This window comes from Vidua macroura, chromosome 12 (genome assembly GCF_024509145.1).
Source record: "Vidua macroura isolate BioBank_ID:100142 chromosome 12, ASM2450914v1, whole genome shotgun sequence".
Taxonomy (NCBI): Eukaryota; Metazoa; Chordata; class Aves; order Passeriformes; family Viduidae; genus Vidua; species Vidua macroura.
The window spans coordinates 8,678,458-8,736,465 of record NC_071582.1 but is presented as its reverse complement, the minus strand read 5'-3'; the positions used below and the strand labels follow the sequence as shown (position 1 = coordinate 8,736,465).

Sequence of the window (58,008 nt, the reverse complement as noted above, 5' to 3'; positions counted from 1 at the left end):
GGGGCCGCGCGCTCCCTCAGGGAGACCAAAGGCCGCGGGCGGGAGGGGAAGCGGCGGGAACCCCGGGCTCACCTGCGGGAGCGCCCCCCGCCTGGCTCCTCCCCGGCCCGGCCCGGCCGGGCTGCGGCGCCCCCTCCCCCGCTGGAGGGGGCGGGCAGTGCGCGCTCGGCTCCGGCGGCGAGCGCGGCTGGCGGGGCGGTGGAGAGAGCAGCGCGGAGTTGGCGGGGATCCCCCTGCGAGACAGAGGCGGCTCGGGACGGGTGAGGAGAACGGCGGCGGGCGGTCTGGGAGCTGAGGGGGGCACTGAGCGGGCGCGTCGCCTGCTTTTCCCTGCCGCGATGGCTGGGGCCGGGCGGGCACAGGACCGTGGCGGGACCGGACCGGACCGCGGCGGGCACGGGAGCCGTCGCCGTGCGGTGCCGCAGGCGCCGCCGCCCGCGGCTGTGGCAGTAGCTCCTGGCGCCGAGGCGCCCTCAGCTCCGTTAAACACGCATTTCCAAAGGCCGAGGGCGCCGGGCCCTCCCGGGCGTGAGGCGAGAACACGGCGGCTCTCCCCGCACGACCGGCGGATGACGCGCGGGGAGCTGGCGGAGCGCCGGCCGTGCCCGGGCAGCCCTTCCCCCGGGCGCTCCTCGGGGCTGCGCTGGCGAGCGGAGCGGGGCCACCCCGGGGCGGGCGGGCTCAGCGGTCGAGCAGAGAGGGAGCTGCCCGGAGAACAGACTCCCGGAGTCCTTCGTTTGCTCTGCGGCTGTCAGGAGCGGGGGTCTTCCCCCCGAGCGGGGCCGGCCGCGGCTGCCCCGGAGCTGCGGTGCCGCAGCTGGAGGTGCTGCTGCCGGCCTTGGGTTCCAGGTGGGCGGGCGGGGCCCGGAGCCCCCGCGGGGCGCCGAGACCGCCTGCTCGCACGCATTCCTCCGGGGATTCCTGGCATTCCTGGGCAGAGGGCACTCTTGACTTCTTTATCTCCCTTTTATTCCGCGAATTACCGTATTTTTTGCGAAAGGGTGTGTCCGCGTTGTGTGTGTTCTTTTTCATGGGAAAAGTTTAGAACGGCAGTTCTGTCATTTGTTCTTCTTCCAATTAACTTTGCATCTGATATAATTTATATCCTTCCAATTTGATGACAACTTTATGAGGAGATCAGTGCTGCGATAAAACTTCTGTGGTGAGTTTGCATTAGATTTGCAGTTGACAGAACAGTTGTTGCCGATTTTATCTTCCCCTTTTCTTTAGCATGCAGATATTTTTAAAAAACTATTGCACTGCATGTTGAATGATTATCAGAATAGAAATAGTGGAAACCTCTTGTTGTAAGTTGTTCTGTTTTTCTGAACATCTACAGTGTGTTTATCTTGTGCAGACTCCTAGAAGTGAATCCTGTAGGTGAATCTGAAATCCCCTAAGTGTATCCTGACTTCTGGTACTCCCATGGGAACTTGACAGATTCAGCCTATGCTCACATCTGTCACATGTCTTGTAGTTATGAATCTCTTTATAGAGCTTGTTTTAACAGACCTTTAAGACTTATATAAAAATATAATTTAAATGGCAAAACCAAGCTACTGTTTACTTTTTAAAGGTGCTTTGTAAGAACTTGTTTGACTAGCAATTATATTTTCTAGAAGTGTCATGGTCATTGAATTGTCTTGGGTTTTTTTCTCATGTTAGACCCAGGAGAAATCTGCTTATGCTCACACTGTATTCTAAGCCAGATGTGGTTACTGATGATTAATGTAAAAGTGTAACAAGTTGCTGTAAGTTTTTGTTTGTTTGGTTGTGGGTTTTTTTTATAATTAGTTTGAACTTGGGTCTTTTCTTTTGGAAAAAGATAATAAATTGAAATTAAAACTTTCATACAGTATTTTAGCCTATGATTAACAAAGTAGTAAGCATTATGTTTTAGAAGTTTGTCATGTCATGGAAGGCAATTAAACTGCTTTTTATTTTATGTTATTAATTTTGAGACACAGCTACATTTTTAAAACAGAAAGCTCTGTAAAATAGGAAAGCAATGCTTCCAGTTTTTGTTAAAATTCTCTTAGGATATTAAGATAATCTTTCACATAAGAGAAGATGGTTGTTTTTAGCAGACAGTTGGTTGTTTAATATTCATGGAGGTTTTTAAAATAATCTGAGATAAACAAAAAATGCAGTGCTTCAAATGAAGTATCTCACAAAGCGACTGGTATTTTTACATGCAAGTGTTTACAACTTAGGGGTGTTTCTGAAATGTGTTAATCATAGGAAAAGTATTCCTAGTTGGTTTACATGCACCTTGAATTGCAACTGACATTAACTGTTTCTAAATGCCACCTAAATGCAAATACGCACTACAAAGGTAACTAATGTTGTGACAGTACTAAAAAGGCCTTATATTGCTACCCCCCTTGATTACTGAATTTATGTTGATATTTCCAAGAACCCATACGCTCCATGATCTATCCCACAACTGTTTGGTTTTTTTTTATTTTATTCTCATTATCTGACTTTTTGCTTTTAAATCTAATGAATCTAGACTACTTAGGCTGTCTGAATTGCCCCCCAGCAAGCCAGCTTATTTTAATTTCTGTTACTTCCATTATTAGATCTCACTGTCATTACTAAAATGTCTGACAATGCACTTAGGTTCCCCTGGCAGGGTTTTTATGGGAGATGTAGAATTTAATTTTCCGCAGAAATAGCCTACAGTATGTCCTGTATAAGGAATTTTACCTTGATAAAAGGATGACAAAGTTGCAGAAAAGAATTGACAGTTCCTTCTTCTGGTGTACATTGTGTAATAGGAAGTTGATCTTTATGGGAGTATTGGTGAAACTGGTTTGTCTGGGCTCTGCAGTGTCATCTGAAATGTGCAGGTGAAACAACATGACCTCAAATGTGAGTTTTTAAATATTTTGTCATGGAGTGATGCAAGATAAACATACGTGCTATGTTTCTTAATAAACTGCTGAGTTTATTCAGCCTGGATCATAGTGGGCAGGTTGTTGTTTAAAAATAGCTACTCAAGTATTTTGAAGCCAAATAATTCTGCAGATGCAAAAATCTAAACAAAAGTAGACCATCACAATTTCATTCTGTAGTCTGCTGTTTTACCATTTCTGCTTTTTGAAGTTATAGTGATGATGATGTCATTATTATTTGAGCCTTTTTACTGTGGAGGTAACCTGAAATCTGTATATTAATGCCAAGTGCACAAGCCTGATGATGCAAAAGAACATTCAGCCCATGGCAGCATCTACCTATGTTGATAGAAAGGAACTGCAAAGAATCTGATCAAGATCACTGGTACTAATAGATTTCTGAGAAATGGCAATGAACACTAAAATAATGGGGCTTTTTTTTTCACTTCTGCACCCTCTCTGCAACTCTGAATGGCATCAGAAATGTTGCAGCTACCTACTGCCCGTGTGTTCAGATAACGCAGGCTTAAGAAATTTTTGTTTCTTCTCTCTGTCCCACTTCTTTTTTAGAGGTTATCTTCTACCTGATCAGTTGAGTGATACCATTCAGAGGCAGGCTTTGCAAGGAATTACATTCTTACAATATTGAGATTAACAAATGTTTTGAATGGCCAGGATGAGATGAAGGTGTTAGAATTTCTCTGATTTTGTTGCTAGGTCTCAACAAACTGTGCACAGAGGAAGGTGGTACAGACTTGACATATCCTGAACTTAGGTTTGGTAATTCTGTTTTTAATGCATCTTGAATGATGTGTTGGAAGGATGTGCAAAAATGCAATAAATTGTTTTTGCTATTTCTGTTCTTAATTGGCAGAAGAATGGAGAATCCACTCATTCACTCACGAGGTTAATATATGAGGGAAGGTGTTTCACATGTCCGTGGAGTGTTTATTCAGGCATGTTTCTCTGGAAAAATAAACACATTTCAGAAACTGCTTTGATCTTGACTCTGAATGGTATTAAATCAAAATGGTAATATTTTTCAGTATAGCCAAGAATGAAAACTTAATCTTAAACCCCAAAAAATTGTCATGTTATGAATGCATGTGCTAAAGATTTAGTGGAGTGGTAGTCATGGAGTCGCCACTGTTTGGGATTAGAGCTGATTTTCTGATCTTGTACCATCTCTGCCAACACAGCTGGCAGCCTCCTTGGAGGAGTTTATCCAAATGTAGGCTTACCTACCTAACCTTTCATTTTATATAAAGTGAAATAAAGTGGATGACAAGATTCATAACCAGACATTTTAGGTATATAGTTTCATTTTCCTAGGTTTGCCTCTAAATTTTTAGCCAAATGAAATGTTTTAATTTCTATTGGTCCATCTTTTGTATTTATAAGTTTCATTAACCAGACTGACAGTATGAGATTTAAAATTAATATTCTGTAATAACTTTTCACATTCTTCTTGATTTTGGTAAAAACAGAGCAGTGAGGAATAAATGTGATTGGAGAAATGTCTCAGAAAGCCCTTGGACTGCAAAAAACCACCAGGGAGCTTGGTAAGACTGGAAGATGCTGCAGTGATTACCATGGTGGCCCCTTTCTGTGAGGGTCCCCAGGCATGCAAGGAGCCATGACTATTCAGATATTACTCTCAGCAGTCTGAGCATGACCATATTTTGACTCCAGGCACTTGCAGCAGTTCATAATAATTTTGTTTCATGTGCATTGCATGCACCATTTAAAAGTAGCTAAAATGTGGACATGGAAACTGAATACAGTGTGAAAAGGAGATGTATTGTCTAGGCTACCCATGCTTACATAGTCATACCATGTGTTTGTGTTTCTGTGAGTGTATATATAAACTCTTCATACACACTTGCAGAAGCCTGGTAAGTAATTACTAGCCTTTAGCAATGTTTTAACCCTATTCTGAATTCTGTTGAAAGGTACCTCTAAGAACTTGTTGGAGTTTATTAGAATGGGAGATGTATTTCAGGTACATAAAGATGTGTGAAAGGGTGTAGTTACTTGCATTCTGCTCCAGCATAAGCATAATGCAGAAGTAGGGTAAAATTTAAGCTTTTATATAGAGATAGGGGAGTGTTTTCAGTGAGTAAATCAAGCTCAGTATATTTTGTTGGCCTTGTTGTAAATAGTTGGGGTATACCTTCATACATTTATTTGCACACCATTAGCTGCTATATGCAGGAAGCAAATGTTCAGCAGTAGCAACCTTTATTTACAAGAACAATTGGCATGTAATGTTACATTATAATTCCACAAACACTACAAGCTTCATAAAGAAGCTGCCCTACCTCTCTCATTTCCCTGGTAATGATGCTATTCCAGAATGAAGGTGAGAAGTGTGGCAGCTTAGGGTAGCTGGTTAAACCTGTGCTTGCAGGGCCCACACCAGGTCACTTTGGCTGCATAGGCTTTGTAAGCCCTTCTAAGTGATTCAGTCCAGCTCACCATGAAGCTCCTTTCCTCTGAGTTTTCTAACCTCTCTCTTCTATCCTCAGCTCATGTCTCTCAGACACTGTGATGATATCATCTTGTCTGGTGGGGCCTGGGCTCAGGGCCTGCAGTTCTGACTGCATATTTAAATTTGAAAACGCATGGCTGAGTTAGTTGAAAGAAACTAGATGGGTGTGAAGCCAAGTGTTTAAGGAATACAATGTAATTAAGACAAAGTTTAACACTAGAAAAATGGAAGGCATAACTAGCTTGAATACGCATGAAGCTGTGGCCTTATGTTGGCTGTGTAAATATGACTCCTACAGCCTATTTTACATGTAGTTTTTGTACTTAAATACTTGCATCTCCATAGAGATTAACCCTGCTCTGTATGTCTTTATATATGTGAGACCTTGGTCTTTGCAAGCAGCTGTACTCATAGTTCATTATTAATTTTGTTCAGGAATAAATTACACATATATAATCAAGGTCATGCAAGTTGCATCTGTTGGGTTGCTGTAAAAGTAGTTCCTGTAGACAACATTGTAGTTTTTGCATGGGAATAATGAGAAGAACGTCCACTGAAATGTCACATTTAAAGTGAAGGAAAAATGTTTGCAATATAGGAACCTTTTATTATTTAATTATGTTAGATAATTTTATAAATGAATGTGTTCCTGAAGCCCTTGTAAAACTTCTTAACAAAGGTTGCCATAGCTGTGTCCATTGCTTTAAGAAGGGCTTTCTAAGAGACTCCTAACAAACCTGAGGTTTTTTGCTCAAGCCTCTAAAAGGATACTCTCTTCTATTTAAACAATAATGATATCATTGGGATGTACTAAGATAATTTCCTCTGGAACAAAATACAGTTTCTAACACTGACAATTGGAGGAAAATGTAATGAAACAACACAGAATCTCTCGTGGAATAAATGTATTCATGTCAGATGTTTGGTTGCAAACCAGCTATTGTGTTTGAAATCACAAACCTCTTTTAGAATCTGTGAGTATCCTCATGTCTCTCAGCCACGTTTTCTGTCAATACATAAAGATATGAACATAAAGAATAAGATAAAGCAGAAGAGTATATATAAAATAACATTTCCTTTTTAGTGACTTTATTACTTTTTTTCTTGTTTTTAACCTTTTTTGCAAGTTTTTAGGAAAAGTGAGGGAAAATTGAGTATTGTGTGTATATAGTCAATTCTGAAATAAATATTTATAAGATTTTGTTGTTTGCTTTTTGTACCTGAAGATTGTAAGTCTTAATTGTAGTGCAGTACTGTCAGATACTCACTAGATAACCCCAGTAACTGGATCCTGTTAGTGGCAAAACCCAGCTTGTTCAGGAGCTTTATCTGAGCCTGTATGGGAGATGAAAGAGTAGCGTGGCACAAATACACTCAGGCAGGTGTTTGTACCACAGGAACCATGAATGAACAAGTGCAGCTCCCCATCTCCCTCCAGTGACTGTACTACTGAAACAGTCTGCAGGGCCTGGGACTACTCACTACAGATCACATGAATTTATTTCTTGGAACTGTATTTCAGATACATGTTGACTTCTGTTTTAGTATATTTTGAATGTGTTTGATTTTGTTTCTGATTCCCTTTTGTTTATGATTTGGCAAAATCTGGAAACATTACTTCAGTAAAGAAAAAGAGAGCTCTTAATGATACAAAGTATATAATGCAGCGGTAATAGTTTAGAATATTACATGAGAAATTTGGAGGTTTCTTAGCATTTTCATCATAAACAAAATTAGGACTTTACTTTGCACTCAGGAAGTTAGCAAGTCATGTGTTGTTTCCTCTGGGGATAAATCATGAAAAATTATGACTACATGAATTCATATGTAGCAGATAAAGAAAATTGGATATATGTATTATGTCCTTGTTTTCAATAAAACTCTGAAAATTTTTGAGACCTGAGTATCTGCCAAAATATGTTGTTGTTGTTGACTTACAGCCATTGAAGCAGATTTTCATTTGGAAAAAAAAAACAACCAACCAACAAATAAGCCAACAAAACCTGCTAGTTGTCACACCGCTCAAGCATTTGGCTGATCTGTCACATACTTTCATAGGACTAACAAGATGTTTTACATTTCAAACACTGAGACTTCCTCACACGCAACGTTTTTCAGCCAGAGGGAGTATGAACCCAGTTGTAAGCAAGTGAACAGTATCTTTTGCTCTAACTGCTTTTAATTGTTCCTTCTACTGACAGTCTTTATTAAATACAGCTTCTTCCTCTCCTTGAGAAGGTGGCTACTAATATTCTGTCTTATTGGCTGTCTGAATAAGGTTGTTTAATACTTGGGCAGAACTGAAACTGAAATTCTCCTTTCTAAGGCAGCAAACCCAAAGATCATCCACTTTTCTCTACTTCATTTTGGGGAGAAATTAATAAAATAGTATCTGTAATGCATACTAACTGAAGCATGGCTGTTGGCTTTTACTAACAGCTATGGAAGAAAATTATTATTTGGAATTTTCATCCTGTAGGAAGTTCTAACTTGTCATCTACAGGCTGCCATCTGAAATCAGAAGAGAGAGTGGTTTTGGTTTTTTTTTTTTCCACAGAATAGAAATGAAAGCAATTAATTCAGAAATGTTGAAATACTTCCTATAAAAAGATATTTCTCTGAGTCAGTGTTCCTGGCTGGACTTCATGTTTCATTGTACACTCAAAGCTATATGATTCCCATACTTAATCCCAGCTTGGTTAAAGGAGAAAAAAAAAACAACTCACCTCATGTTTAGGGAAGGCACAGACCTACCTGGCTTCTGGTGTGGGGGCTGGAATTCCTGCTCTCAGAGGGAGGCCTGCATGGCCCACTGGCTGTGTGGGTGGGTGCTCCTCCAGTGTTTGCTTTTCTCCATGGCACTGTGCACAGCTTGGACTGGCAGTGGGGGTGAGTCTCCCTGCAGGAGCAGTGCAGGGTTGGATCCACAGCCCTGGAAGCACAGTGGATGCAGCAGCTCAAAGCTGCTCCTCTCCTCTTTGCACTGCACCAGTCACTAATGCACGTGCATGGGGAACTGGAGCTAAGGTGGTGCAGGGCATGTAGTGCTAAGTGCATTTAGATGCAGTGGTTTTGGAAGAATATAATTTGCTAGCTTTTTATGAAATATGTAAGGCTAATTCTGCCACAGTGATAGGTCAGCCCTGTCTTGGATGCTGAAGAGATGCCTTGATTTGGTCTTGTGTCTGTGATACCAAGCATAAGTCCTTGCAGTCTAACACTGGTATGTAGAGTTTTGAAAAATGCATGCTGTGTGGCTTAGGTTCACAGGAACTCCTGATTGTTTTCAAGTATAGGATTTGTCACAGTATCTTTCCTTCCAACAAGTAGGAAGAAGAGATGGGACATGAAGCTTTTGGGCTGGTTGAAAAGAGAATGAATATTTGAAAACTCAGTGGTTTGTTTTTTATTTAATTGGTAGAAATTTTAGGTAGGTCTTTGATGCTGACATCAGAAATGCCAACAGCAATAATAAAATAAATCTGAGTAGTTTTTTTTTCCCCTCACATGATATAGTGTATAAAATCCTTTGTTATAAACCTTTTGAAAGTTTTAAATTTTGACCACTAGATAGGGAGTGGCAGTTTACAGACAGTGCTGGGGAAAAACAAAAGGTGACAGTTTCATTGTATACTGAAACTATCATAATTTTCTTTCTAATAACTGAGAGGAGTAACTGCCATATGTACTATAAATATAATTTTTATAGACAAAAAACCTCAAGTAGGAAAAAAAAATCTTAAATGGGAATAAGGAATCTCTTGGAAAAATGGCAGAATTTTTTCAGATGTTTTCTATTGCTGGATATTTTCGGTTTGCTCTTAAATGAGTTTTACTGTCTTTTTACAGCCCCATATCTAGAATTATAAAATTGCACTTTTCTCCCTTGTGCTCTCTGTAAGCAGTAGATCAAATAAATGTATCCTACTCCAGAGCGATCTTCCACATGGACTAAAAGGGACAGCAACCCAGGCCCATTTTTCTTTGGCAGAAGCAAATTGTAGGTAGAATTGACAATGATGAAGTTTCCCCTCATACTTGCAGGGCATGTTTGTGAGAATATTTTCCATCAAGTGTAAAAACATTACAGTTTTGGTCTTTCCATGAATTATCCTGTCTGCTTCCTTTTCTTTACCCTTGCAGTATGTAAGTTTTCCTTCCTGTTATCTCGTAAAGTTATTTCCTGTCCTTTTTCCATAACACTGTCATTTATTATTGACCTAACAGCCAATTTGTGTGATGTTGCTGATACTTTCTGAATAGTCAGCTGCACAGAGAATCCATTATTTAGCTTGGAGAGCAAGCTCAGTGTTATGTAAGGCTAGAGAACAAATTTTATAGTTCCTTCCTGACATTTTGCTGTGCCTGTGAAATATCTGAAGTAAACATTCATAAATTGTTACATCCCACTTTTTGAAAAAAGACACTGACTAAATAATGTGGGCCATGAGGATTTTTTTTTTCTTATGGTAATAAAAATTTGGAAATAAATTACATGGAACCAAATATAATTTGTAATTTAGCCTGAAATAGTTTAAAATTTTCAGAATTCTCAAAGTTCTCTCCTCCAAAGAGGACATAACAGGGTATGCTCACATCTTCCTTTAATGAAAAATCTTCAGGTAATCCAGTCTTAGGAGACTCAAGATTGTGATATTGGAGGAGTTCCTGGTTTTCTGACAGTAAGGGAGCCAGGGAGGAGTCCTAGTGCCATAAAACAAGTCAGATCTCTTTTATTCCTCCATATTCCCTGTGTGTATGCAAAAGGAGCAGATGGGTAATGTGCAGCAATACCTTTGAAGGATGTGTGGCTCCTTTAGGAGGCCAGGGAACATATCCATTGGTGGGACAGTGTGTCCCCACGCTGGTCACCACCTCTGCCTGGACTGTCTGTCCAGGGCAGCTGCTTGGCTCACAGCCTGGAGCACAAGGTGGGATGTGCTTTGTAATGAGGGTGTGTGGGCAGGATACAGGAGAGCAAGCTTCTCATGCAGAGTTTGGCATTTAATAGGATTGGAGAAGCAATTTTTCTGAATAAATCTGCCTTGTAGATTTGGCTAAAGAAGAACTGAAATGGGTGGTGGAGACAGTTCCATGCCTTTGTGATGCTGTAATGTTAAGAAGGGAAAAGACATGTCTGGCACAGGAGTATGTTTCTCAAAGGCACTCTTTTCTGCCCGTGTTTTCAGGGAGAGCAGCCAGGATTCCACATGACAGAGGTTTTCTTTATTGTGAGCAGGTCTCACATAGCTCCTGTTAGCTAGCTATAAAGTAGCTGTGAAAGGAAAAGTTTTTAAGGAATTAAAAAAAAGTTTTTGACCTGTTAAACCTTCAGTGTTCTTTTGTAGAGTATCATATCACCACTGAACAACAAAGTGCTACAGAAAAACATGCAGAGTATTGGATTTTCAGGTCTGAAAACCTCTGCTGACAAGTTCTCTTTATAAACAAAAAATATCATAGTTTCTAGTTTTGGCAAAAAGACATTGTTCAGAAATATGGAACCATTTCTGAGTAATGATAAAATGTGGGACTCATACCCACTGAAGTCAGTATTTAAAATGAGTGTTCAAACACCTTTATGAAGTCTTACTTTAGGAAGAAATCTCAAAACTGAAAGGCTTGAGTAGCTTTGAGTGCCAGTTTTGTTTATTTGTTCAGAGAAGTTTTTAAAGATTGCTATCCCTGACGATGAAGTTAAAACACAAATTCAGTTGGAAATTTTCTGCTCACCTCAAGCAGTCCAAGGCCATGTTGCTGACAAAATAGGTGATCCCATCATTCCGTGGTACCTCACTTGCTGACCTGATAGCAAGATGCTGATTATTGTCTGTCCTTGACTATATTATCGGTTTTAGCAAGTAGAGTATTTTCAAAAGAAAATAATTCATTGAACTAGTTTTTTCTTATGTCGTGATTAATTTGTTTGTGATGTTGTAATGATGCTTCAAGATAGGAGATAGGAACTGGTTTTATAATAGAATGACAGTCGTTTACCTCGTTAAAACTTTAATAGAGTCATTGCTTCTGTTTTCTGAAAATTGTATTTTTAAACTCTGAGTTAGCAAATAAAATTACTAGCAAGACATTAAGGAATTACTTTGGTAGAAAACCTGGAATTAGGATTTATATCACTCTCTAATGTAAAAAAAAAAAGCTTTATTTTTTTAACTACAAGTATGTAACAAAGAGCCACACAAACAGGGAAATTGCCTTCCCAGCTGCCATTTAAATATCTAACATCTTTTCATAAGCTGAAGAGTAAACAGACTGTTTTGTCATAACATTTGAGGGCTTCAGCAGCCTTACAAAAGATTAAAACCGGGCAGTTGTAGCTGTTGTAGCCCCCAGCTGTCAGCTCCTGCACTGGATCGGATGTCAGGATTTCAGTCGGTCACAGCATGGAGCACAAGGCTGATTTCATTTACCCGAGAATGCCAATCTGCAGTTTTTCATGGCTGAGGTCTGTACTGAGCCAGCAGAGTTTTCAGATGTTCTCATTTTTGACATGGTGACATCTGTCAGAGGAGTGGGGCAGACAGATGGGAGAGGAACAGCTTCAGTCCTCTTATCCTCCTCTGTTGCTGTAACCCTGTCAGAGCCTGAGATGTGACTGTACAATGTGTGTGCAGGAGAATGACTGTAACTGTAATTAATCAATTAACATAGTTTCAGGATTTCCTCAGAAAGGCTGCGTGTGATGAAAGCCAGTAATGTTTTTTCTTTAATTTAAAAAATGCTTACAAAATTGCAAAACCACTTTATTGTGTATTGTAAAACAACTATTTGATATTATGTAGTTCATGTGAGTATTACCCAAGCAGCTTGACATCCTATAAAATAGAAATTCTATGTAAAACCTTCAAATATTTGAATAGTAAGGTCATCTGTCTTGTTTTCTTGTTGATGTCATGGGAATTTATAAATGTAATCTTTTTTTCACAGTTCCAGAAAGATAACATGTTATTTGAAAAATAGTTTGTTTAGCTCTTATTTCTACAAGGTTTTATCATTTTGTACAGTAAAATTAAGAGTTTTATTAGTACAATGCATGTGAAGAAGGCAAATACACATACTTCTTTATGGTTTTAGAGACAAATTAAACATATTAATTTAAGGTAGATTATTAACCTAAATGTTGTTTCCCCTCAATAGTAGGGGAGTTGGTGTTCTGTGGTTATTTTTGAGGGGATGGGGGTTGTTTGTGTTTTTTTCCTGGTTATTTAATATTTTTAGCAACTTTGCAACAAGTTTGAAAGCAGTGCTTTTGAAGTCACTGCCAAACAGACATACTGTAATTGTATTGTAATATATTGCTTATCTGTTCCTTATGCTGATTGATGTAAGTCCTTTTTAATTTTTAGCTTTTAGGTTTATTTTTATTGACTCCTTTTTATATTTTTTAGTTGTTGCCATTGTTGAGAAATTCAGATAAACTGTACTCTTTTTGTAGGTCTGCTAATACAGCTTGCAGGTGTAGCGTAAAGTTTCATATATTCCTTAGTTTCTCTTAGTGGCATTTCTAATCTGGCTGGGATTGCTGAGTGGAGAGCTTTTTGTGAAGATGTTCACATACTCATCCACTACATGTGACTGCTACCAACTGTGTGTAAAATAGGGGTTTCTCTCAAATGCTCACATGTGAATATGCCATGTGAAACTTCAATTTATAAGCTTGCTGCTGAGGAGGAGCTGGAGTTGGTTTTTAGAGAGGAAGAGGTTTTTGAGGGGAGCTTTCCTGCTAGGAGGAAGAATTGGATGGAAATTAGTGTACTATGAATATTGGGTCAAACTTTTTCATTCGCTGTCAGGAAAAAATGAGAACTCTGCTCTTGACTAGAATATCTGAGGGAGGTGGTTCATGCTGAGATAGACAGGAGAATGAAACTGGCTGCAGAGGGTTGTTTTTCCATGAGACATCCTGTTGTTTTGGTTTCCTCTTGCTGATTACCACCGCTCAGTGATCTTGGGTTTGTCAGGCTGCAGTGATGACTCAACTTCCCAGCTCAGTTCAAAAGTTTGTTCCCTCCAGGTTTTGTATCAGACTCACAGTCTTGTGTTCCATTCTTTTATAGACACACTCGTACTGTCACTGCACTGCCTCTGCCTTTAGACAGTTGGTTCATAATCTGCAACAGACTAAAGTAAATCTGCCTGCAAAACCAGCTGTTAGAGAAAGAAAGAATGGCATTTAACATAAAAACACAGGTAGGGTTGAATTTATTGTTTTCTAGATTGAAACAGTTTTGGCACATATAGGCTGGAGTTAGCATTCCTATTGGATCTGAAAAAGGCACTGTCAGCCTTGGAAATACTAGCAGTGTTTTTTCATTTTTGTTGCTCAGCAAAGTATCTTGTTTTAAAATAGCAACTGATTTTTGGAACAAGCTTGCATTTGGGAGATTGTTAAATTCATCTGTAGAAAAGTTTATTCTTAGGGGTGACAATGAGATAATAAATTAAAAATTTTATTTTCAGATGTCATTAGAAACAAATGTTGAAACCCAAGTACATAAAAACCACAACTCAAAGGAATGAGGATGTTGATCTTCCTTGCAGTGCTTTAGTTACCTGAAACGCATAAAACCTTAAACTGCCTGGTTGTGTTTTGCTCTCCTGGGCTTATGTTTAAATGTTAATATGGCTGGTACTAAATGCTAGCTTTAAAATGATCACTGGTTTGTGAAGGGTACAGTCTTCAGTAAATATAGTGAAATACCCAGAAGTCATGCTTTGATTCAAAAATTTGTACCAGAGTTGCTTATATTTAAAGTAATTTGATTGCAAAGCAATGAGCACAAACTCTGTGAAGGTAACATTCATAAAGTGACATTACATTGATCAGAATGTGTCAGTCTGACGTTTGTCTTTGTATCACAGTGTATTTACTTTGGGCTTGATAGAACTGATATTGATTTCCCTGCCTTATTGCCATTAGTTTTCATCATCACATTGAATGGTAGAAGAAAGTAATTAATGAAATAATCTAACTTAGTTAATGAGAATTTTGTCATTTTTCTCCTGTTCAGATATAATCCTCTGATAGACATGGAGCCATATTTTGCTGGTTTTAAGCACATGCAGCAGGACTATGAAGTCACTCTTGAAGTTGCAAGTGAAGAGACTCAAAAAACTAAAAATGCACAAAATTCTAGGATGGGGTCTTATGGTGTCAGCATTAGAGTCCAAGGAATCGATGGACATCCTTACATAGTACTCAACAATACGGAAGGATGTTTGCCAGAAAATCCTCCTCCTCCTGGAAAAGAACAGCAGGTCATTCCTCAGACAGTAAACAAGCCAGCCATGGACTCCAGTACTGCTTTTAAGTTGGAGGACAAAATCACTGAACATACAAAATTTGCTGGAACACAGCATGTGCAACTCTCTATGCCTAAAAAACTGCAGATAACCAATGCAAATGAAAAGGAGAGTGGAATGCCAGATTTTAAAGACGACACAATGAAATGCTCAAATTTGTTGAATTTTCAGAGACATCCTGAACTTTTGCAGCCTTATGATCCTGAAAAAAATAACTTGAACTTGGATAATTACCAGTCTTCTGTATGCAATAAATCTAAGTCTTTTGCAGATGAAAAAACTGAAGCAAAGCCTTGGATTTCCTCATCTAAAGTAGTGTCCCTACAGAAAACAAATACGTACCTTGCAGAGTCAACCAAAGCAAATTCAAAAAAAATACATCTGAACAGGTCAGTAGAAGATCCAAATAAGCAGCTGCAGGATTGTCCCAGTAGCACGATCAGCCCAGGTGATGCGTGTGTTTCAGAGTCATTTTCACCTGCAGGAGGATCCCCCTGTGTTAGTCCCACTGCTTATCCTGAGACAAAGAAACCTAGACCAGATGTTCTTCCCTTCCGCAGGCAAGATTCCAGTGGGCCAGTATTGAATGACTCCCGAAGATCCTCGTCCTCATCAGCTACTCCCACTTCTGCAAATTCCTTATACAGATTTTTACTGGATGACCAAGAGTACGCCATCTATGCGGACAATGTTAACCGCCATGAAAACAGGAGATACATTCCATTCTTGCCAGGAACTGGTCGTGATATTGACACTGGTTCACTTCCAGCAGTAGATCAGCTAATTGAAAAGTTTGATAAGAAAGTTGATGCTCACAGAAGAGGCAGGTCAGGAAAACGGAACAGAATTCATCCAGATGATCGTAAAAGATCAAGAAGCGTTGATAGTGCCTTGTCATTAGGACTTGATGTAAATTCAGATTATTTAAGTGAATTCAGTAAAAGCTTGGGTAAGTCAACTGAGCACTTGCTGAGACCATCTAAAGTTTGCCTTCACAAGCAGTTATCCAGAGATCAAAAGTCACCTTCCAAAGAGACGAAGATGTCTGCTCGGAGTATTGGAAAACTGCAAATGCCCAATAAAGACACTCAGAGCAGCAGTTTCAGCTCTTTGCAACACCATAAACAGAATGGAACAGATACAGACAGCTTGATGGCTAGATCAGCTACACTCCCAGGACAGAGTAAGAGAGAGGAAGTTAAAACAGTAACTTCTACTTTGTTGTTGCCAAACCGAATTACAATTACTCCCGAATCAGGAGCCAAGAAGATTTCTGTAAAAACATGTTCATCCGTCCCTAATATACAGGTAATTTTGAATTCATTTTTTAAGCTGTCCTTTGCACTCTAGCATATGAAGCTGCCATATTGTTAAATTTGTATATTTCTGGTCTTCATTAGAACAAATTCCCATCATACAATACTTCCAAATGGGATTGTTCTGGAGAAATGTAAATATAATTTTTTGTTGTTGTTGTAAGTATAGAAAACCTGATTTGTAAAACAACTGATTTTTGTATGGGCAAAGGAAGATGGTGAGGCCAAACAGATTCTCATAAATGATGTTATAAAGATTCTTAAGCATAAATGCACAAATGTAGAATGTGAAAAGATATGTATGCAAAATCAAGTTGTTTTCTTTTGGTGTGGAGTATGGTTTCTTATTGCAGTAAGGCAAAACTCCAGTGGATTTTTCAGAACTTCAGGTCCATGGCACATAAAAGTTTTCATTAATAGGATAGAATGGGGAATTCCAATTATACTGTTTCTATTTACAACTCTCACAGGATTTTTATCTTTTGACTTTTTTCTTTATATTTTAGGCAACTCCTGATCTCCTAAAGGGCCAACAAGATCTTGCGCAGCAAACAAATGAAGAGACTGCTAAGCAGATTCTTTACAATTACCTTAAGGAAGGGTCAGTAAACATACTTAACTTTTGGATAAGAGACTGCATTTTCTCAATATTTGTCTTCTATTACATTTGAAATGTGAAACAGTAAAGTGAAAGCTATAATTAGATGAAACATCTCTTTCACAATTCTGTATCTCAGCTGTCTCCTCTAAGGCATTATCTGATCTCAAAATACCCAGGTTACCTTACTTACATAAGGTGTTGTACAGGATATGATTAAATTGAAACTTGTGAATCAGAATATGGTTTGTCTTTTAAACACATCTGGAATTAAACTTTGTAAAATATAGAGGTTATTGGAGAATTCAAATAGTACCTCATGGAACTTTAAGCTTTCGGGTTTTTTAAACAACAACAACAATGAAGTGTTATTTCCTAAAGTTTGACAGAAACCTTCTTTGCTTTTAATACTTTGTGCATATGTAACTCTTGGTATTTTCTACTGATAACTTATTGAAATGTAAAGGAAGCTTAAATTAATTAAAAATACATGATGCATTTAAATTTATTTTAATTCCTGATATAGCAGGTTCTGGGACCTGTTCAAGGGTTATTTTATGATGCAGTAGTCAGGACTTCTAAAACTTAGAACTACTTCTTATTTCAATATGTCTGAGTAATACACATGCTGAATATCTGTCTTTCCACAGCCATAATCTTACAGAAGAGATTTGCACTTCAAGAGTTCAGTGGTCTTTTTTTTTTGTTTGGTTGGCTTTTTAGAAAACATTTGGAATACAAATTTTGAACTCCTCTTTTTGAAGATTTTAGCAAATCATAGTTAAGATAATTTCTGATTTGTTTGTATTATTTTGGAGGTTTTTGTGGAGATTATTATTAGTTTGGACAGTCTGAATTTGGTTTGATGTTAACAAAATAGTAACTTTGACCATATCATTGATTATTTGTACTGTCTGTTTTAGAAGTCCTGATAACGACGATGCAACAAAGAGGAAAGTGAACTTGGTTTTTGAGAAAATTCAGACTTTAAAGTCAAGAGCTGCTGGAAAGACACAGGTAAAGAATTTTTAATTTGCTTTGGCTTGTTTTAAAGTGGTGCAGTATTCAGACAGGGCCTTAATAATCTGAATCCCCTTAGTGACTTTTACTAGGCTATTCATGTAGTCCCTCAGGAATATAGCTTAATTTTGATGGCATGAGAAGGATTAAATGCTTATTGTCTATTATTTTATCCTGGGGTATAATTAGTAAAAATGATTTTTTATTTCCTCATATTCTTCTTAATCTAGATATGCATGTGCTTTTTCAGAAGATTTTAAGTGTAGTTGCTCAAAGCTCAGTTGACATTTTTAAGAAATCTGTTAGTACTTGAGAAGGAGTTTCGAGCAATGAAGAAAAATGTTAGGCATATTCATATAAAATTCCTTGGGTAAAGATAAAATTTATCTGCAGAGATAAATGTTAATCTTTTGATTGCAGTGAGGCAGACATAGCATGAGCGACTCATGTAGCTTTTGTTATTAATCACAGCATTATTTATTTGCAAAATACATCCTAAGAAATTAACTAAAAAATGTATCTGAAAACCTATCTTAACATATGGGCATGCTTTCCTTTGATGTCCATTTTGCATAATTAGTGATATCTCAGTAAAATTGGCTCAAAGTACACATGATTTGAGTCATATGTTGCCTAATTTGAATTTTTCTTTATGCTTGTATATTTTCTGTTTTATTGTCAACATGCCTTGAGCAATTACCAAGTTTTATGAAAACCAAATCATAGTTCCTTTGAAAATCTTAGCTTGGCCTGACCCATGTGAAAAAATCCCTGGTGAGCTCAGGCAGTTGATGCTATGCTTTGTTAGTCTTGCTTGTAGCTTTGTTTTAGATTAAAAAAATAAGAAACTATTCTCAAAGAACATCTTGGCTTTGTGGGAATAAATGTCTCTATTTAATTGTAGGTTTTGGATTCTTCGGCTGAAGTAAAAGCATTGGTGGAACAAAAAGCAGAACTTGAAAGGAAAGTGGAAGAGTTAGAGAAAAAACTGGATCTGGAAATTAGGGTACAGCACTTTATTGTTATAAAGCTTCTGATTATTTCAAATACACTTTTTAAAATAAGTGACAACTGATCCTCCAGCTGAATCCCTTTTGCTTCATATTCTTCTTAATCCAGGTATACCTGTGCTTTTTCAGAAGGCTTTTTATTTAAGGGGTAGATGGTCATAGCATTGTTACCCTTTGTAACAAATCCATTCTTAGTATTTGAGAAGGAGTTTGGAGTAGTGAATAAAAGTGTTAAGCACATGCACAATGCACTTCTTAGGTATCTGTAAATGTAAATCTGAGGTAAATGTTAATCTGTTGATTGCAGTGAGATAGACATAGACTGAGAGACAAACGGTATTAATCATGGAGCTGCTGTCTGTTATTTTGCTTAACTTTTGGTGTACAAAATTCAGAATCAGCAAAATTCCAAAGAAGAGAGAGATGCTACACGAGCAAGTCTGAAAGATCTTCAGTTGCAGCTTGATCAAAGTATATGTGAAAAAGAAGCCTTAAAAAAGCAGCTGGAAGAAAACGAGAAGGAACTCAGGCAAAACCTGGAGGAGTGAGTTAATTCTAGCAAAGTTATTCTTGAAATGTGTACCTTTTCTTAAACCTTTTAGATTAAAAGTACCTGTGTCTCCAGAATATGTTGAAGGAACCAGACAAGTGACATTTGTTACTGTAGGAAATGTTTCTACCATTTTAAATAGTCATGTCTTTAGAAAATCTGTAAGGAAGAGAAAGATTGCTGAAATAATAATCATTCTTTTAGTGCAAATTGCTTTTAATATTTCACAGTCAAAATATATAATTCAAGTCTTTGAAATGTGGAAACAGTTCAATGTCTAGAGTATCAGGTCTGACATAAAATACAGCTTCCCTCTTAAATACCTAGTTAGAAGATTTCTCATTTTTACCCCTCTGACATTTAATTTTTCTGCCTCATTTTATCCCATTCTCTCGTGGCAACATGTGAATGTGTATCTTTTTAGTACTTGAATGAACAAGTTAGTATTTCTACAAATTAAAAAATCCTATCTGATTTTTACTGATGAGGCTTTTTCAAGTGAAGATGGAGCAGGAAAAACACCAGACTGAGATCCGAGATCTTCAAGATCAGCTCTCTGAGATGCATGATGAACTGGATAACGCAAAACACACCGATGAAGGGGAGAAAGAGATTCTGATTGAGGTTAGTTACAAAGTATCAGAAGGGGGATCAGAAAGATTGCATGAAAAGAGGAGACTAAGATTCAGAAATACATGCCTTTGCTTTTTCTCTGCTATTAATCCAAAACAATGTAGCATTATTAGGGGTCCTAAGAAACCACGTTATAGCAACATTAACCCCAAAAGCAATACAGAGTGTAAGTACCATTGTTTTATGGAGCAGGAGAACAGATACCTTAATGGTTGACAGACAGGTGAGTTATCTACTGTTATCAGAAAATAATCTCAGTCAGTTTTAGCAATTAGGAGTTGGGGTCAGAGCAGGGAAGATTAGTTTAAAGAAGATGTATATCTTATCAAAGCCAGATGAGATTCAGCTAAAAAATGTAAAAGAACTCAACAAAGCAGTCTCTAAATTGTTTACTTTCTGTTGGTGGGACCAGGGAGAGAAGGGATGAGTCTGGAGAGGAGCAAAAGAGTTACAGGGTTTCTGTCAGCTTGGGATGAAAGAGGAATTGGCTGTAGCCTTGGTTATACTAATATACTTATGATGAAATAGACAACACAGCTTATTAAATTAGTTGATAAGGATGTGTAAGAGTATCAGTGCAGAAATATTAAAGATGTTTGCATGCAAGATCTGCTGAGTAGAATAGCTACCTTGTTTTGTATGTGGGAGATTTGATTACTCTTAAATGACTGTCTTAAATGTCAGGCACTGTAATTGAAAGTTGAACGTAAGTAGGGAAATATCACAAATGATGATGATAGTACTGAAAAACATTTCCTTTGAAGAAGAACTTTAATCTGAATAGAGAAGTGAGGGAAGAGTCCAAAATACATCTTACAGAATGTTGCTGTAAAGGTGATAGTGATCAAATTTTCTATGTTGTGTGGAGATAGAGTAAGAAATGAGAGACTTAGCTTCAGAAATTCAAAGAAAGTGTTAGAAAAAGTTTCTGTTAATACTGATAATTAAACAGAGGAAGATGCTGTCTGGGATGGTGGTAGGATCCCTTCCACTGTAGGCTTTTAATGGCAGAGTGGGTGATGTGTGTCAGGAGTGGTTTAGATGTCCTGATCCTCCTTCAGAGGAGGGGAAGCCTGCATTCTCTTTGAAAGTAGAAGTATTCACAGTTGGAGAAATACCAAATTAGAGAGTTCTTGAAGTGACAGATTTTTGATTGTTTCTGTTATTCTGTGTTTTTGTATGAATCTTTAGTCTTCAGATTCACTGACTCTCCAGTTCCTTCTCACAGATTTGTAGAGGGGAAATGACTTCTAGGGTTACCCTGGTGGGAGGAGGAAGGGTGTGAAGACATGGACTTGGTTGGGAAGCACTTGTTTTGTCTTCAGCACTTGAAGAAGCAACTTTATTTATTCTTTCCAGCAGAAAAGAAAGCAAAGAATTATCATTGAGTTTGTTTCTCTTGCACCTAGGGGAAAATGCTTTATCTTTGTTCTTATCTACCTCATTGCTAGTGCAAGCACAACATAGGAGTGTCTCCTGCATTATTTGCAGATGGCATAACATACACCATGAAAATCTTTTGATAGTTTTGCAGCATCAGTTATGTTGACCTATTATATAGAATAACAACTATATGTTATACTTCTAATAGTATTAGGGTTGAACAAATTTTCAGCTTACAATAAAAGCTGTAAAAAATATGTCAGTCATATGAAACAAAGTTGTCCTTGGGAAGCTTAAGTGCTTTCTTTCTGTGAGACATAAACAGAACATCCACAGGGGCTATTTGACACACAGCTGTGTTTAATTTTGGGCTTTAGGAGCTGATGCAAATGAAGCAGGATCTGCAAGAAGTATTGATAGCAAAAGATCAACAAGAAGAGATTTTGAGAAAGAGAGAGAGAGAGCTCACAGCTTTGAAAGGAGCACTTAAAGAAGAGGTGTCCAGCCATGACACAGAGATGGATAAACTTAAAGAGCAACATGATAAGGAATTGCTGGATCTGCGACAGAGCCTGGAGAAAGCAACAGAGGTACATAAGTGCTAACAATTACCTCTACAGGGGAAGATTCTACCTCTCTCAGATGCTGTGTACCACATGCTTTCAGATACTACTATTTTCTTAGCAAAATAGGCAAAGATTTAGGCCAGGAGATTCTTGGCTGCTGAGATTAAGTTTGATTTCATACACATCTCATATTTGGATTGTTTGTCACAGCTGAAGTTGTGGTCCTTTCTTCAAGCACTTATTTACTGCATTTGCTTAATTTCAAACTTTGAGGGAGAATAGATGAGAGCATAGTCCAGAGAACCATTTGCTTGTCCTGGGTTAAAGAGAGTCACCAAGATCTTGAGGATGCCCTTGAAGAACACTGGTGTGCTTTGCCAGTCATAATGCTGAAATAATTTCTAGCAGTTCTCTGTAGTTCTTTTAGTTCTTTGCAGGCCACTGTTCCTACATTCAGCTTCTCATGTCATATCCTGTTCCCTGGCTGCATTGTTCCACCTTGCCCATTCAAATTCTCAATATCAGTGTGGGGTTTTGTGTTTTATTTTGTGTCCTTTTCATTTATTGAACTTAAAGCTTGTTTACTGAATGGTCAAAGGAATGTGAGCACAAGAAAACAGCAGGGGTTTGGGTGTTTTGAATCAGACAGGAAGAAAACAGAACTGAAAGAATTGCCTCTTCCAGCATCTGCAGGAAGTCTTTGTGAGAGGGAGAATAGGAACAGGTTTAAAACGTGTGTATTTATTATTGTTTTCCAAAAGATGTCCTTTGTGAAATTTTCTTTATTGAGACAGCAGGTAGGAACATATTGAAAGATTTTTTTGTATGAGGACAGTTCTCTTAAAGTTTTGAGCATTCTTTTTACAGTGACAGCTTTTTGTGTCTTTTCTATATTCCCTCATTTTATTTCTCAAATGTTTGAGAAGATTTCTGCAGGCAGACCAGGCTTGACCAATATGTCAGAACTGTAGGCCCAGTTTTATGCTTAGAGATATCCATGCTAATTCATGTCTGTTACCTACACTGGTCTTAGGTTGGTTGTAGTTATCCTGCTACTTGTGACCTAAAACATAACACAGAACTGAAGGAAAATTAAGCTTGAAGCTGGAAATAAGTTTCCAAAGCTTTATATACTCCATGAGCAAAGTAGGAGCTCGTCTGGAAGATACTGGATAGGTATTGTATGATTGAATTCTGACAAAAGATTATCCTTTTAAAGGTTTGTTTTAAATGTGCAATTCTCTTCAGAGGTTAGAAAATTTTATAAATGCTAGTTTGTTTATGCAGCCTAGGACTTGTACTTGAGGTTGTTCAGCTTTGCTTAAATGTGTTGTTTCTCTTTGTTTTACATCATCATGAAGATATTTGACTTGTCTGAGCTGTATTAACTGAATTAGTTTTTTTCTTTGAGAGAAAAGTAGAACATTTAAATTATCATTTTTTATTACACAGTAATCGTAGTGACAGCTCAACCTCAATGAACCATCTTTTCAAAGTTAGTGCATGGTAATTTACTGTATTTCAATTATGGAGCTGTAATTACAACTGACAAGAAATGAAAGAGTAGTCTGTTTGGCATAACAATAACACAGCCTGGGAAATGGCTCTATGACAGGGTTGCTGTGGCTTAGAGATATTTATAAATAGCATTTATTTACTTGCATGGCATAGTCTAATGGTAAATTTAATAAGATGTACAAAAGTGAAATTTATTTGTTTAATGTTGGTCTAAGTACCAGTTCTCTTCCCATTTGAGTAGAAATTTTTATTTTTATTTGAAGTAAAACTTTTAACATGTTTAATTGGAATTTTAATTTTTTAAATTTTTTTTTGAATCTTGCTAGTATTTGTACTCAATGATTTCTTGAAGCACAGCATTATCTTTATGCCTGCTAGCTGAGATTTGTTGTCAAGTTTGATATATCATTTATCAGGAAAGTATAACCATTTTCTGCAGGAAGTTTTCTGACTGATCTGCTGTGTTCTTATATATATTGTTAATTATTTGGTTTATAATTAATCTGAAATACCCAGGAGACATATACAGTTGAAGATACTTGGCCTGTTGATTTTTTTTTTTTCATATATTACTGCAAGCTGGAAAATACCTGATGGCAGGACACAAGAAACCTACATAAAAGATTAGTGGGAAAGGCCATTCTGTAGTATTTGATGAGCAAAACAGGAGTGTAAATGCTGTAATAGTGGTTAAAATATGGATAAAAAATGTGGATACAGATGTTTGATGGATCAGGTTGTATCAGGACCTTTATGTACAGGAGTAGTTTGTACTTAATGTTGCTTCTAAATCATCCAGATTGGTACAATGAATAAAGGTGTTTTATGATATATAGGCTGTTAAGGAAGTTTTAGCATGGAGAAAGGAAGTAGTTTTTATGCCAGTATTAAATCAACAGAATTTTCATCTGCTGGAGGCGTCAGATAAGCTGGCAAATAATGTGAAGTGCATTTAGTCTGTGTGATTAGAATGCCACATAGATCTGTTTGCAAATAATGTTAGAAACATATTCAAGGTTATCTGATAGAAGAACAGAGCAGGGTTGTTTGTCATCATGATTCTGTTCTCATGCTCACTAACATGGTGCTAGTTTGGGTTTTTTTTGTTGGGTTTTAATTTTGTCATTATCTGGTTTCTGTTTTTTTAAATAGAGAATTTGAAATAAAGTCACAAATATTAAGATATTGTTTTTCTTTGTTACAGTTTACCTTTTTAACTTATTTTTGTGTTATGTCTTTTGCTTGTGGTGGTCTTGAGATGGCTGTGACTATTCTTGACTTCATTGCTTGTTTGTTGAGACTGAGACCAGACTATTTCCATTTAACAATAGGAAAAGTTTTGTTCTTCCAAGACATACCTCTGTGGGATAACAATTGCCTTTATTTTAATAATAAATTAAAAATTAATGTCTTTCTGATTAACAATATATTTCTCCATGACTGCAAGTGCTAGAACGGAGATTAATATGAACTGTACTCGCAGTTTTAATGTCGTAGAAAAAATTCCATTATTTAATCTGGCTCTACAACACAACAGTGCAGGATTGTACTATTTTAACCATGAGTGCTCTGTCACTGTAGATGAAGTGCCACGGTTTCAAAAAAATTTGGAAATAGCTTTTGGAATGTAATGCTGCAGGTAAAAGGTGGTAGCACACTTCAATTAATACGATTCTAATTTCACTGAAATTATAGCAGCTCAGGAGGGCAGTTGCAAACTTCACATTTAGTTGCACAGCACTTCAAATTTCCATCTGTATTTAGAGAAGCTGGCTGAACAAATGATGTTGTTCAGAAAAAGCTGTAATCATCATGTTAGGAAGAGGCTTATCTAAGCCTGACCTTGACTGATTTATTTGGCAGGTCATATGTCTGACCTTGTTCTCAGAGTGGTAATAGAGACACTCAGAGTTTAGAGCTGATTAATTTATCAACGCGTTTAAGAATGCAATGAAGCTGGTGATCACGTTACCATTAACACATGTATGTGTTACATATGATTACATTATAATTAAAGAGAAGAAGGAATTTTACCAGAGCAAATGTAGGAACAGCAAAAGGCAGTGGTTACCTTCTGCACATGTTATGAACTAAAATGGTCCTCTTTTAAGATAAGAAAAAAAATAAATCTCTGGTATTGTACATGAGAAGATGTGGGTATTCTCAGGTCAGTCAGAGAGAAAGAGAAAGGTTTTCTAACCAGGCGAGAGCCTGGGAAACAGTTGGGAAAGAATGTAAATAATTCTCTAATCTATCTTGTTATTCACATTGTTTATAGATATGTCCTGCCACTGTGCGTCATTCACTGCCCACCAATGGTGTGGGATGTTTTTACTCTAAGACCAATGAAATTAGTCTTCTCAATGTTCTCTATATATAGAGCGGTACATTTGAAATAAACATTTTCTTAGCCCTCTGATCTGGAGTTCTTCGTTCCCGTCCTGCTCAACAGCATCAAGAAGAAGCTTTGGTTTTGGTTTTTCCCCATCTTGTTAATTTAGGTGAATCTAGCACAAACTATAAAGACATTTGAAATGAAAAGTAACTATTGAATCTTTTTCTACTTAACCTGATAATGTGTCTTCCTCAAAGCTAATAAAAATCTCCCATGTAGAGCAGAAACTTAAAAACTGGCTTAAGCATTCGAAATCATACTGAGATATACTCTGTATGCCTTTTTTGTATAAATGGCTTGGAAAACATAACTAAATCTAGTCTATTCTGAGAACCTGTTTTGGAATAATACTGTACAGTGAACAGTGGTTAGCCAAGTTACTCAGGGAAAAGTGAAGATACAAGTGTAGAGCATTGCAAAACCACTTTGGTACTTTAAGTGATTTAATGTATGTAACTATAAAATTATATATATATATCTGAAAAAAACCCAATGCCTTGTTTCATGCTGAAGTGAAATCTTAGGGCTATAATGAATCATGCTAAAAACTCACAGTCTTGATAGCAGTAAAAGAAACAAATGATATAATAAGAATTACTTGGGCATGGAAACATCATTATGAGCTCTTATCCATACATCCGTAATTCATCTGAATCTGCATCCTGAATGCTGTGTCTGAGGCTGGTATGTTCACCTCAAGCAAGACACATAACAATTGACAAAGATTTAGAGAAGGTGATCTAGGATTTGAAATGCCACTGGTGGGTATTTTCTTTCCTCTGCCTGCCTGAGGCAGCTTTTGTCATGTTGAAATAACACTTCTTTGTTTCAGTTCTAGAAGCTGGTTGGTAATGGATCTAAACTGTGTACAGAGTCAAATGGTGGAGTGAGTGGTCCAAGTCAATGTTTCATCTTTCCTGACCTAACCTCTCTCCCCCTTTCATTTTCTGGCCTCTTTTACCAGCCTTCTAAAAGCCTCGTAAGATTCTGATTGATTTGCAGTGTGGTACAAACACAGAAGGAGTGGGGGAAAGCGAGGGAGGGTAAGCAGCCAGAAGTGTGATAGTGGAAGGAAAGCTGCAGACACTCCTTCAATAGGTATCATTATTGGAAACACCTATTTCAGAACTGTATATGAAAAGTTTGGAAGACAGACTTGATTTGTTTTGCCCAACCTGTCTGTTCTGTGTGTGGAAAGGAAGTTGGTAATAGCATCATGCATGTTTTCAGGACCCATTTAATGAAGTACCAAACAAATGATGGAATATTAGTGTTGTCAACACGAATATAAAATGTGCCTCTAAAGCACTCTGAATACGTAAGTTGGTGACTCTGTCTTTAAGTTCCACCTCCTCCAGTCCTTCATTTCCATGCAATGGAGGAGTTTACTCCTCCATTTATTTGGTGGGTATGTGTGTGGGTTTGGGTGCAGTCAGTACCATGAAACTACAGCTAGTATGTTTTATACTGTATGTAGAGTCAAGAAAGCCTCTAAGCAAAATTGTCCTACAAAGTTCTGTTTGAGTTGGATTGGACCACATCTATAGGATAATAAAAAAATAATCCTGTTTATCTGACATAGTCATTTAACTATTGTGGACCTTCCTCTGCTAGGACTATTTCAGTAAGTCTGGGTTAGGAAGGGGGGTTGTTTGTGATTTTTCATTTTCTTTGTTTTGGAAGCTTTGCAAGAGCTTGTACAGCCAGTTACTTCTTTAATGCCATCAGGAGAATCTCTAATCCTTGTTGGCAGAAGACAGTTTATGTATTCAGGTGATTTTTCTCATGACAGTATATGCCTGTTTGTGTATGTATGGGAAGTATTTGACTCTGTTAAACAGGAGGGAGCAACGTGAACACAAGGTTGGTTAATATTTTACTCTAGTCTATCCAACAACTTCTGACCTTCAAAAGACTGTTAGTATAAGCCAGTCTGAGTATGTCATGATACATAGCCAGGGGGATAACATGACATTGATGCAGGTACCGGTTAAGAGCTTAATACTTTCCTGGCCCTGGATTTTATAACTTATATAAACGTTAGGTCATGCCTAAATTGGAAAATTTTGTTTAATATGCTCTGTGTAAAAGAGGGCTGCATTCTCAGTCTTCAAATGTAGGTATTTAAATCTTTCATTACATTTCATAAATGAAAACCTAAATAGTTTTGGAAGTAATATTAAAGACATGGTACCATTTCAAGCAGTGAAAATGACCTTGTAAGAAAACAAACCTTTTCTCTAAGCTGTCACCAGTGAATTTTTAATGAATTAGTAGAGTGGTTCTAGCTGAAATGAAATGAGAGACCAGTCTTGTAAATTTGTGCACTTGCTTACTGAATAATCTCTTGAAGTACGGCAGAGAATTTAAGCTGGTTACAGTGTACCTTGCGAAGAGAGGGAAAAAAAAATCACTGACCCTTTTAATAGGTAACTAATAATAGCTTCCAGTGGCATAGCCATGTGTTAAAGTTGGCTAGGCCTCTGTTTGAGATTATGGGAAGAATTAATATAATCTGTGTCAGGTAGAAAAACAGTAAATGCAGCCATTTAGGCTTTTTTTGTAAAAGTTTTGTTGGTTTTGTTGTTACCTTTTTTGGGGGAGTAGGTAGGATGGGTTGGTATCCTAGCACTCCATTTGTAAGGAATTTTCATACTCCTTTTGTAGAGATACGAGATTTAATTATCCATGCTATCCTATTATTCATCCCAAGGCTTCCAGCTTGTTTAAGAAATAGTGTCTGGGGTTAGAAGAATTGCCTAAAGGTAAGCAGTGGTAAAAATGCCCGAACTACAAGCAGAGGTACAAGCAGAAATAAAGACCTGTTATTTGCATTCATGAACTTTGAAAACCAGATGACTGTAGCTGAATAATACTGATTTCAGAAGCTCCCTTTACAGAAGAGCTAATAATGATTACAATTAAAATCTTGTCCTTATGTGGAGACTCACTATGTTTGTTTTCATTTTTTTTTTCCCACAGTGTCAGTCTTTGGGGGTAGAATGGTTTTGGGTTTTTTTCTTTCTTTGGAAATCACCTGCATGTTACTTAAGGAAAACAGTGTCTAGTTTTATTTAAACTATTTTGTTTATATACAAAGAGAAATAGAAATATATTTGGTATCTCTGTCACTGCTACCCCCCTCTGGATCATCTGAGGGAGTTGGGTAGATATGAATCCCTGAAGCCACATGAAACTTCTTACATGTAGTTCAAGAAGTTAAATTAGTCCAGCATCAACCTAAAAAGGTGGCCCATGAGTCTTCAGAGCTGGTTTCAACAGCCAATATCTTGGTACCTGAAGTGTTCTACACCAGGAATAGGATGAAGTAAGCAGCAACACCATTTCCCTTTTCCAGAAGATTATGGAAGATTATCCTGACATTTACTTAGATTGCACAATTTTGAATATTAAAAAAAAAATTGAAAATCTGTTACTTTCATTAAAAAGTTCCAGTTTGTGCTCCAGCTCATTTTGAATGGAGGTTTATTCTTCAAGTATGGCTGTTAAAGAACAAACAGTTAATTGGTTGAAACAGTTTTCACAGAATAACATGATGTCAGCTGGACCATGGCACCAAGTGCCACATCCAGTCCTTCCTTAAACACTTTCAGGGCCAGTAACCACCACCTCCCTGGGCAGCCCGTTCCAGTGTCTAATCACGATGGCTGACAAGAAACTTTTTTTAAAGTCAAACCTAAACCTTCCCTGCCACAGCCTGAGGCCAGGTCCTCTCGTGCTGTCGCCGTTCCCTGGGAGAAGGGACCGACTCCCACCCGGCTGCACTCTCCTGTCAGGGAGCTGTAGAATGATAAGGTCACCCCTGAGCCTTCTCTTCTCCAGACTGAGCCCCCCAGCTCCCTCAGACTTCTGGTCTAGACCCTTCCCCAGCTCTGCTGCCCTTCTGCACCTGCTCCAGCCCCTCAATGTCCTTCCTGGACTGGGGAGCCCAGAACTGGACATGCAGTTCCTGATATTCAGTTGAACTGGATTCTGAAAAGAAATGTAAAGGTTTTTAGAAGAATTTGCTGACTTTTGCCTGATCAACATTGGATTTAGCCAAAATGTAAGGATTCTAATACATGGCAAATGATGATACTTAACTTCCACACACTTTAAGTCTTCCTTTATTTTGTAAAAGGACTCTAAGGATCCCATAGTGTGTAGTCACTGGCAAAGGGGAGTTTCACCAGCTAAAACACTGAAGTCAGCCAAAACTATTTTTTAATGATCAGTTACACAACCTCTCTCATGTCTTTGCCAATGTTGAGGGTGTGGTAGAAAAAAAAGGTGTGGAGCCACAGAATATTTTCTGCATTCCTATCCAAAAAGTATTTTTTCTGTATTTTTCTGTATTCAGGTTGAAACTGAACATTTCATTGCATCTAAAGGACCTTGATGTCCTGTTCAGTTTCTTGGGGTTTACACAATAATGAGTGTTTGGAAAGATTTTGATGCCTTTTATACTATCTGTTCACTGCTTGCAACAAAGATCAGAGTAGAATGCTGTATAAACATATTTGCTTTACTGAGATTTCTGCAACAAAGGAGTTGGAACAATATTTATTGCTTTATTTTAACTTGGTCTTGACTAAATTTAATATGTTTAAAAATACTTCTGGACACATATATAACTATACACAAGGCACAAACACAAGCTTTATTAGATTAATTTCTTGTTAGGCAAAATGCCTGAAAGGAGCAGGATGAAAGGTGAGGGAAATGCATTTTACTGCTGCTGTTCCCTTCTGTGTTTCATAGGCCTAGAGCTGAAAACCAAATGCCACATGCATATAAACTCCAGCAGCTGTGACTGTGTGGCTCAAATAAGCAGACCTATGTTAGGTAAAACTTTATAGATCAGGTGTATGTGCCAAATCAAACAATACACACACACATATATGTATGTAAATACATGTGTGCTCATTTTCTTCTCATCTGTTAGGAATTAAATGGAGCTTGTACATACTATTAAAAATCTTCTGGAGAAAGAATTATAGACATTTTTTTCACAGACTTTTAATTCTTTTTTTTTCTGAACATTCCTTTTCCCTGTCATCTTCTAAGTAATGCTATTCCCTGTATTAAATACAGGAAAGTAAGAGGTAGAGAGATTGGTGTTGAGAGGATCCTTCAGTTGCGCATGTCCAAACAGAAGTACCTAAGTTAACATTGTTAGTCATTATAAAGTCTTTGATATATTCAGGGTACAATTTTTGCTGACTTCAGTTGCAACTGTGCACTCAGATCTCTGGAAGCCAAACCCCAGTGTCTCAAACACCAGGGAAGTTAAGGAGCATGCAGTTAGTGATCCTCTGGAAAGATTTGGCTGAATGACTTGCCTCGGGAGGTCTTTCGCAGAGACAGCAACAGACTCCAGATTCTCTAGGGCTGGTTTTTGGGTACCTTAGCTGTGAAACTGTCCTTTCTCTTTATTGCCACTCATTTATAAATGAGTGCATTTCTGCTGTAAACTCTAAAATTCTCAAGCAGTATGATTAATCTTTTAAGCTTTAGTATTGAAATATGTGAGAACTATTAAAAATCAATGGTTATTGAACACCATGGATTATATTCTGCCATGTATGATCTATTTTTGTGGTCAGAAATGGATTTTTTTCAGTGAATCTTTCTTCTAGGATTTGATAACTTGTTTTATTTGGTTTGAGTCCACTGCTGGACGAATAAGTAAATTTACTGCATGTGTACTGTGGCACAATGACAACATCAGAATGCAGAAGCTTATCTTCAGTCAGTCACAGAGGACTTTGTATTGTGGGAGCTTCTGTACAACTGTGTTTTCTTTCTTCTAGACAAGCTTCTTTTTCTTTATTCTCAGCTTCTTCCAGAAATTTGCAGCCCATTTCCAGCTCCTTTTCCCTAATCTCTGTAGCTTAATGTTGCTGATAAGGCTTACATAGTCTTAATCAGGAGTTTAAACATGATCAAATTTGAGAAAGTGAAAATAAAATAAAGAAAGAGAGAAAATAAAATATTCAATGGATTCACAGGTAATAAATAAGAAGGTAATATGAGTGTGGTTAAGAAGTGTTCAAATGATGTGGTTATAAAATCTCTGTTCCTTCAGAGATTGAGGAGATGCATATCTGAATGTAAAACAGTACAGATGTAGGGACTAGAAGGCACTGAATGCCCTGGAAGACACAGCAAGGACAGGCAGATTGAAAGGAAAGACAAAACAAATGCAAGTAAATAAGCATAATAAACAAAATGCTTAGGGTATTTACTTACATAAATATAATTCTGTAATACAATGTAGTAAATAGTAACAGCAAGAAGTTGGTTTACTAAAACGTGCTGCCACAACTAGTGAGACTGAAAAGAAATAAACGTTTTCTATATCATAGGGAAGAAATGCAAAATTGGAATTCACATATGTTAATTTTAAGATCCAAAAGAGTCCACTTTAATTTTTGATAAAATTGCCACCCTCCCCCCCCACCCCCCATTCTTTGAGGGGCTTGAGATTTTGCAGAGGTGTTTTGTTTTTTTCTTTTTCTTTGTTTGGCAAATATGTCTGAATATACAGTATTTCATTCCAGATTTTGTTGACAAGAATCTTGTTTAGCCAGTTTTGTCTGTTCTGTGCTCTGTATGTTTATGTGCATAATCTCCTTTAAACTTTCTGAAGAGACTGATCCACAATTCTTTGAACTAAAGTTCTTATATTAACCATGTCTGTTAATGTTTTATATTCAACTTAAATCATTACTTTGTGACCTTCACCTAGTTCTGTTACCATGGGTTAAATTATATAAACTTAGTTAAAATAATTGCCAGAACTTTTCCAACATTCCCAAATAAATAAATGTAAAGGATTTATGAATGGGCACCAACAGAAGTCATTAACTGATGTTGTGTCATTAAGCCTTGAGGACCATTAGTTAACTCACACTGTTTATGTGCAGCACCATTACAAACAAGTCACATGTGGACTGGGGAAAATGGATCCACAGCACAATCTCTCCCTGTCTGGCTTTTTCCTCATTTGTACTTACTGCCCCTTCAGTGTTCAGTTTTTCTTCTTCTTTCATCCTCATCTGTCTACCCATTAATTGAATGCTTTTGCAAACAGCCTTCAACTCCTTTCTTGAATATGTAAACCAGTCCCTGAATTTTCAGTGAAAACATGTGTCCCTGCTCATGTAGGCAGAACCCCAGAGAACCCCACTAGCTTTTGGGCAAATACTGTTGGACAGTTTAAACTGTCCTTATTGTTGCCACTTCCAGTTTTAGCCTATGAAGCACAGCAATAACCAGACTTTAGCAACATACATAGTAATTTCACTGTCATTTCAATGCAGTGGTTTTCATATCTTTTGCTTCCATGTTTTGTTAGGGAAATTCTATGCAGAGAGCCATCCCTAATGACAATGTTAAATTGTACCTGTGGTGTGTACATGAGTGCTCTGCCTGCTGGCTTGTGGGACTGCAGGAGCACACTGCCTGTGTGCAGGGGCTCCACTGGCAAAGGACACAGCAATCCTTTTATGCATCAGCAGTGGCCGTGTATGGTGTGATAGCTGCTGGCCTGAACCTTATGTAAGTGTTCAATATATGGACAAGGATCCCTCTCCACCAGGTTCTCCCCTAATGGTGTTGCTACAAGCTCTGTCAGAACTGCATTTCAGTGCTTGTATGCTTTGTGTATGCTCTCCAGTGATCCCTAGGCTTTTTGCTGTCATGTTCACGTGTCTTCCGAACAGCAGGCCTAGAGGGGAGGTAGAATGTAATGTGGGGTGCCGGAGAGGACTAACAGTGGAGAATACAAGGCAAGACATGTGGAGACTTTTGATACCTTAACTTTCTGTGGTAATCTGCTATAGGATATGGCACACGTTGCCAAAAGCTCTTATAATCCAGAAACTTCATTTGTGCCAGTGAAGAAGCTCTGCATGAAATCCTCAGTACTCTAGGGAAAAATGAATATAAGCTTTTTACTGTCTAAACCCAGCTGTGTAATTTGACTCTTGGAGAAATGATGCTATGTGTGCTTTTTCTTATACAAGAAACATCTAAACTGTATTTGTACGGCTTGACTTTGTTTAAACTTCATTATCAAATTGAAGATACTTTTGGATTGTTTTGTCTAGTATCCTCCTGAACAATATCGTCAGGATGATCTTCCATGCCTTATGTGTGCAGTACAGTTGTGTAAAGTAAATTGATAAGATAGATACTCCTGTGTTTCTTTTCAGTCTTGTCTGAAACAACTTGAAAAGATGTTGAAACAATGTGTACAGTGAAACCCCACGTTGTGAAGAAAATTCCTTGTAGTCTCCCCAGATTTTAAGTAAGAAAAGCATTCACTCTCCAACTACAATACAGTGCAGCTCTCCATATATACCAAGAGAGTTTTCTACCATAAAAGTATGTGTGTGTCAAAGAAAGGAATTTTGTCCTTAACATGTTAGAGAATTTGCTTTGGCAAGTATAACCTTTGTAATGATGCCAAGGTCATTAGAGACCTGTGAAGATCTGCTGGCTAAGTGCTGGTCACTCAATCAGCTGGAACTTTAGCAAGGTTTATTTATATATCCAATTTATTTCCAAGATTTTAAATTAGGTTAATAAAGACAACACTTGCTTCTTTACACTTCTCTACATTTTACATGTAATTTGCTAATTTACTGAAATATATATTGAAAAAGGAGAGCAAATAATAGTTTAGTTTAATGTTAGGGTCTGTATCCTAAGATACATACTACAAAAAACAGGCTGGAGCAGATCTCTAGATATGATGGCACTGAACACTAGTTCAGTGTAATCTGAACTAAATTTTGAACCTCTTAGGTTAAATAATATATATAGATAGATATTACTTCTGTGTTTATTTATGTATATGGATTCTGGGGGTGGTTGTTGGGTTGTTTGCTTTTGTGCATGTGTGCATTTACTTTTAAGTAGATACTGTTGCTTGTGTTGGGAAAGTAGAGCAAACCATGGTTGATGTAGTGCAATCTCCAGGTCTGAGTGGGTCTACTGCACTCCTCTCTTACTGTGCAGCCCCATGTAGGCAGTTGGATGAAAAAGAACAGACAAATCAACATTCCTTTCCCTCAACTCCCCAGCGTGCCTCAGCTGCTTTCACTCAGCTCCAGAAAGGAGAAATGAGACTAAAAGGAGCCACTGGTGGAGTGCTTGCTAATTAGTAAAACTTCGCTGCATGCAGAAAGCAAAAATTAAAGGAATATATAAATGCTATTGAAATTCCAGTATGTGAAATCTTAAAGCATCGACAGAGATTTATTTCAGAGCTTTTAACTAGTCATGTATTTAGAAGAACAAGTTTTTTCAGGATTTTCAAAAGACCAGAACTTGTCAGCCTGCTTATGCTGCCAGTTTTTGTATAATAAGTTCATTGACCCTGTAGACAGTCTGAGTGTTTTCTGAGTTACTGCTTTATCTAATTTGCATGATTTTAAAGCTGCTGCTTGCTAGAAAACAGTCTAGTGAGGGCACTCTTTGTAAACACCCTTTTATATAACTTTGCTTATTCCTTTTGGGTAAGGAGAGGGGAAGATAAGGAGCAACAATCAAAAATAGTGTAAATGAAAAGTGATTTTCATGCTTTCATATAATATTTCACAAAATAGTTTCTGAGTAGTTTGATAGGATTTCTTTTGTTTTCACCCAGATAAACACAATTTCACATGCAAAAAATGTTATGCTTCAGTAGTGAATGTGTAATTACTTATTGTTATCAGATAATGTAGAGGCCAATGGTATAAATGGATTTGAGAAGGATTAGAGAAATTAATGGATGATACATTCATGGAAGAAAACCAGTGAGAGCTGGGAGTGTATAATGATGAAAGGCTTGCCTCATAGTTGTTTCTCCTCTTTTTGCCTGTAAGCATCAACCATGGACATGAGAGAGAATCCTGGTCTAGATTGATTCCTATGTTTGTTCTGATATTCCTGCTGTTGTTTAAGCATCAGCCATGGCCATGAGAGAGAATCCTGGCCTAGACTGATTCCTGTGTTTGCTCTGATGTTCTTGCTGTTGTTTAAGGTCTTGATGTAGAAAACAGTGGGGCTGCACTTGGGAACCAGATCTTTGTACAGTATTGTTTTGTATCAGCCCCTGAATGCCCAGAAACAAGAACCACCCTTTATATCCTGGGTTCTTCTGTGTTCTTTGGAGGGGATGCTGAATGAGAAGTCAGTGAAGAGCAAAGATTAAATCCTTTTTGCTCTTTACAGAATTCAATGTTTATGAGTGCATACCTGGTCTGTGTTACAAGAGTATAGATAGTATAACAATATGGGACAGATACTTCCACTCATGGTTTCCACAGTAAATGGCACGGTGTTTTAGAGGGTAAGTGGTAAGGTGATGTTTAGCTCTGAAAAGTAACATGCTGCAGCCAGCTGCCCTGCAAAAAAAAAAAAAATCAAAAATCCAGTGCCACAAGTTGTGATGCTTTGTTCATTATTATAATTTGTGTTTGTGCTATGTATCGATTTGAGTTTCTGAAGAAGAAAGTGTATATTTTTGAATACAAATTGAACTCAGTATTCAATACAAGTTGAATCACCACTGTTTATTTAGTGTAAAAATCTCTTTATATTATCTGTCATTTACTCTGCAGCCCCACCAGTGTGTTGCATGTGTGTTGCTTGGAATCATCAGTGATGTGCCTAAATTTTGTGTTGCTGTGGAAGACACTCTTCATAAATATGTTCTTACTTAAAGGTCCATATGGCTTTTTCTATCTGTTAAATGTTATAGTTTATTTGAAATTACCTAACAATGGATTTGGTAATGAAATATTTTAGGATAATAAAGAGGAAGATGTTAAGGTGAAAATATGAGATGACAAGCATGAGACTATTTAGGTGTCATATATTACTTTATGTGTTCATATGCCCAAGGAGGAAAAATGCTAAATATTAAAGTGTCTGTTGATATTTTAATGTTATATCCTAGCTGTATTTTCTGTGATGCCTTACGGAACTCCTGTTGGAAAACAGCATAAATTCTTTTTTTTTTTTTTTTCTTAACATGACATAATTTGTTTTCACTAGAATGCTGCTGTCCTTGCAAGTGAAAAAAATGCTGCACAAGAGGAGCGAAATAGTGTAGAAAATCAAGTCAGAGAGCTGATTGAGGAAAATAAACAATTGAAGAGAACACTTACTGAGCTAGAGAGGAAGATTGAGGAGCTGCACAAACAAATTGATAATATGAAAGGAGAAGAAAATTCAGTGAAGGAAAAATTAAAGACATGTGAGGTAAGTTAAGAAAACAAGCCCCTTAAGTAGTCTTTCTCTTTGCAATGTACTGACCAAGAGGAGGACGGACAATGCCATAGGAAAGGGTAAGGAAAACCAAATTGTCAGGAATCAGGGTGCTGATATGTGTAGGAAAGATTTTCCCATTGAAAACCAGAGTAAAACCAAGTCACACCTTGGGACTGGGGAAATCAGTTACAGGCCAGAGTGAAAAGACTTAACAGCTCAGTTTACTTTGTCAGATTAAAGGCCTGGCCACTGTTTCTGAATGTATCAAATTGCATCATTGCAGAAAGAGAAGCAACAATTAGAAGAAGCTTTGAAACATGCTGAAATGGAGGGAAAAGAATTGTTAGTGCTCAAAGCAACTTTGGAAAGCCAGCTGGAAGATATGCAGGTAAGAACAAGAAAAATTTGGGTAATTTAAATTTTAAGTTTTCTGTTTACCTGAATCACTATTGCTTTCTGTAGAGTTACATCTCATTCTTTTTGAAGTACACTTTGTTGTAAAGTTTAGACCTCACTTCAGTGTTCAAATGTGTAATGAAACCATAGCATCAACAAATTAAAATTGTTTTCTTGCTTAAGTTTTTTTTTCCTAGTTCCATGGATCTAGCAAAATTTTGGGGAAGAGAATTGCCAAATAAACTGCCTAAGGTTGCACAAATCTATTATTTTCAGTGATCATGCAACTCATGAAGGTATTTACATGTAAAATAATAAAAAGCTGTACTTGAATATAAACAAAGATATTGTTAATGGACAAATATCAGGACATTTGCTTCTCTGTTTTTATGAGCTTGCCTTATTTGCAAATGTTGTATGGAACTGGAATATTTAATCACAAAACCAGAGACGTTTAACATGTATCACTAGGATTTGCAGCCTTTTCAATTCTGAATGAAGTCCTCTTTCCACCTTGCTCCTTAGTCTGCCCAGTGTCCAGGAAAGGTTCTGCTTTCTTTCAGATTAGCCCAGAAATTAAATGTAGAGAATGCATCTGCTTCAGAGCAGTGGTGAGAGATGTTGGCAGTGTTGTGTATGAGTCAAGACTGGGTGATTCAGATCTATTTATTAATGAGTGGAATGTGTAGACATCTTGAAACTATTCTTATTTACCTCATATTTTGTGTCTGCAAAAGCTACAAACCTAATTTTTCTTCTCTGTGATTCATCCTTTACATGAACCAAAGAAGGATTGATTTCAACAGTATCAGTTTAGAATTCTCTCAGTTTGGCCTCTAGAAGCTAAAGTTTCAAGGGATTCTATCAAACAAGTCAGACTCAAAAGTGAGGTACATGTAAATTGCTAGTGCCACTTTTTCAATTGAATGGATGTTTTCCCCTGTTGTCTTCAACATAAATTTTACATTTCTGTTCTGAAAATCTGAAAATGAAACTTGTCTCTAAGTGAATTAAAAGCCAAGGAAAGACTGTGTTAACCAGCATGTTCTCATGATTCAGTTAATTTTGGTAAAAAGAAAAGATAACGATAGCAAGAAAATACTTCTATATCTTTAAAATTGAATGTGCTTCAAAAATATAAGGTTTGAACAATATGGGTGAGTTTTGTTTCCACAAAATGATGTTTTTAAGCTGATGTTTCTCGTAACTTCATGAATGTTTCCTCTGAGGCTTTTGGTCAAGCTTGATTTTTGGTTGTCTTATTTTTTAAATTTTTTTTTTCATTTTAAATCTGTTTACCTGATCTCCCTCACTGATTCTCCTTGTTTGCTTGTCTGTATCACTGATAGTCTGCACAATCACTGTAGGGGCGCATTGCTCATCACTGGCTTGCATTTAGCACACTCCCCTAAGAACTCCCTTCTGTCACAGGCTGACTTGACCTTGCTGTGTAACATGGATCAATGCACCATACACATCTCCTGCATCTTGATTAGCTTTGGGTCAAGATGCTTGAAAAATATGTTCTTTTTTTTTCTGTTTATGCATCCTTCAGGGCATCGTGCCAAATAATGCTGCCTCCAAGCAGGGTCTCCAAATGAAAGAATTCTAGGGAAGGTGACAGCAGAGTTTGTCTTGACATTTTATTCACAATTTATGTCTAAGTTCTGGCACACTAAATTTAATCCTCTTTCTGATTCTACACTCTTGTCCACCGGATATGAGCACTAACAGACCTCAGGATGTAATCAGCAGGCCCTTTGTTTAGAACAATTCAGCCTTTCTGTCTTTAGAGTTGTTCTAATGAATAATGTTGTGCAGTGGGTTGATTTGGCCTTGTGTTACCATTGACAGTTTAGACGACAAACTCTGGCACTGTAATAATGTCTATCTAATAATAATGTCTATCTCAGTGGAAATGCAATTCCTGACTGTCCCATCTTGCTTTTTTACATAACACAAATTACTTGTAATGGTATCTAGTATAAGAAAGACAATGACAATACCAATAGAACTGTAACAGTTACTGGAAACAGCCAAGTCTATTCCTTCTCCATTCTGGATTTCTAGTCAGAAAAGTTAAAGCTGGTATGCACTTCAATGTAATAGACAGTTTGCCTTAGTGCTTTCATCTAAAATCATCCTCTGTATTGAAATTTTGTTTATGGATGCAGAAGTGAGGAGTATTTTTGTAGCATTTCGTGTTGTGTTCTAACCTTTGTTTTAGGGTAGCCACTTCTGTGTAGAGCAGTGTTTCAGGAAATGAAATAAATTGCAACATTTTTGTACCATTGAGAAGGGGAAATGACCTAATTATTATGCCCTTTAACCATAGCATATATGGTACTTTGATATCTTAAAAACTAATAATTATACCAACATTATGGATGGCAGCATCAAGTAATCTGTGCTTTTTAAATTAAACAATCAGAACATGGGGTCCTTTCAAGGGGTGGAAAACCAGAAAGTTTATCTTTTCATTGTGGTAGATAATGGCCGGCATCTAGAATTAGCATTGCAGAGCATTATAAATTGAAATACATTCTTAATTTTCAGTTACCAGCTGAGATGAGTTACTGATTTTGTAAAGAACATTCAACTAGTATTGTTTGGAAAAAATAGAGAAATACCAGAATAATCTTTTAGGTTAGTGTGGAAACAAATTACTTCTTTTCATTTCCCCCATTTTGTTCTCTTTTCATATAACACTTTAGCTTCTTCACAAAGTAATTAATTGCCACTAAAGATTGACTTTAAATTGGCAACTGACAGACTGTTTGCCTGACTTGCAGTTACACTGTGACAGGCCAGCCAATTCCACTGAGAAGTGCTCAAGGATTTTTGTACATGGAGGGCACTCAGATTAGAGATTATACTTAAATTGAGCATTGAAGCTGTCATGTAGGGCATCCAGATTTCAAATACTGAAATTCAGTGTAGTGACTGAACAGGCAGACACTGAGGAAACTGCAGCCTTTGGATAGTTGGTAGCAACATTCCCATTGCATCATGGTTTTAATACTTGAGTTAAGAAAAGAGGTATAAATGGACATTCAGTTATTTCTAGCATGATGTATCAGTGCTTGTCCTATACTAGCTAGCAAACTGTCAAACCTGAAATTTGTCGTAATTTTACACAAGCTGCTGGTATTACTGTGATAAGTAACATACCTTTAAGGCATTAGAAAATACGGTCTACATTTCATGATACATGCTTTTTCATCTACTGCAGGAGAACATCCGTTGCATTTCGCAGGAACGACAGCAGTTAAGTCAGCAATTAAAAGATGAAACTCAGCAGAAGGAGCAGTTAAAGCAGATAAAGAATGAAATGGAGAATGAAAGATTGCAACTGAACAAGACTGTTGAGAAGTTACAGGAGGAGGTACAAGTTCACGCCCAAGAGGCTGCAGGGATCTATATTTACCAGATAGAAGTAAATGAACGGGCAAACTGTAAAGAATTGTATCTTTTTAAATGTGAAAAAAAAGTAAAATGAAAAGTTTAGTATTAGTTTCTTTAACCTAGAGGTTCTTATTAAAAGCTTTCAGGGCTGGAACAATGATTGGAACCCCACTATTGCAAAATGGTATTGTAAACCAGTTCTGTACAAACCAGATCCCAGATCTGAGTTCAGTTCTCATGTACAGTACAGCGATATTTCAGAGTTTTACAGCTGATTCTCAAAATTTCTGCAGCAGATTTATCGTGCTATCTGTGTGTAAACTGTACAGCTAATACTGACATACTGAAGTGTAACTCTGCAGTTCACTGTGTCACTCAGCTGGAAGAACTGCTGACAGACAAAAAGAGAATAGTCTTGCCACACATGCTATTAGAAGTTAACTTTACTGTTTTGTGTTTTCCCACTTCTGCACAGAAATTAATTTATTTGGGAATGTTTGATAAATTTTCTGTTTGAAAATACTGAGCTGAATACTGAAGCAGGAAGAAAAAACCCCATTTGTTTTATTAAGCACAACAGAACCTTTTATATATGTACTTTTTGCCCAGATGTCTGAAATGGTGGAGATCTCAAAAACATCAACTATGGAGCTTCAGAGCCAGCTTGATGAATACAAGGAGAAAAATCGCAGGGAATTTGTAGATCTACAGAGGCAATTAAAGGAGAAAAACATTGAGGTAGAAAAATCACGCCTGATGAACATAAGAATGCAAGATGAGGTAATGACTCATAAGTTCAGTGAGGAAGTCTCAATTTTGATGTAGAATTCAGTGCAGGTAGTTTTCAAGATAATGCATGTTTGCTATCATGCTTTTGTGTACTCTAAGGTGCATCATGAGAGGCTGATCTCAGCATGCTTTTGAGTTTGATTTTCCATGGTGGTGATCAGCATGTTATTTCTGCTGGGGAAATGGTAGTTCCTGTTTAGGACACATAAATGCAGTGTTTGTCAAATGAATGCACCTTAAGTGAAATGACAAGGATTCTGTTGATGATCTGCTGCTATTTAATGCCTGCTACTGAAGGAATTGAGAATTTCGAAATATTTTTGATACCACCAGTTATTTAGGAAAAACAAGGAGACATACAAACATACATTCTCTTCTTCTTTCATATGAGCCAAGGTGCAGCTTTAAATGACAAAGGTTCCTGTGCAACCAAGAACCAACCAGTCTTGAGTGTCTGCCTCATAGTATGTAAATTTTTCCATAAAGACAATCAAGTCTTTTAAAAATCTGCATATACCTGCTCTCCAGTTGGAAAAACTATGAGAACACATGGGTCACAGATGTTTTCTCTGTATGGAGTATTTTAGTAGTAGGATTTTTCCAGTTTAGAACTCTTATATTGCCCTCTCCCCTTAGAAAACTTGTTTTAAATTAAATTTAAAAGAACAACAATAGAAGAAAGAGTACTTCCTGTATATTGTTGTGTCTTCCTTCTATATTTATTCCATTCAGGGACAGAGAGCCTTTGGATGATCACTCATGATGAAAAATGAAAGACAAAACACTGATTTTGAGAACATAGCTCTTGAGTTGAATGAAGTTGTATGTAGATACCTACATTAATACATACATCAAATATGCAAGTGTATGTTTACACAGTGTAAGCACACTGTGTTTGCAGTTATCTCATTAAAGGTCATAATCCAAGTTTATTTTCTTGGTGCCATCTGGTGGATAAAGCAAAAATTACTGTGAAAAGCCAGTAACTCAGTGGAATTCTGTCATGCTTCCAGATCTGTCGTGTTTGCAGGGAGCCCCCTTTGCTGCCATCCCTTGTTTATAGGAAGTACAGTGTCAAGTGTATTCCCATGATCTTATTGCTTCAGATGCGTCTGATGGAAGAAAACCTGAGGGACCACCAGAGAGCCCAGGATGAGGCAATAACAAAAACTCAGTTATTGGAACAGACTGTGAAAAGCTTGGAGTATGAACTGGAAGCCAAAAACCACTTAAAAGATGATCGGGCAAGACAAATCAAACTAATGGAGGTAAAAGACATTCTTAAGGGTTTGTTACTTTTTAGAAGAGATGAAAATAATTTTGTTTCACATGGGTTCTGCTTGGAAGGAATCAAAATAGCTTCATGTTTTTGAAAATCCTTGTAGTATTACTGCAGGAATTAATATGATCTATTTTAAAGGTAATTTGTTAGTATATCTATTGTAACATGATATGTTCTAAATTAGAATTTTCTCTCATACTTTAAATTAACTTCTTTTTAATTAATTTTGTCTAGAGCTTGTCATACAAATTTGCATGATTTTAATTTCTAGGCCCATCATTCAGAACTTCAAAAGTATTTAGAAGTGTAAGTTTTGTTTAGCCTTTGATGTCAGTTTATTTCAGGAGTCTGAATAACATTGTGATTCTAACTTGTTACAGGGTTCATAACTGTTCAGTTCAACTAGGCTGTCATTTGACTTTCATAAACGTCTCTATGTCATTGTATTCAGATAAAAAGAAATTTGTCTTCCAAATGTATAATGTAATGCAGATACTAAAAAAAAGTCTCTAGAAACATTATAGAATTTATCTTATATTCTTAAAATTGTTGAGAGTGATTAAAAAAAAGGAAACAAAATGTTTATATTACTTCTGTCAAACAAATTCACTGTAAAGGCTTATCTACCTGCCATCTCTTCTGCTGTGTGTTTTAAGAGGCATTTCAGTTTCCAAGCTTAGTCTGTCAGACACTTTGAGTTGCTGAAGTTTAATGAGGAATGCCCTGATAGCAATCTGAAGAGGATGGAATGTAGTATGTTGAGGTTGCTTTTCTTTGTTTCACTTAGGACAAGTTGTCTCACCTGGAACTTGAGCTTGATGAAGAAAAGAATAATTCGGATTTGTTGTCTGAGAGGATCAGCAGGTGCAGAGAACAGGTACTTGAACAAATTTTCCAGCTTTTGCTTAATGATTCTATGAAAAAGTGTTATTAGGATCACAATCAATATTGATCAACTAAATAATGATTAGCAACATGATTTATATGCTATACTTGAGCGAGCATGTAAATCCAAAAAACCCAAGGTTCACAAACATGATGAAATATGCTCCCTCCACATCATCACAAACCATTTTGTTCCTGTTACTCTAACTGGAAAACAGACACAGGATATATAAAGACTGAAGACCAGTAAGCCTGTTGTGAAGAGTCTCTTATATTGAAAGATCACAATTTCAATCATACTGAAAAGTAATTCAGCACAATAGACTCTTAATTTCAAAGAAGGAAGGGGAGGAGCTTTAGGAAATTGTGGGATTATTTAGTGAAATCGGCTGAACCAAGAATGCTAGCCAGTTTCAACAGAGAGGAAGCTTTATTTTTATTACAAGTGTAAAAACTGATTAAGATATATCAAAGGCAAGACAACTGGAAAGTATTTTCCACATAAAAACATCAGTCTTTTGTTCCAGAAGTGTAAAATAAGTTGGTAGCCCAAAAAGAGGGGAAAAAGTATTTATTAGTGAGGTTGTGTCTCATGGGGCAGAAAATGTAAAGATAAAGTAATACTTGCCAAGCTATCACAGTAACTCAAACAAGTAACAAAAAGGTTTTTGTCTGTATAAGAAGAGGGAAGAAGTTGTGGAGACTGTAGGATGAGGCCTCAGTCAAGATAAAAAGTAATCCAAGTATGCCCTGTCAAATTAAGGAACATTTTATCTCTGTCTTCACTAAAGCCCATGAATGTGCAGGTGGGGGGAATTGGAGTGACTGTATCGGAAGTGAGACCATCGAGTTGGAAATTACCAAGTCTTAGAACAATTAGGAGTTCATTGGTTTGAAGACAGAGACTTTAATAATGTTATTTAAGATTTCTGAAGGAACTGACATAAGAAATTATATGTCCTATAACAAAGATTTAAAATAAACTAGTAAAGTAAGTGTAGGGCCTAATTACTGTAAAAGTGGCCAGACAACCATAGCTGAGTAGTCAGGATCATGCAAATGTTGTAATAGTTCATGGAAAGAAATACAGTGATGTGGCTGTCTTGGAATATCATGGCCTAGATAATGTTCTTAGCCTTATTTTTGCTTTCTGAAAGATGTGAAACTGCATAACTCTTTACAGCACATCTGCTGCTGTAACTCTACATGAAGTACTACAGCTCATAGTAATTTCCTAGAAGCTCAGGGGACAATTAGCATTGAGGTACCCACAATAATCTTTTCTGTTCTCATTTCTCTTTCTCCAGGAAAAAAAAAAAAACAAAAAAACCCAAAAAAAAAACCCCTACTGACATTCTTTTGAATAGCTGTAGCTTCAGAGGGAGAACAGAAAGTAAAATCTTAGTTTCTGTGTCTTTACAATGAAATTGTGTGTTCCATTGAAGCAGCTGGAAAGTTTAAAGTGAGGTAGAGCTCAGCTTTCTCTCATGCATCCTTGAAGCACCAAGGCACCATTACTTCTTTGTTTGAACTCAGGCTACTGAGATTCTATTTGATTGTAATAAAGACTTTCTGCTATTGTTCCATTGCTATTGTTCAGACTCTGAGTCAGTGGGTGAAATAGAATATAAAGGACCTATAATAATATGGGGTCATGCTGTTGTTAAATCAGGAAGCCTTTAATACTGGAGTCTGTGCCTGTGTAGTAAACCTGGAATAAAAGTACTTTAGTCATAACTGCCATGGAAGTTAATTTGCTAACTGAATGGCAACCTAAAATACAGTTTGGTGACTAAAATGTTACATAATGGGTAAAAAAAATGTTTATTTTGAGGTCTGGAATTTCTCATTTCACACATGAGTTATAAAGGTTGCTTTGTTTTGATTTTATGCCAGAATGACTAAGTAGTCAAATTACTAAAGAGTATTTCAGGGTCTGCTAAGCATTTATAATGACATGAGAAATTATAATGGATTTATTTTGGTAATATCTATATTCCTCTACATTTTTAAAACTATTATTATAAATATGTTATTTTAATATACCGATTATGAACTATAATACTGAAATTTCTAGTAAAAACAAATTTAAACAACTGGTTCTATTTTATATAACGCTGAATGTTTGAATAAACATTGGCAAGAATAATAGTTCACATTTCACTTGCCATGAAATGTTATTCTTTTTTAATTTAAACACCCTTTTGAATCTGAATGGCTGCATGACACACTCATCTCCTTTTGCCTTGTTCTAAGAAATACCACAGCAGAGTGGAAACAGAAAAAAATGTTAGGGAAAAGTGGGTCAAATCCTATTAGTTTTTAAATGATAATGTATTAGTAACTCTAGAAAGACCAAAATGCTCAAACCACACTAACATAGACACAAATGGAAAGCTGGAGCACTCAGCTGCTCTTTGAGTCTAAAGAGTCCCCTGGGCAGGGACAACCAAAATTATATTTTAATAAGTGATTTTTTTTCCTATGAACAAGTGAAATGGAGTATCTCTTACCATATTGACTTCACAAACATAATTGAAAAATCCTCACAATACCCTCATCAATTCTTGTGTTCTGTGAAAATGCAAGCAAGAGTCTATTGACTTTAGAGTTGTTTCCAGTAAGTATGAAAAATGGACTTACTTCATGACAATTTTAGAATAAATAGATTAAGGATAAAATTGCACTGACCTGCATAATCTGCTTCCTTTTGGTAGAGTGTTCCCTGTGGAGAGCTGTGTACCTGCTCTTTAGCTGGCACTGGCTGTGGGTAGCAAAGAAATGAAAATCTGGATATGAAGGTTGTTTTTCAATTTTGAAGCATCAAATGGATTTTTTAGCTTTAGCTTTCTTCTTGATTAATCATTGGGTTTTTTGGTCACATACTTGGAAATTGTCTAATGCATATATATATATATATATACGTATACACACACACTACTTAGGAATTAACAAGAAACATAGGCTGTAAACCTGTGAGATGATGAACAATACTGATGGCATCTAAATTATTATTAGAAATCAAATTGCTTTCACTGTAATGAACTCAACAGCTGCTTTTAACCCTAAAGCTAGCACAAAATGATAAAACTTTGTAAAATCTGATACAGTTGCTTTTCTCAATTCTTTCTTGTTAGCATTCTTCAAACCCAGCTGTGATAAGTGTTGCCTTAAGCTGCATAAATAGTTTATTCTTTTAACAAAGTTACAATATATTGGACATAGGAAGGGTAGAATATGGAACATGAAGTCCCACATGGTACATACACAGAGGATGGCCATGAAACTGGTGCATCTTACTGCTGTGAAATAAGTGGAACTTCAAGCACGTTTTGGCAGATAACTGCTTTTCTCCTTTGTGCATGTTAATTTTGCGCTTACTGTTGAAAACCACAAGATAAAACAGTTTATGCCTCCTCCAGCAAGAATTCTATCTGCTGCCCTTTTCTTTTAACAAGCTCTTGTATGTATTTGCATGTAGCTTACTGAATCCCAGTCAGATACAGATATTTTTCTCTCTCCCACTACCTTTCTGTGAATTTGCTTTTACCAAGAGGTGTCCAAAAACAGTAGCAGTCATCTTGGAAATATAATAATTGTCCTCTAAATAATTCCTTAGTTTGAATCTTGGGAAGGCTGCACAAATTTGTTACAGCCTCTGAGCACAGTAAGAGCACAGTGGAATCTCAGAGTGGTCCATTAAGCAAGCTCCTACATAAAACAAAACCCCTTTCTTCAGTTAACAGCTACATTTTTAATTAGTCATTCATTTTACCACAAATTTAGCTGTATTTTTCCTGTGTCTGTCTTGCTAAAGCAATTACAGGAGAATAAAGTCTATGTAATCCCTCACATTATGACTTTTAAAATGTATTTCATTAATCAATACAGCTATTGTACGCATGTGATTCTAATTTGTGTCTATAAAGTAATACTTTACTATATAATATTTTACTATATAACATATAAAACATTGTTATTAATAGGCTCCCATGTGACAATGAGAGCTTTTAAGAAATTACCCAGCTGTTGAGAACACAGCCATGTGCTGCCATTGGTATTCTAGGAGCTGTTATGACCTTAGTTTTCAGGAATGCCTTCTACTCTTCTGTCCCCATCCTGTGACATAACATATGCAATTGCATGGGTTGCTGCCATTATTTGTATTCATAAGTCAATTTCCAAGCTCCAGAAACAGTGCAAATTATTTCCTTTAACCACGATTAACTAAAAATGTATCTTTTAATATTATGATGTGGTTAAAAAAATAAGGCCTAGGGCAAGTTTTCATCTGCTGTACTTGTTTAATCTTCACATTCTTAACATTGCTTTTGGATTTTTATATGCAAGAATTCCCAATGACTTTTGAAAGTCCTTTACTGAGATAAATCTGTAACTGAGAGTTGCTTAACTGGGATGGTGTGTTCATGCAAGTTCATATCTAACTGATGCAAAGCAGGGAAGAATGCTGTGGCCACTGAACTTTATCAGTCTTTTTTTGCAGGGACAGTAATTGATACAGATATTCACTGTGTTCCCCAGATGATACCTATCACAAAAAACCCTGCGTAGTGTAAACCACAAATGCTGTGGTAACATTCGCTGTGCCTGTAAAAGCATTTTTAGAGATTTGCAGGGAGTCTCAGAAAGATTGGAAGCAAGATAAGTATTTCAAAAGCCCTACAAATTTTGTTCTGTAGCACCAAAGTTTCAGTAGCAAACTGCTAGGCAGTTTGGAGTTTTTCTTTGAGCTCAATTTTTTTTCCAATCAAGTCCAATCATGAGGTAAAACAAACTAATTTTGCATTCTTATCTTGAGTCTGTATTGATTAGGTAGCTTTTTAACATCTTTACACATGCAGAATATATCTTCCTTGTTGTTGCTGAATATGGAATAGAAATATTAACAGACACTGTAGAAAAAGTTGTCTTTCAACAAAACAAGCAAAGCCCACTCCCTCTCCAAATCTAGAAGTTGGTGCCCTTCCAGTACAACAGACATAAAATTGACTGAAGGAGGGGAGCAATGTTTGTATCCATCATGCAGCAGAGTCTGTTGAAAAGAGCTTTTACTACTCCCATACATACAGAAAACTGCAATTCTCTGTGGAGTGTTTCACTGAGTTCTGGGCTCTTGTCTGCAGGTACCAGTTTGTGTTTAATAAAGAGAGACTTTACATAGACTAGTCAGCAGCTTAGAAGTTAGGTACTGTTTCAGAGGTTCAGACTTAAATATGAGGAAAACAACTGGAAAAGATGTTTGAAGATGGATGTGATGTTCCAGAACTCAGTGTCCTGCCACATGATGTGTCTCTTATACAAAAGCTTAGAGTTGAGTTCCTTGCTACAGAATGTATATGGTAAACATCAACAATATCCAGTGTGGGTGTGAAATGCCTAGAATGAGTACTGGGAATAACATGGGCTTCCTGCAGCAGAAATTTTTTCCAAGATTGTATTTGTAAAGCTCATCTGAAATCATGCATATGTCTTGAGTTCTGAGAAAAGACACATTGCTTATTGCATAGGTGTATGTAGTTTATATATATACATACACATAGTATAATATAGATAAATAAAATTTAAGTATCTTGTTAAGATTTCTGTCTTCTTTCTCTAATAGATTGAACAAATGAGGACAGAGCTGCTTCAGGAAAGAGCTATAAAGCAAGACTTGGAGTGTGACAAAATTTCATTGGAAAGACAGGTAATTATTTCTGGTTGTAAATTACATTTTCAGAGGAGCCAAGGCTGAAGAGTCCTTCAGGAACACTGCTGAAGACATCATTTAAAGTAATTGTGATTTTAGTTGAGTGTTTTCTTCTGTAGTAGTAAACAATTCTTCTGCAGTTCAGTGGTCTTTGAAAGCAAGATTACTTATCATAGCCCTTAGGCGAGATCCAGGGGAAAGATACCTCAACAAGTCATAGTATTATTTAAAAACTCGAGAACATAAAACAAATTGTAATGGGAATTTAGAGAACAACACACCTAATTGGGTGCCTTCAATTATGTGACATTGATCGCATCTTAATTGTTTGAGAAAAAAGAATGCCACCTACTGGTATATACTATGCACATTCTTATGCTTTAGTTCTGATCTTCCTGTCATAGTCCTTTTTTCTGTGTTTGAGACCTGAGATCATGCTTTGAATTTCTGTAACAAAGAGCTTTATTTTTCTGTTCATCATGTAACTCTATTTGTTGGGGTTTTTTTTCTGTCAACTTTTTGACTAGGTCCCCATTAAAAACCTATATTACCTAGCCTCAGAAAAATGTAAGTGTAAATCTTAGAAAAAAGTCTCCTTTTACAAATCTTTTCAAGCTATTTTTGTAGTAGGAATAGCATTGGAGAGTTAAGAAAGGCAGGGGGACACCCCAGTAATAGCTTTGATAAAGTAAAACGGTACTGGATGTTAATAATTTCTTTGTCTGCTTGTTCTAGCCATATGCCAGTGATTTACAGGGCAAGAACACAGAATTTTACAAAATAATTGGGTGGAGCATAAGACAGATCTGACAGAGTATTTGAAAAAAAAATTGGCACATTAAAAAGTACTGGTGGAAGGGGCTTGCAACTATCTGAGGTTTAAGTGTCCATTTAATCCTAAAACTTGAACTGAAGCTGAACAGTAAATTCTTTTCAATAAGCCACAGTAGTAGAAAATTTGTTTGTAGTAAACTGTAAAATCTCAGTGACTTTCCATGTTCACTTAATACTGTACTGATCACTGTACATACTGATACATGTTTTCCTGGAGACATGAATTTGGTGTTAAGGAGATATTTGTTAATCTGAATAAGTGTGTATTAACCAAGTGTGTTCCAACCACAGAACAAGGACTTGAAGAGCCGAATCCTTCACCTGGAGGGTTCTTACCGGTCCAGTAAGGAGGGACTTGTTGCTCAGATGGAGGCAAGGATCACAGAGCTGGAAGAACGACTTGCAAATGAAGAGAGGTAAAACCAGTAATGCTAAGATCAAAACATGCACATTTATGCTTGTTATTATAGCCTCTTGCTGATATTAAATCTCTATTACAATTAACCTGGGTTTTTTTTTTACCAAATTAAAATGGTTACTGTTTCATAAAAGTATTGCAAATTTTCTTTTTTACTGCAAGCACAGTAGAAGTTTGTCTTAAAATTTAAAACTGGGCACAGTGCTAACATGGTTCCATAGCTCCTTATTTTATAGAAGTCTAATATCAGGAGCAGGCTTAGAAATATTAACTGTAGTGTAACATCCACTTTCATGTTTGCTTTTTTTGTTTAAACTTGGAGAAGATACTTTTGTTGCTAAATGTTGCTATGGTGTCAGAAGAAATTCTCCTTAGTCATTTCTGGTTAGGAACAAATTTCTCAATATGTTGCATGGAATCAGTAAATCCAAGCAGGGAGCCCAAGTGTTTATTTAATTCTTACAAGATTGTTAAGGAATTAAATTATCAGGATTGGGAGCATTTCAGTTCCTTTTTTACAAACCTGTCTTTTCTTGGTTTGTTTTTTTTTTACCAGGGATAGAGTCAATTTCCAACTAAGTAACCGCAGACTTGAGAGAAAAGTGAAGGAGTTAATGTTGCAAGTAGATGATGAACATCTGTCATTGACTGATCAGAAGGACCAGGTAGGGGAAAGACTAATATGCAGATATCTGATATTAATCCTACTGGCATAAACCATCATATTTAAAAGATACAAGACGAATAGGGGTTACTGATTACTGATTACTCTGTTGTTTATGAACTCCCATTTAGTGATATTTGCAGCTGCCATTGCATCATGTGCTTTTGTCTAGTACTAAATTGTTATTAATTTTGAAAATTATGAAAAGAAAGTTACAGAAGCAATGCTAATTTAAGAAATAAAGCAAATAACAGACAGTAATTGATCCTATAAATATACCAACAAGTAATATATTCTGTTTTGCCACCATAAAATTTTGTTTAAAGAAAAAAACTCTTTACTGTTAAATATAGGCTGTAAGTCTAAACACACACTGATGTTTCAATAGCAATGTGCTCTACCATTACTGAGGTCTTTGTTGATTAAAACATGGTTTGTTTCAGCAGGTGAGCCAACAGTTAATATTCTGCCTGGAGAATGAACAGTGCATTTCAAATTGCAGACATCCATTACAGGAATGATCTTAAACAATTCTCTGGGTTTTTGAAATGAATTTTATAGTATCTGTCTGTTAAAGTTGCTTAACTTATAACTCTACTCTGTTGTAATTGATAACCAGCTCTTGCTATCACGTAATACTGTCTTATTCTACCAAAGCTCTCTTTGCTTGCTGCTGGTTTTTCTTTGTAAAAAAACAGTATCACATTATTTTTCTTTAAGTCAAAGAAAATATTCAAATATTTCTGAAGCAGAGGATTACAGTGTCACTACACTGGCAAAGTTTTGTCTTTATTCTCCCTCTCATAGATGCTGGAAGAATAAAATTCCTTTGTTAAAATAGTCCTCTAATCAGATGACATGTAAATATTGCAGTTGAGTTTGCGTTTGAAAGCAATGAAACGTCAAGTTGAAGAAGCTGAAGAAGAAATAGACAGACTGGAAAATGCTAAAAAGAAACTTCAGAGAGAACTTGAAGAGCAACTAGACATAAATGAACAATTGCAAGGACAACTTAACACTGCAAAAAAAGAATTAAGGTAGGATGGGTTGTCAAACCTTCAGTTCTGTATCACACCACTTCTCACACATTTGACCACTTGCTCCTGTAGTCCATAAACTGAGGGCTTCCTCTACAAGTTTGTCATCAACACACACAGTTTGACATACACCTGTGAAGCTCTCTAGGTGTCCCAGCCTTCTTTCCAAGATCTCCCTACTGAATGAAGTCATTGAGGCAGGGAATATAAAATGGAAAAAAGTTGTGGGACTTGACACTCTTACCATTTGTAGCAGTAAAAATTTCCTAATGGCTGAGAGGTACAGTCATCCTGTGTTAGTTTTCCTTGGCCATCTGTGAACATCCCAGTGTGCAAAGTTTACAGTTTCCTCTCTCTGGCACTTTAGTTAGAGGTGCTTGAAAATGTGATTGCTCAATCTTGTGCATGTTTCCTTCACATAAGATGTAGTCTACGATAACCTCTACCGCAGCACTTTGACATCCTTCAAAAATGTAAATCCTGCCTGTCAATGCTTAAAGCTTTCTGTAAGTGTGCTGTGTGTAGATGTGCTGTTTTAATAGCAAATATGTGTATTTTTGTTTTAGTAGACTGAAGAAGTCACCAAGTAAAATGTTGGCTGATTCTGATGATGATGACGACGACGATGATGATTTCAGCACGGATGCCGATAGTCTCTGTGAAGTACCTTCAGGAAATAATTTCTCAAAAGACGATGACACAAAAATTTAAATAAGTATGGATGCAATTCCTTGAAAGTACTGGAAGAATAACATAAATTATCAAGAAACTGGATATTCTAGAAGCCAAATGACATAAAGGGATTTAAAAGTTGGGAATATAGTGTTTCCATCCATATTGTGCCATTTTCTTATTTAGATCGCCACTGTTTATTATAGAAAACAGGACTGCATTATAAAGCACCTATAAAACTATGTATATCTATAAACTGCTACTGAAAACGTGGGAATAATGTTTCACATTGGAAATGGGATTTTGCTAAAATTCTGTTCAAGTAAAAAGCCATCTGATATTAATTAAAAATTAGTTTTTAGTTATTAAAAGCTTTTCCCTCAATTTAAGGAAACTATGGAAGATTATTTAATAATTGTAAGTAAGGGGAAATTATGTATAGAATGTAAATATTTTAAATTTGATCTTTTTATTGACTACTTTAGTACTATTTTGTAAAGTTTCAAATACTATATAAATCAGTTTGATATGTAAAATCTTTTAAGTTTATATTGAATATTATGTTTGGGTTTTCACTAAGAGAAAAACAAATGAAAATGAATACATTTCATGCATTACAGAGCAGATTCATAGTTCCTGGGCCAGGAAGTACATTTAAAAACCAGTGTAAGTTTTATTGTATGTGTTCTGTATATTAGAGGTCAAGTGTTAATCCTGCCTGTTGACTTTAAAAGGACCATCACATCTTCATGAGAGAGGCTTGGCTTAAACTTCCTTGTAAACTTCATTTGGGAAGCTTTCTGTTCTTAGTAGGGAAGGTTGAGAATGATGTCAGTCATTACTTGGTATCTTTCATTTCCTGAAAGGAATTCAGTTCTGCCACAGCCAGAATGTTAAATGTTATAGGCCTGCTGATTTGAGGACATTGGGACAGTCTTACCTTGCAAGTTTCTAAAGAGTCCCACTTGTTCCAGTAAAATTACTTGTGGTCTTTGAATTAAGTACATGCTTAAATCTGTTAATTGATACAAAAATTTTATGCTGCTGGCAAGAAATTGCGCCAAGGAAACAGAAAGCATGTAATCTGATTTTTCTTTCTAAGTTCTTCTTGACCATCTCCTAGTGATATATTGCAGTACATGGTCATATCTGCAGATACATATTGGTATTTCAGTTTACAGAAGTATCTGTATCTGTATTTTGGGTTATCCATCTATTCAACAAACATAATGAGAAATTTAAAAGAAAGAGCATTGAAGATTTTATTTTAAAAACATTTTCTATTTTGTTGCTAAAAATATTTTTTGCCATGTATATTTCACTAGACTGGTTTTGCTCCTTTGCAAATCTAGAATTCTAAGGAAAGGGCATTACTACAAAATTTTGTTAATAAACCATAGTTAGGTCCTGTCTATTTATCAGTATTTGTCCTCAGTTACAAGTTAGCAAGCACTTGTTCATTGATTTGATCAAGTAATCTTGGAACTGTAAAAAATACTTTGAACTGAAGTTGCTGGGAGCTTCCATTATTCCCACAAAGGAATCTGCTGCAGAAAACAAATTTAACAGCTCTGACAGTGAGGCTGGCAGATGTGGTTAAGGCAAAAGTCCTGACAATGGCAGTATCCATTTTCATACAGTTACATGAAATGAAACTCTTGCCTGCGAGGTCAGAAATGTATTCCTGTATAGCAGATCACAGACTCTTTGCCATGTAATTCCCTTCAACTTGCTTTTGATCATTTGAGTTATACAGGAAATAATAGGAATGGCAAAGTTGTAATACTTTGTATTTGAATCTTGTATCTTTTCCAGTACCATACACATGGAATATTTTGCAGTATTTGCATTACTATTTTGACATCACAGGAACAGCCTTTCATCCAAGAAGACCTGTGCAACACTGTACTGACAATCATCATAGAAACTGCTGTGATTTATTTGTTGTGTCATGTTCATGTTTATGTAGACTTAACGTCAAGCAACTGATTCCAATCCCCAGTACTCTATCCTGTAATATAGATGACTTATTTCAAAACACTGGAAAAAAAAAATCAATTAATATTGCATCTACCTCCAGTTACACTAAACTGTAAGAGAAAAATTCACTTAAAATAAACAGTCAGTGCTCTCAGTTCTACTTTGTGCATATACCTTGATATGAAAATTGAATTTCATATAGAAGACATGTTTAAAACATAACAAGAAAATAATTACCTGGGAAATATTGATGCTGTAAGCAATTTCTGCATTTTCTTCTCTTTGGATAGCTACTTTCTTTGTAACTTGTAAAGCAGGTGGCAGATGTAACATCTAGAAGACTCATCATTTGATCTTAGAAGGAGGAAGACAATATTGTTGCAGACTCCTACTGGCAGCAATTCTTAGTAAACCTCCTCTTTTTCAGAAAAAGAACTTGTCTTTAGTTTGTTCACTTGGACTTGCCAGTGGCATTTCCTCTTTAGCGTTCTCAAATAATATGACTAAAAGTGTTAAGACACTGAAAAGGATATTTCAATTCATTCACCAAGCAGTTGGTAGCTCTGTTTCTCAATATTTGTTAACTATGGCGATAGTAAAATCATCTTCATTGCCACAAACAAAATTTATAATGGTTTACGGTCATCTTATTTGTTCACTCCACCTGCTGTTTGCTCTCATCAAAGCTCATCTTCAGTCAAAGTTTAGTTTAGAAAAATTTTCCTGTTTTTTTCATGTAACCTATTTTTAAATGAATTTCAGAAGATGTTCTTGACCCATAAAAGGAAGCAAGAGGGGGGTATATGTCAAGAAACACGGTTACAAGACATTTAGTGCCTAGAAGTTTGTATAAACATCAGAGTTTCTAGTGTATTACAAAGACATGGCTTGAATTCTGAGCTGTAGAGAACTTCAGTTTTCTTCCACAGTACTACAGTATCTCTTAAACAGACTCGAGCTAAATCATGTTTTCTATAAGCCTGAACTGATGACTTTTATAGTGGATGCTTGTCTCTCAGTGTAAGTAATCTATAGTGAAAGGTTAACTTTTTGTCCTTTCTGGGATTAATGGCCTTGGTTTTCTGAGTCTGTTATTGTAGACAGGAGAAGACAAATTTCTTCTACAAGAGGTTTTTTATGTTTTAAATCACCAACATTTGGCAAGTGCTCCAAGATCTTGACATGGCAGCTTCTATAAGGTGCAAAATATGTAAATGTTGAACAAGTGAAGAAAATCCTCCTGTCCTCCATAGACTCCTCACTCACTAAGTAAGAAATTAAAGATACTCATCACAATAATGCATTTTAATGCCCTTGGGTTTGGAAGGCATCCCTTTTCATAAGAGCATTAAGATCTTTCAGACACCATATCTTTTGTTAGTGCCTGAAGAAATAAAAAGGAAAAGTTGGTATCTTCTTGCTGTCTCCTGTACCTGTTTCCCTGCACTGCAGTTTATTTAAGCAAACTCCTGTACTATGTAAATACTTCAATTCATCACTGTGCTTTTTACTGTTCAATCACCAGGCACGTTTTCCCCCCACAACTCTTGGTGATGAGACTGTAACTTGTTGATTAATCTGTGTATTCCTCTGATTTATCCTCTTTCTTGTTAACTTAGTTCTTCCCTTTTCCTGATTAAATAATCTGTTTTGATTCATAAATTATTTTCTAAAGTGTTCCAGAAGTCATGTGTTTTCCTAATGTTTTACAGACCAGCTGTGTGCTTTGCTGAGTGAGCTACATAGTGCAATAGCTTCAGCTTTTAAGCCTTTTCTGGATCACACAGCATATTTTAGTAATTAAATGTTGATTCTTTTAGCTTACTGGAGCTTCCTATCCTGTGAGTAGAGCTACACATTTCAGCTGCTTAATTTCTACCAACTGCACTTCTCAAGTAACATTGCAAAATGTTCAAAGACTTTGCTGAAAGAGCAACATTCTTTAGAAATTGCCAGGGTTTCGTACACATTTAATTTCTTTTTTTACATAAGGTTCTGACTAGATCATGTGTTTAACCCCCTGACCCTACTACGTTATACTGAGGTAAATTTCACTGGCATCTCAAAATTTTACTCAGGAGCACTGGGCTATTGAGAAAAAGGTATAGAATTAATAGAAAGATATTTTTGCATTACAGGTTTTTCTTTTAACATGTAGGAAAGGAAAGACTTAAGAAGAAGCGGAGTGAAGTTGAGCAGACAAGGCCAAGTGCAGTAGTCAGTTTGCCTCACCTACCTCAGGAGCAGCATGACAGCCCTTTAATGGTTGGTACCAGTGACCCTTACATGAGGTCAGCAGGGACTGTTTTATGTAAGATGGAACATTTGATCTTTTTTCCATTTCTAATAACAATTTACTGCTTTATTTAGATCCTCAAGCTTCATGCCATTAGCAGAAGAGCAGGCAATAAAAAAATTTACTTAAATTCAGAGCACAGGTGGAGGATGAGAGTTTAAGCTCTCCAAATTGTCGGTAGGAAAACTGTAGGAACACTTCTATGTGAATGCAGAGGAAGAACTCATTACAGGTAACCTGAGTTTTGCTTTGCCTTCTGTGTACTTCTACTTTTCAGCAGAATGGGCTTTCTGAACAATGTTTCATGTGTTAGGTTACAAAGCTATTTTCACTAGTTTCAAATACTCCTTTCATCTTGGTTGTATGCAGGCTGGCTAGGATGGACCCTACCAAAAGGCATAATGGGACGTAAAGAAAAAATACAGATAGCAGGAAAGATTCAGTTCGGGATCCAGTTCTGATTAATTTGATTTTGACCTTCACTCTTAAGGGTCCTGGCACACATCTGAAATTGAAGGTCTGGCTCCCCAGTAACCAGCAGGCTCTATGGAGTTTCTTTTCTGCTGAACAACAGCCTTAAGTATAGATTTACTTGCTTTATGGGGAGTTTCAAATCTGGTTTTCTTCAAAGAAGAAAATGGTTTATTGTGAAACAGGTAGAATGGCTATGAAAA

General features: G+C 36.7%; 1 protein-coding gene across 3 annotated transcripts; it reads left to right on the top strand.

Annotated features, from left to right (window-relative positions):
- Positions 1–13,521: 13,521 nt before the first annotated feature.
- CGNL1 (cingulin like 1) lies at positions 13,522–56,455 on the top strand. Of its 3 annotated transcripts, none has more exons than XM_053988755.1 (19): positions 13,522–13,596; positions 14,418–16,017; positions 16,532–16,626; positions 17,547–17,640; positions 18,548–18,649; positions 19,049–19,197; positions 19,692–19,827; positions 21,597–21,809; positions 36,751–36,957; positions 37,250–37,354; positions 40,595–40,747; positions 41,377–41,547; positions 42,663–42,824; positions 43,626–43,715; positions 49,347–49,430; positions 50,559–50,683; positions 51,242–51,350; positions 52,223–52,386; positions 52,956–56,455. In XM_053988755.1, exons 2-19 carry the CDS (start codon positions 14,437–14,439, stop codon positions 53,095–53,097), a joined length of 3,882 nt encoding a protein of 1,293 aa, XP_053844730.1. In that variant the 5' UTR covers positions 13,522–13,596; positions 14,418–14,436; the 3' UTR covers positions 53,098–56,455. The 3 variants fall into 3 exon arrangements, with proteins under 3 accessions (XP_053844730.1, XP_053844729.1, XP_053844731.1); XM_053988754.1 differs by having other exon boundaries at positions 52,953–56,455; XM_053988756.1 differs by lacking the exon at positions 52,956–56,455 and having other exon boundaries at positions 52,157–52,227.
- The last annotated feature ends 1,553 nt before the right edge of the window (positions 56,456–58,008 follow it).

Bases quoted from the DNA above. Each gene is read 5' to 3' on its own strand.
- CGNL1 (XM_053988754.1), top strand. From the start codon at position 14,437: ATGGAGCCATATTTTGCTGGTTTTAAGCACATGCAGCAGGACTATGAA. The intron at 42,825-43,625 runs GTAAAAGACATT...TGTTTCACTTAG, and splicing joins GACAAATCAAACTAATGGAG to GACAAGTTGTCTCACCTGGA. The intron at 43,716-49,346 runs GTACTTGAACAA...TTTCTCTAATAG, and splicing joins TCAGCAGGTGCAGAGAACAG to ATTGAACAAATGAGGACAGA.